Here is a 53,811-nt window from a genome sequence, read left to right on the forward strand (position 1 = left end):
TGAAGATGCAATATCTGTTCTGCATTTAGCAATCTACCTGCCTGTGTGATTTGTATGCACATTTATTCAGAAATAAGTGACAATGAATTCAGTTGGGGCGTACCACTGAAAAAATGTGCCCAGGAGCGGAAGCTAGCAGTGCAATCCTAAGCGTGCCTACTCAGAAGTAAGTCTCATTAAATTCAGTAGGATTTACTCCAAAGTAAATGTGCAGCGCTACACACACTCAACCTCATTTAGTTTAACAAGATGTACTTCTGAGTAACACACAGGACTGAATTTCAGCCTGTCTGAAACCTTTTCTTTCTGCACTCCATCTTTTCTCTCTTTCCGTATCCCCTGTTCATTTTGCTTCACATCCAGCTTGAAGAAGAATAATTCGGGAGAAACATTGCCAGCTTAATATGCAGCTAGGTTGTTCTTTTTCTCAATTCGGATCAAATCTGGTTTGGGAAAAACGTGCCAAAATGCAGCATTTCATAAGAAAGGACAGGATAGATACAGATTGCGGCTAAGTCGTGCGTATGCTGCTTCCCAAGGCAGTGCTAAATGGATGTAGAATAAATTGGAGTCTGTACACAGCCCTTGAAAGCTTGTCTTGTTGCATTTTAGCTGGTCCTAGTAAAAGGTGTTACCTTCCTGCGGTCCCACCTGATGTTTAAAACTTGCAGCTCTGATATAAAGGATCAACCGAGCATCCCTTCTGAGCTCAAAGGAGAAGTGTACACAATTAATCGCTTGCTCTGTTTTTGCCTATCCTTAATCTGTCTTTCCACCTGCAGGCTGCTCCATCACCTGCCTCTCTGCATTTATCAAAAAGGATGCAATCCTCTGTTTCAGACTGTCAATTTCTTCGTCTTCTCCAGCTCTCCTAGTCACCAGAGGGCGCTCCCTGTGCTGCAAATCTCTATGAAAAAAGAAAAACAACCCAAAGAACTTATATTATTTTCTTCCGATGGTGAGCCGCCTTTTTTCCGTTTTCTTTTTTCTCTCCCCCCCCCCCCCGACAAACGGAGGACAGGAAAAAGAAGACAAAGAGGAGGAAGTAGAGATTAACGGCGGACTAAGCCAAAAGGGAGAATTGTGAGTAGATGAGGGCTCAGATTAAAACCAAAAACCAAAAACCAAGAAACCGAAAGAGGAGAGAAACAGCAAAATATTGACGCAAACTGACAGAGGAGGAAGACTGACTGATGGAGAGGCAGGCTATGGCTGGATATCCGGATGGCAGAGTGATGCACAGGGAATATTTCTAGTTCTGTGCTCGGATAGTCAGCAAAAGGAGGCAGAGAGGGGCAGAGGAACAGGGAAAGAAAGGAAGGAAAAAAGAAAGAAAGAAAGAAATGGGATAAAGAGAGCAGAAGAACATAAGCAAAACAAAGCAATCCCAGTCGTAACGCTATCCGTTTCTCCTCTGCATCTGCCTCCACACTCTGCTCAACTCTCCAAAGTTGCTCCCCGGTGATGTCTGGACGGGCGGTTCGAGCTGAGACACGCAGCCGGGCAAAAGATGACATCAAGAAAGTGATGGCAGCCATCGAGCATGTCCGCAGATGGTGAGGCCAATGGGCATAGGGGCCGGAGGAACTTTTGGAGGGACCTGGCATCTCTGGCTAAATCCGTTTTAGAAGGGTTGTGAGCTGGTTGCCGTGGTGCAGGTGGCGAGGGGTCGATTTTGGCTTTGGGGTGCATGCAGCACAACACCTGTCTGGTTCGGAGGTCTTGGCAGCTGTGTTTTAGGCTGCAGGGAGGGGCTGCAGCTCAGTGCCAGAGCAAAAAGGCCCCAGTTTCAAACCTTGGTGTCCCTAGCTGGGAATGTCCCTTGTCTGAAACCTGTGTGAGCTGCTGCCAGTCTGTGTAGGCCATATTGGACTAGTCGCACCAATGATCTGACCTGGAGCTGCCTGTGCTCCTGTGTATTCCAGCCCAGAGTTTCACACTGGGAAGCACACAATCTGTTTCATGCACTTTTGCGAATGTTTGCCAAATGCATTTTGGAATGGAGATTGTCAAGTTGCATTTTTTTAGGAAGTCCCCTCACTGTGAGAAGCCAAGTTACAGGGAACCAGGCAGAGGGCCTTCTCGGTAGTGGCACCCACCCTGTGGAAAGTCCTACCATCAGATGTCAAGGAAATAAACAACTATCTGACTTTTAGAAGACATCTGAAGGCAGCCCTGTTTAGGGAAGTTTTTATGTACAGTGGTACCTCAGGTTAAGTACTTAATTCGGTCCGGAGGTCCATTCTTAACCTGAAACTGTTCTTAACCTGAGACACCACTTTAGCTAATGGGGCCTCCTGCTGCTGCTGCGCTGCCGGAGCACGATTTCTGTTCTCATCCTGAAGCAAAGTTCTTAACCTGAAGCACTATTTCTGGGTTAGCGGAGTCTGTAACCTGAAGCGTATGTAACCTGAGGTACCACTGTATTTTAAAGGTATTTTTAATCTTTGTTGGAAGCCGCCCAGAGTGGCTGGTGAAACCCAGCCAGATGGACAGGGTACAAATATATTATTATTATTATTATTATTATTATTATTATTATTATTATTCCATCCCTTGATATTGGTGGTGTGGGATGATCCTAGATTTGGCAGCCAAGAAATTACCACATTTGCTTCCTTTCCAGAGAGGGCTTTTGAAAAGCACTGCTTCCTTTCCATTATTTCTTCCTCACAGCCCCAATGTTAGGTGGGATGAGGCAGAGTAAGCCAGCCTGATGCCCTCCAGATGTTGCTGGCCTACAGTTCCCTTCATCTGTGACTAGTGGCCATACTGGCTGGGGCTGATGGGAGTTGTAGTCCACAACACCTAGTACACACCGCCTTGGCTATCCTTGGCCTAAGGCTACATAGCCAAGTCATAGCAGAGGTGGAACTGGAACTGAAGGCTTCCTGATTCACAGCTCCGTCCATTAGCTGATACATTATGCCAGCTCAGGAATGTGTAACGATGCCTTCTCAGTGGTGGCTCCGAAGGCTGCACAGTGGTACCTCTGGTTACGAACTTACCGTAATTTGTTCTGGAGGTCCGTTCTTAAGCTGATACCGTTCTTATCCTGAGGCGCGCTTTCACTAATGGGGCCTCCTGGTATGTGCCCACCTCCAGTGTGCGACTTCCATTCACATCCTGGGGCAAAGTTTGCAGCCAGGAGCAGCTACTTCCAGGGTAGCGGAGCTTGTAACCTGAAGCGTTCGTAACCAGAGGTACCACTGTACAGTATAATATTCTTCCCAAGGAAGGCTTCATCCACCTTGCTGCTTGTCTTTTGATGAGCAACTAAAATGTCTTTCTTTATGAAAACATTTGGCCCGCTTTAGTTGCTGGTGGTGGTCCAGTTTCCATTAGACTCATTTTTTTCTTTTATGGCTGCTTTTAGGTTTGTTTGTTTTTTAAAAAATGTTTTGTTGTTTTTATATATTTGCCATTATGAGCCACCGAAGGTTCTTTAGTGGAATGGCAGAATATTAAATGTTTACTTATATAAATGCATGTGTAATATAATATTTAGGACCCCCTTCCTGTCAATTGGTTCTCTGTAAATGACTGCTGGAAGTTTCCTTGAGGTGAAATAGGTTGTGGGGTTCACATGGGAAGCTGCAACTTGCATAATTAACAATACTAATTAATTGATTAATAACACTCACACCATTTGCTCTTCTCTGCTTCCTAGGGAAAAGCGGTGGGTGACGGTTGGGGACACATCTCTTCGGATCTACAAGTGGGTACCTATTGTGGACCCCCGAGATGAGGTAAGGGGAATAGTTCCATCTCTATATTTATTTAGCTCAGTTTATATAACACTTAATTTTTTAAAAAGACGTTTACATAGAAAAGTATAAAATTTTCATTAAAAACTAATAAAAACAGTAAACATAATAAAAGGGGTCTAAAGATAGATAAAATCAACAGTACATAATGAAATTTTCAAGTTTATACATTTCACTGATTTTACAATCATTTTGACATTTCCAAACTTGACTTCCTCCCCCCCTCTTTCTGCAGCTCCTTAAATTTATTTTGACTATCTTCTGCATATCCTAATTAACTACATTGGCTCATTTGTTCATCTTCTTTTAATATATGTTCTTATGAAACTGCAGATTATTACAATAACCCTGCCAACATTCCTATATGTTTACAATTTATCTGTAAGTATAAACCATTTCCATTCTTTTATTAAAAAGTTTGTTATTTTGATTTCTTATTCTTCTGATTTTGCCATTTCTACATATTCCATAAGTTTTTGTATCATTCTTCCTTTGCTGGGACGACTTCTTCTTTCCATTTTTGGGAATGAAATTACATTTCTAGTGGGTAGGTTTTCCTAAGCAAAGAAGTGTTTAGCTGGTGTTGAAAACAGTACAACGAAGGCGCTGTTGGGGTCCGCTAATCGGGCCCAAGCTGCCTTGGTCACTGAAAAGCCAATAAATGCCATAGACAGAGGAGATTCCCATAAACACTCCTTTATTCAGCTGAGTAAAACAGAGTGGGCAAACCACACTCACCAGTGTGATAGACTTTTCCCCCCCTTTCGAGGTTCCTTGCGCTGATCTGAAACAGGACACCCTGCCTTGAGACCTTGAAGGGGAGAGTTGCCTGGCAGAGGGCGGTTTTCCTGAAAATCGCCTAGCAACCTTATCTGGTCTTCACATATTTGTGGCTCACCCTCCTAAATTCTAAAGCAGGCAAACTCGGCCCTCCAGATGTTTTGGGACTACAACGCCCATGATCCCTAACTAACAGGACCAGTGGCCAGGGATGGTGGGAATTGTAGTCCCAAAACATCTGGAGGGCCTATGCCTGTTCTAAAGCAGGCAGGTTTTTTTTACAGAAGCAAAATGGCATCAGTTAGGCTAACCAAAAAAACAGGACAACGACAGGCCTCTGTGGCTTTTCCTGAGACCCCACAGCGCCTGACTAATATTAATAGGTAGGGAGTTCCAGAGAAGAGGCCCTGCCGTGCTAAAACATCAATTTCTCTCAAGCTCCCTTTCCTATCCTCTTCAAGGCTTCCCTTATTTCTTGGTTCCCTTTCCTTCCTTGACAGGAGAAAAGGCGGCTGGCAGGCAACAGCGAGCAGCAGCGGACCAAAGAGCGAAGAGCCCGCATGCCCAGCCCTCGGAGGAACCCAGCCCTGCTCATGCTGGACCTCAATGGTACATTGTGGAAGGTGGGGCGGGGCAGGAGAGGGGAAGGACGAACGCTTGTCAGGCCGGGGAGAAAGGATACTTACAAGGCCACATGGCTGCCCAGGCCACTTCCACCACACTGGTTCTCCAAAGGTTTTCCCCAAAGGTGATCTGAAATTTAACTTTGGGAAGAGATTCTGTTTGATGCTTCTGGAAATTAAGGATATGCAGGGCAATGTTTACTTCAGTGTAGTCTATGTCAGCCGTTTTGTGACTGGTGCTCTCTCAAAAATTAAAAATGTGCCCCCCTGGTCCATAAAGGTTGGCGACCCCTGCTCTTGGCTACTGTTTAGAATGAAGCATTTTGAAAGAGGGGGACATACCCAGTTTTAAAAGCAAAGAGGGGCTTGTGGCAGAGGTGGAGTCTAGGATCCTACCCCCAACACCTGTGGCTCGCCTCCCCTTCTTCTGTGGCCTGTTTCCAGAGGCACCACTCTGCCAGCCCGAGCAGTGGCATCGGAATAGGGCTCTGCAAAGCTAAAGGAAAATATTTCATATCTGCTCCTTAATTCAGGAAGATGCTTCCCTTTATTGCTTCGTGCGCCTCTCCTTACATCTCGTGTGTGACAAATTACTGATGTGAAAGAACTTCCTTGCTGTCATGCTTTTTATTCATTAAATTTGTGTACCTCCCTTCATCAGAAAATCTCAGGGCGATTCACAGCATAAAAACGCAGAATAAAACCACAAAGCACATAACAAGAACAAACCAATAACTCCTCCCCCCACATTTAAAAGGACAGAGATGGTTAACCAGGCAAAGGCTGAAGAAGAAAGTTTCCCCCTGGTGCATAAAGATATACAGTGGTACCTCATGTTACAAACACCTTGGGGTTACAAACACTTCAGGTTACAGACTCCGCTAACCTGGAAGTAGTACCTCGGGTTAAGAACTTTACCTCAGGATGAGAACAGAAATTGCATGGCGGCAGTGGGAGGCCCCATTAGCTAAAGTGGTATCTCAGGTTAAGAACGGTTTCAGGTTAAGAATGGACCTCCAGAACGAATTAAGTTCGTAACCCAAGATACCACTGTATAATGAAGGCACCAGCCGAACCTCTCTGAATTGAGCTGATGATGGTATTGAGGTGGCTATTCACAATTCCTCTCTCAATATTCTTTGCACCTGCAAAAGTTTTGGGGCAGTCATACTGCTTTGTTTGCTATCAGCGTAGGTCCCGTAACTTCCTGCTGAAATCCTTTCCCTTTTTCTGCCGCAAATGTTCCAGGTTTTGTCCCGCTTTTGTTGGGCTGAAGTGCAGGAGTGCCTCTCCAGAAAGGAATAGTGTGAGAACATTGGAGAAGCAAAGCAGAACCAATTACAAAGTAGAATGATGGGTGGACAGTGGTTCATCATTCCCCCCCCCCATCATTTTTAATTTGTATACCGTCTTTCCATCTTACAATACTCCAGGCAGTTGACAAGCTGAAGAAACAAGAAATGTACATCTTATAACAATCTTAACGCAATACAAAAATGTGATAATAAAACAAAACTTTAAAATAAGCAGCCTACATCAAAAAAGTAACATTCAACAATCATTAGAATAGTATAAAGTAATAATATCAACATATAAAAGTTAAACAGAAATCCACTCAACAGTTACAATAAGTAATTTCTAAACTATAATCAATAAAACAACGGCAACCCACAGTACATAAAATACCGGTAATACAATACAAATTGAGAAGCAGAGACTAGAGGGTGGAGCAAGGCAGGTAGACAGAGGCCTTGCCGGATGGAGTCTCTCCCCTCACAGTTCTTCCTCCAGGCACAGCTTCCTTATGAGCAGTCCCAGGGCCAGGGGGGCAAGGCAGGTGGAAGGAGGTCTTGCCTGACAAAGTCTCTCCCCTCACTCTCCTCTCCCCTGTTACTAGTGACATGTTGCAGAAGACACCCCTAAAAACCACCAACCAGTCTGGAGTGGCCCTATGTGATTGGAGGGAGGAGCAGCTCTGTTATTTAAGCACATGGAAATGCTGACATTACACCTAGAATCAGTGTTATTTTTCTAGGAAAAGAGGTGCCAGAACTCACCATGAACGCCTCCCTCATTCTATAATAAAATAATAATAATAATAATAATAATAATAATAATAATAATAATAAATTTATTTATACCCCACCCTCCCCAGCCAAGGCTGGGCTCAGGGCGGCTAACACCAAATATAAAAGCAATTGATTGAAATACAGCTTAAAAAACAAGATTAAAATACAACATAAAAACATTAAAATGCAGCCTCATTTCAGTGGAAACTCAAATCAAAAATTACAAGGTCATCTGCATATGCTTTTAATTTGCATATTCTTCTCCCCACTGTAATAATATAATGGCAATGGTGCCCACCTGAGAGGTGCTGGAACTGAGTTCCAGTAAGTTCCAGCTGGGGGAAAAAGCCCTGCCTAAAAATGGCACCAGGCACCCTGTGGATTCATGCAAGAAGGGTGGATGGGGAAATCAAAGAAGTGTTTGGATCCTCCCCCCAACCACCAAGCTGCCCAACAACAGCAGCCATAGACAAATCCTAATGCTCCGCTTTCCACTTTCTGCAGACGAGAACAGCAATCAGAGTTCCATTTCGGAGACCTCCTTGCTGAAAGGCGGAGACACCAGCCCCAGCTCTACCCTGGACCGCAGCCAGACTGTAACTCCCACCCCACTAGGGGAGCTCAAGGCGGAGGACTCTCAGCCTCCTTTGCTGGGGCAGGAAGGAGGTAGGTGATGTTGTTGGCTATTTGCAGTTTAGTAGCGCTGCAGAGAGCTTGCTGGGGAGACCATGCATACAAGGAACTCAAAAATAAGTTTAACAAAGGTTTTAATTAATAACAAAAACAAAAACTCCTTTTACACTAAAGATAACAACAACAACAACAACAACAGCAGACACGACACCACCACCACCACCACAACAACAACAACATACACGGCCACCAACCCATCCCCCAGGGTAATGAGAGAGCTAGGTGCTGCTCCTTATATACTATACCCAATTGCTGACACAGCTTGATTAACACAACTCAGCAGCACCTGCTATGTTTCACAGCTGTAAGACTGGGTCTCGTTATTTGCCCTGGCCCTTAAAGACATACACAACTTGTGAAGCAATAATGAACCTTCACATTTTAAAGTGACCATTCAACAGATGTAACTGTCACCCTAAAGGACCAGGTGTGTAGCCTGGGAGTCATTTTGGACCCACAGCTGTCCATGGAGGCACAGGTTAATTCTGTGTCCAGGGCAGCTGTTTACCAGCTCCACCTGGTACGCAGGCTGAGACCCTACCTACCCACAGACTGCCTCGCCAGAGTGGTGCATGCTCTAGTTATCTCCCGCTTGGACTACTCCAATGCACTCTACGTGGGGCTACCTTTGAAGGTGACCCGGAAACTACAACTAATCCAGAATGCGGCAACTAGACTGGTGACTGGGGGTGGCCACCGAGACCACATAACACCGGTCTTGAAAGAACTACATTGGCTCCCAGTATGTTTCTGAGCACAATTCAAATTGTTGGTGCTGACCTTTAAAGCCCTAAATGGCCTTGGCCCAGTATACCTGAAGAAGCATCTCAACCCTCATTGTTCTGCCCGGACACAGGTCCAGCACTGAGGGCCTTCTGGTGGTTCCCTCACTACGAGAAGCCAAGTTACAGGGAACCAGGCCTTCTCGGTAGTGGCACCCGCCCTGTGGAACGCACTCCCACCAGATGTCAAAGAGAAGAACAACTACCTGACTTTTAGAAGACATCTAAAGGCAGCCCTGTTTAGGGAAGCTTTTAATGTTTTAACAGACCACTGTATTTTCTTTTCTTTTCTTTTTTAGACCGCTGTATTTTAATACTTTGTTGGAAGCCGCCCAGAGTGGCTGGGGAAACCCAGCCAGATGGGTGGGGTATAAATAATAAATTCTATTCTATTCTATTCTAGGATGGTGAGGTTTTAAATCCTTTTGTTTTACACTCCGTACTTGTTTAATCTCTCCATTTCTCTCCTGGGTGGCAGAGTCTGGAGTGTTGCTTCTGGAGGGGACAGATGAACCTCCCATGCTTACCAAAGAAGAGCCGGATTCCAAGACGTCAGAGACCCAGGTGAGGGTGCTGATCCTTGGAAGAGACGGAGCTCAGTGGTAGGAGAGGCCCTGCTTTGCATGCCAAAGCTCCCAGGTTCGATGGCGACATTTCCAAGTAGACCATATTCGGCTTGATAGACCCAGTGACCTGACTCAGTCAGCTTCTTGCATCTCCCTGAAAAGTGCCAACGGACAGTGTTGCAGCGTGTTCCATCTAGGGCTGAGTGGGACCAGCCGACCAGCTCCACAAAGTTTCTCCTTTGTGGCTGAAGCCGTACAATAGACCTGTTTTAGTGTGGTGGCCTTTTGGGGTGAGGCTGGGGGAGGGGGGTCAAGGCAGAATGTTTCTTGGAGAGGGGTTGTTACTTGGTAACGCCCTATTTATTTTATTTTATTTATTAAATTTATATACTGCTGTTATAAGAAAAACTGCTCCCTTTCCCTTATGGGGTATTCCAGAGCCCCTATAGAGTCCTTAAGTGGATTCCCCATCAGTAGGAGAAAACAGAGGCCAACCAGAGCATATTGAGAAGCAAAGCCTGATCTTTATTCAAGGAACCTTTGCAGCAGGTTCCCCACTCATTACATGCAGGAGCGGAGAGAACCCTGAACAATGGTGTGCAAGCCCTTATATAGACTTTTGAAATTGCCCGCCCTGTAGTTCAAGACATCATACATCACAGAAGGAGGCGGTCTACAGCAGAAATCCTGTCTGCCAGGATACCTGATAATGGTCACTGATTGCATTACCTGGGCAGCCTGGCCATTCTTTTGTGATGGTTAATGCTTTAGTTCCTGAATCCAGGTCACAGGCTCACCCTATTCATACATAAATACACCCTTAAGACAGGATTTGCAAGCAAAAAGACAATGGCCTCCCTTACTGCAGAGGAATATTTGAGGTCATTGGGAGAGTCAGTTTGGCTCTCCCATACTATTTCAGACACATGGTTCATATATTTAGATAGGTGTGCATGGATATTTATTCTATATTTATGAATATTTATTCTATATTTGAGACCTTAAAATTCTTATAACACCACCCTTCATCGAAAGATCTCAGGGCAGTTCACAGAATAAAATACAAGGTAAAACACAAGTAAATAATAAAACCAAAAACAACAAAACAATTACCGCCCCTGCCCCCCGCTTCCCACAGACACATTTAAAAGGCTGTAGGATATTTAAGCAGAACTTTCAAAAGCTAATCTTGCTCCTCTAACATTTACATTCATGTGTGCTGTATGCCAGGAATTGGGAACTTTTTTCCAGATTGAGGGCCACATTTGTTCCTGGGCAGTCTTCTGGGGGCCACATTGGAGTGGTGGCAGGGCTAGAGGCAGAAGTGGGTGTTCTCCCGTTGCTATAGCATGGACATGATCCTTTCCCTTCTCTTCCCCGCACAGGACACAGCAGGCCCTGCGAAGCCCGCGAAAGAGGCCTTCGAAGTACCAGCGCCTGAGGCAGAACAGCCGCCCGAGGCTCCGCCATTGAAGCGGATGCGAAGTGAGGCACAAGAGTCGGAGTCCAGCCAGCCCTCAGATGCTTAACCTCAGGCCTGCTTTTTTTCTCCCCATCTCTTTTGACAGGGGAGGGGGAGGGGACTTGCTGGGAGATATATATTAACATATTATGCTAAAATATGGTGGCCAGCCCACCTTTTTGCCACCTTGCCCACCTGGGTACTGTCACCATTTCACTACGCTTGCTGCCCCCTGGTGCAGCCGCTGGGCAAACAGAAGACTGTTGTTGGTGAATAAACATGGCGGCCATCCTTGGATACCCTCTGAAGCCATGTTTGTTTACATTCAACAGCCCCTCCCCCCCCTCACAGTGTGCATGCATGATTCGCAGTATTTTAAGGAAATGTGCTGGTGGGGAGCAAAGCTCAAGCAAAGGCGGATGGGGAGAGATTATGGTGACAAAAGGGAACTGGGAAGGTTTCCTGAAAGGCCCGGTGGACCTAATGCATCATATAGAGATCTCTGGCAATGTGAGAGAGGAAGGGAGGCATAAGCACACTAGCCCAAAGAAAAAGGAACAAAGGCTTGGTTAGGAAAAATAAATAAATCAGGAAAGCCACAAATTCCCAGGTGGTTGTTTTTTTCTACCCCAGGTTAGAGAGTGTGAGGGCATCTGTGGGTTTAAAAGCCAAGCTGCATGGACCACCAAACCCACCCAAAATCCAAATTTTACAAGTGGGAAGAAACATCCGGCAAATACAGCCAAATAAGCATCTTTGCTTACTTCCGTATAATTGTATTGTTTCGTTTTTTCGAAGGAGAGGATTGTGGAGGTGTTTCTGAGCTCTTCTTCAGAGTTGCAAGTTACATCATCTCTCACACAATTTTCTAGGTACACAGGATACTGTGGAGCTCAGATTAAGAGAAGGATAGGCCATTAATTGCTGCAATAAGTCCTGGAGGCCAAAGTTATGTAGATGTTATGCACTCTGCCTTGAAAGCTCCTTTGCCTAATCCCAGATATGCAGGGGCTGTGTTTGGGGAAAGGAAAAGGAACTCTATATGCTTAGAAAAAACTCCCTGCATTGTTGTTCCTGAATGTTTGTAGAGCTCAGAACCTTAGAACTGAAACAGTCTGGGGGCAGAGACCTCATCAATTCTGACTCTCAATAACTCATGGCAAGGGAGATGGAGGAGCTTGGCTTCTATTCCTGCCTCTCGAAGAAGGCAGGCTCATCTCCTGAGGTGAGAACAGGGAGCTGGGTGTGTCTGAGTCCATGCTTCTTGGACTAAATAGAGCCCAGCCTTTGCTAGAAGGGCATTGAGTGTTGTGGGTTGAAAGGTGGAAGCCTAGGACTCCTGGTTCTGCCCCCCCCCCCCGCATCCAGATGCAAAATTGGAAGGAATCAGGAGGCAAAAAAGGTTCCAAACTAGTGGAATAGTAGAGAATCAATCGGCATTTGGGGTTTGGTGGTGTATATACACTTTCTTTTCGTTATAGTTTGCTGCTCAACAGCAAGCTGTGTCTGTACAGGAGCTTTCACATTTCCATACCTTACCCCAAAAGTTGTTAGCTTTCTCTTTCATTGCCTGGGCTTTGCTACTCCTTTCTGTTCTTCCTCCTCTCCCCACTCCCATCCCATTTCCCAACCACTCTGTTAAGATGGAGACATGGTGCTTTAAGAGCACCGTATCTCCTTAATACCATCATATAATAGTTCCTGGATAACTGTGCCACTGCAGGTGATAATCAGCAGGGATGTTTTAACGTCAGAAGATTCTGGTTTCGACAGGCTCCCACAAATTGGATGTGTTCAGTCCTTCAGTACCACCCCTTGCTAGCTTTGCTCTTTGATAAAATGCCCTTCTTGTGACTTCTTCATGTAACAAGAGGACTGAGGGGTGCTGGTTGTTTGAACAATGAAACTAAATGCCTCTCCGGGTTTTGTGGGGCAGCATTGCTCATGGATATAACTGTGTACATAAAGCACACAAATGGATGCTTCAGATCCACCCCCTCTGCTAGCTGGCATTTCCCATCTGGGGCAGGATGCCAACCAATCATGGCTGCTGGCATCACCCCCTACCCACCTGGGCTGTGGGCAATCTCCCCAAATTATTGGCCGTTTGTGCTGTTGTCATGCTTTAGCCCTCTGAGCACGGCTCTTTTCTGCAAACCAACAACCTGCTTGCTCCCAGTTTAGCTTTTCAAGTCCAAATCTGCACCTCAGATTTGCAAGACGCAGCTTTCAAGTGATCTCAGTAATCAGGAACTTTGAATTCAAGGTCAGCCCAAATCGACTCCGAGCAGGAGCCAAAAAGAACAGGACTCAAACCCTTATGCCTACCATTAGGCAAGGTGATAATCCCTACACCCCTCAGCTGTCAAATTTTGGGATAGCATTAAAGAACAGTAAAATAAAGTTGTTGGTTTTTTTGAAAGATAAAAAAGGGACTACAGGAACATATGGAAATGCATACTCTGTTGTTGGTCTCCCACCTTCTTCCTCTTGTGGTTGGCCAAGGCTCAATGGGAAATACCTTTTTTGGGTTAATTCAGTGTGCTTCAAACGTGACAATTGCACAAATCCTGCATGTAGTCTGCTGCATGTAACAGACCCATGTGCATGTACTTTCTCACATGCAGCCAGCCCCAGTAAGTTGCTCCAGTTGTGGGTTTGCCTTGAAAAAGACATTAGGGTCATACTGTGGGGCCATCATGTCTCGCGTGGTATTTGCACAATGTCAAGCATGGAAATGATTTCCATGTGGGAGCTTTTAAATGTTCAACATAGGCCCTTAAGGCACTCATTCAGCGAAGCCCTTAGTAGCAGCGGGAGTGTGCTATTGTTTATTTCAGCAATAATGTGTTAATGTTTCTTTTGTTTTCTTACCTATTGTTTTATAAGCAATTTTACATTGTAATTCTCTTGGTCTATAAAGGAGATTCCTCATCCTGAGCCCGTGTGTGTCTGTTCATGTGTGAGAGAAGGTATACTTTGATATAACTCGGAATCATTACTATTAATGGCATATATTGATGTCCTGCCCTTCCTCACCAGTTGAAAGCGTTCTCCCATCCAAGGATCTGGAATTGAATTATTTAGTCACCAAATGCCTGGGTAAACAGGGATGTTTTCAAATTCCTCTTGAAAGTTAATAATGTTACAGACGGTCACAGTTCACCAAGCATCCTGATCGCTTTGTACATGCCTTGGGTGCATTTAATCAGGGCTGTTTCATAAATGACTTTTCTTTGCACAGAGCTAACCTCGGCTTTGGGGGGAGGAGAGAGATAGAGAAGACACAGCTTTAATGGTAGGAAGAAGTTCAGCCCCCACCAGACATCTGAGGACATAAGATTTCCAGCACCTGGAAGGAACTGTAGTTTGCCACGAGTGCTGGGAATTGTAGTTCTGTGTTGAGGAAGCTAGAACTCCCAGGATTCTTTGGGGGAACCCATGTGCTTTAATATATGGCGTGGAACCGCTGTGAGGTGGTTTTTTTTTTTGCAAGCAGAGGACTCCAGGTTTGTTTGTCAACATCTCGAGGTGGTGCTGGAGAAAACGCTACCCAAAGTGCTGCTGCCAGTCGATATAGACCAAGACTGGGGAAGCTCTTTTCAGCATTTTCCCTTGTGCAAGCTGTTTGTGTGTGTGTGTGTGTGTGTGTGTGTGTGTGTGATGCTGATGGTGGGCAGGGCCAGAGTAGGCAGAGCAACAGATGTGACTCTTCCCTTTGTACCCTAGGCTGCATTCCAGCCACACAACAGCCAGCGGTTTCTACAGAGCCACACACTTTCCTCCCCATACACCATCCAGACAAACAAGAGGCGTTACTGGACTTCAAGGACGCAATCTAGCAAGTCAAAAGCACTCTGGTAGAATGTGGAACGTGAATGGTGAGGGGTATGTCCCAGGAAGACTTCCAAGGGCTGAACAGAGAGGCCTGGAGGGCTACTTTGGCCCCTAGGACTGGAGTCCTGTCCCCACCCCCCAATACGTACACAACATTGAACTTCCTGCATTGCAGGGCGTTGGACTAGATGGCCCTTGGGGGTCCCTGCCAACTCTACAATTCTACAGTTAGATGGACCAATATGGTCTGACTCAGTTGTGCCATGTGAGAATAAGTAAGGCTGCAATTTTAACCGTGTGTACAGAGATGCTAATCCCATTAGAATTATACCCCTGTGGCTTGGGAATTAACAGCAGGACAACAAAAGTGGATTTGGTGAGCTCTTTTAATCACCTGGAAGGATAAAATACCCACCATCTATTGTACAGTAGTCTGAGGACCTCACTGCCCTTGATACATTTGAATGCATTTCTTATAAATGCCAACTTTGTTTGTATATCTTAACAGAACATCCAGATGGATGTCTACTTATATATTTAAACCGAGATGGGCTGTATTAATGGCTATTGCACTACTAATGGGAGCTGCTGTTGTTTCTTTTTGTTAGTTATACAATATTAATTTAAAAAGAAGTTGTTCCAGTGAAATTGTGGGGCTTACTCCCCAGTAGATGTTAGGATTGCAGCCTTTAATTCATTAAAACTGCATACACTGCCATACAAATAAGCCGTTGTACTGAAGAGAGAAAGAGCATACTTTGTTTTCATTTCATTTGTTTCCCCACGTGGCAGCAAAGCATCATCTTGTAAAAGGCCTTCCTTACTGAGAGAGGAGAGGGTGTCTCTTGCAAGACGGCATCAGCCACATTGTTTTGCAAGTCGCTTTCTTTCTCATTCAACCCACCCCCCAATAAAATTGTTCCATTCCTGAAGATAAACTTTTTAACTGATCCCCTCCTCCACCTCAGTTCAATCGATTGTTGCAGCTGATCGTTGGCAAGTAATTTCTCTCTCTGGCTGCAAAGTGGTCTGCCCCCTTAACTTGGGAGAAAGCCCTCTCGAACGCAGTAGGCCCTCCTTCCGAGTAAACACTCCTGGCCTCAGGTCCACATTTGAACCCTCTGCAGCGCTCAGGGTTGCAATGCAATGCAATGGGGGAGCGTGGATCTTTGCAGGCAAACCAGCCCCTTATTAGATCAGGCCGGGCAAGGAATAGTTAACCCTACCCACTCTCTTCCCACTGACCCCCCCCGCCCCAATATCGCGCCCGTCTCCATGTGCAGAGAGACGGAAGGGGAGGGCAGGCAGCGCCTCGTTGGGAGGGGCTCGCGGCAGCGCGGGCTGTTCGCTCATTTCCTGAGGGGTGGGGGTCCGATCGGTGCTCGGAGGGGGAGAGAGAAAGGCGGGCTTGCTCTTGCCGGCGAGAGACGCCGACCCCCCCCCCCAATACTCCCCACGGAAGAGTCTCGAGCTCTCAGCTGCGGAGGAGGCGCCGTGATCATCATTTGGAACAGGTAAAAAAGACGGAGGAAACGCGCAGCAGCAGGAGTTAATGGGGGGCTGCCTGGCTGGGTAGAGGGGGCGACACGAGGGCTCTGCTCTCCCTCTCCGTGCATAGGGATTTCCGACTAGGGAGACGCAAGGTGCGCGCGGGGGGGGGGCAATTTGCTTTTTGTACATGCTTTCCCCCACCCCGGGCACAGCGTGGGAGCAGAACCCAGGAGTTCGGATCCTCGCCTCCCTCTCTCTCTCCCTCCCTCCCTGCAACGCCCCCCTTGCTCCACTCCGGGCACAGCGTGGGAGCAGAACCCAGGAGTTCGGATCCTCGCCTCCCTCTCTCCCTCCCTCCCTGCAACGCCCCCCTTGCCCCGCTCCGGGCACAGCGTGGGAGCAGAACCCAGGAGTTCGGATCCTCGCCTCCCTCTCTCTCTCCCTCCCTGCAACGCCCCCCTTGCCCCGCTCCGGGCACAGCGTGGGAGCAGAACCCAGGAGTCCGGATCCTCGCCTCCCTCTCTCCCTCCCTCCCTGCAACGCCCCCCTTGCCCCGCTCCGGACACGGCGTGGGAGGAGAACCCAGGAGTTCGGATCCTCGCCTCCCTCTCTCCCTCCCTCCCTGCAACGCCCCCCTTGCTCCACTCCGGGCACAGCGTGGGAGCAGAACCCAGGAGTCCGGATCCTCGCCTCCCTCTCTCCCTCCCTCCCTGCAACGCCCCCCTTGCCCCGCTCCGGGCACAGCGTGGGAGCAGAACCCAGGAGTTCGGATCCTCGCCTCCCTCTCTCTCTCCCTCCCTGCAACGCCCCCCTTGCCCCGCTCCGGGCACAGCGTGGGAGCAGAACCCAGGAGTCCGGATCCTCGCCTCCCTCTCTCCCTCCCTCCCTGCAACGCCCCCCTTGCCCCGCTCCGGACACGGCGTGGGAGGAGAACCCAGGAGTCCGGATCCTCGCCTCCCTCTCTCCCTCCCTCCCTGCAACGCCCCCCTTGCTCCACTCCGGGCACAGCGTGGGAGGAGAACCCAGGAGTTCGGATCCTCGCCTCCCTCTCTCTCTCCCTCCCTCCCTGCAACGCCCCCCTTGCCCCGCTCCGGGCACGGCGTGGGAGGAGAACCCAGGAGTCCGGATCCTCGCCTCCCTCCCTGCAACGCCCCCCTTGCTTAGAGCTGGTTCCCAGCCTCGTGGAGACGGAGGGGAGGCACTGGCGTCGCTGCCTTTTAACCCAAACAGCAGCCCCGCCCCCTTGCTTCCCTCCCACAGCTGGGGAGGGCGGAGGGAACCCAGGCGTCCTGGCATCTCCCTCCCTCGGCTTTAACCTATCCATCCCTCCCTCAAGAGAGAAAGCTAAGGAAGTCCTGCTGAGACCTCTTGCATGCCCCCTCCATTCCTTCCAGCCTCGGGTCCGGCTTCCTCCGACTGGGGTTGGGAGGCAATCCCGAGACCCTCCCCATTTTGGAGCCCGGCCATTTCACCTTTCACTTTATGACTTCCGAGCTGCTGCAACAGCCTCCCAATAAGGGGGAGATTTACTCACTTGCCGACTGCGATGACACTGGGAGAGGATCCCGGCTGAAATCCTGGAGCTGCCAGTCAGTGTAGACAATATTGATCTAGATGGTCTGCCTGAGTAGAAGGCAGTTTCCTGTGTTCCTTTTGTGTGTGTGTGTGTGTGTGTGTGTGTGTGTAAATCTGTTTATTTGGTTTTCAGACCAAAGTTTTACAATCACATATCCAATATACAACATAAAAACAAGACTCCAAAGAATCTCCTGGACTTTCCTCCTCCCCTTTGTGGATCTTATTGTTAATAATTTCCTCCTGTATCTTTTATGATAATCCAAATCTTTTACATCTCCATTATGTCCAAAAATCACCATTAAACTACAAGAGCTATTCCAATCCTACTTATGGCTTTAACTGTTTGCAATTGTTTTTAAGATAAATTATAAATTTCCCCCATCCCTTATTAAAATTTTGGTCTTCCAGATTTCTGACTCTTCCAGTCATTTTAGCCATTTTGGCATAATCCATCAACTTGATCTGCCATTCTTCTCTGGTAGGGACTTTATCTTCTTTCCATTTCCGGGCCAATAACATCCGCACATCTGTGGTCGCATACATAAATTGTCTTTTCTGATCCCTTGATTTCGGCACCTAAGATTCCTAAAAGAAAGGCTCCAGGTTTTTTAGAAAAAGTTATTTTAAACATTTTTTTCCAACTCATGATATATCATTACCCAAAATTCTTTTACTACCTTACATTTCTACCACATATGATAAAAGGTGCCTTCTTTTTCCTTACATTTCCAACATACATTTTTATACATTTTTGGGTATCTGTTTTATACATTTGGGTACCTGTTTTATACGTTTTTACTAAAAAAAAAATTGCTAATTTACTGGGAGTTAAATACCAACAGTTTCTTGTGTTCCTAATCAGACGATGAGCAGTAGCCCCTGCTCCTCTTTTAACAGCAAATGGAATTGGGGCTATTAGCAGGTCTCATAATACTCTTCTGTTCTTCTGCAAACAGTTTCCTAACCTTTGACAGTTGATGACATAGCCCAGGTTCCAGGTTCTTAGCTTCTGCAGATGGAACAGGCTGCTCAGTGATACAGATCTCCTCTTCCTAATCTGCCCCTTGCATTGGGTGTGTGCCCCTGTGCTTTCCCTGTTTCGTTTGATTGGGCAAATGTTCTAGGACCCTCCAAGCTTAAGTCCCAAACTGGTTGCGTTGATGCTGGAACTAACCACGGGACAGGATTCCATCCCATATCAGTTGCCACGTAAATAGTGCACCTATGTAAATTTCTGTGATTTCCTGCCATTTTGGAGCTGGAGTGATCACAGAAAGCCCTTTACACATCATTATGAACTGGAAGCTTTTATTTTTATGCTGTGATTCCTACATTGCAAGGGGTTGAACTAGAGCCTTAGGGTACCTTCCAACTATACGATTCCATGATTCTATGAATAAAAACTACATTCATACCGAGGGCTTTCTCGGTAGTGGCGCCCGCCCTGTGGAACGCCATCCCATCAGATGTCAAGGAAATAAACAACTATCTGACTTTTAGAAGACATCTGAAGGCAGCCCTGTTTAGGGAAGTTTTTAATGTTTGATGGTTTACTGCGCTTTTAATATTCTTTTGGGAGCTGCCTAGAGTGGCTGGGGAAACCCAGCCAGATGGGCGGGGTATAAATAATAAATTACCATATTTTTCCGTGTATAAGATGCCCCCATGTATAAGACGCCCCCTATTTTTTGAGCCCAAAATTAAATAATGGCAACATTCCATGTACAGTGGTGCCTCGCAAGACGAAATTAATTCGTTCCGCAAGTCTTTTCGTCTTGCAAGTTTTTCGTCTTGCGAAGCACGGTTTCCCATAGGAATGCATTGAAAATCAATCAATGCGTTCCTATGGAAACCGCCTTCAGACCAGGTCCGGGGACAGTCTGTCCCCCGACCTCTTCTGAAGGCCGGCGGGGGGCGAAAGTCTTTGTCCCCCCCTGCCTGCCTTCCCGGGGGCTTTTAAATCGCCCCGGGACAGCGGAGAATTCATCCGCTGTCCCGGGGCGATTTTAAAATGCTCCCGGACAGCTTTTGAAGGCAGGCAGGGGGGGAGCAAAGACTTTTGCCCCCCGCCCGCCTTCAGAAGAGGTCCAGAGGGCTCTCCAAGCTGCGGATAGCAGCCTGCTGCCCCGCGCGAGGGGCGCTCTTAAGCAGAGCGCCCCTTGCGCGGGGCAGACATTCACAGCTTGGGGAGCCCTGAAGGACTTCCCCTGCAGGGCTCCCCAAGCGGTGAATGTCTGCCCCGCGCGAGGGGCACTCTGCTTAAGAGCGCCCCTCGCGCGGGGCAGCAGGCTGCTATCCGCAGCCTAGGCGGGAACTCTTCTGAAGGCTGGCGGGGGAGAAGGGCTTTTCTTCCCACCGCCAGCCTTCAGAACAGCCTTCTGAATGTTGGCGGTGGGGAGGAAAACCTTCCTCCCACCGCAAGCCTTAGGACAGGTCCGGGAACAGAGGAGAAGGCGCGCTGCACTTCCCCGCTGTCCCCGGAGATTTCCCTATGGGCTTTCGTCTTGCGAAGCAAGCCCATAGGGAAATTCGTCTTGCGAAGCCGCTAAAAAATCGGAAAACCCTTTCGTCTTGCGGGTTTTTCGTTTAGCGAGGCATTCGTCTTGCGGGGCACCACTGTATAAGACAACCCCCAGTTTTAAACTTAAAAAAAATTGGGGGGAAAATATAGTCTGATACACGGAAAAATACATCATCATCATTATTTTGCAGTGGAAGTCAGACTGGGAAACCAATTTAGTTTTCGACCAGAAGTGCCAACAAATGCAATGATATTGTGTGTTTCTAGTCTCTATTTCTGTAGTGGCAGGTGACCTTTCTGTTTGAGTCCTCTTGTCTTCTGTCTAAGGGTGAAATGTTTAAGTACCCCCCCCCATACCTATGTTTTTTAACCATATAGCATTTACTTTTTCCACCTCTCAGCTGCCTGGCTTCCTTCAAACTCGCCACTGTCAGGAGATGGCTGTTCATACACCAAATACAAATTGAGGCTCCAGAACGTGGGATAACCGCCACCACCCATCCTTCTGGAAGCCGGCTGAACTATGACCACCAAGGAAGGTGACTCATCAGCTACTTGGGTTCTCCGCTTCCCTTCCCCATTAGAACCAGGGGTCCAAATCAGTGTCGAAATGGAGGAGACCTCGCCTCCCATTGGGACCATCAAGGAGATCCTCAAGCGCTCTCGCTCCCGCAAGGACCGGATGGATCCGCATGAAGCTATTGTGAAGCCTCAGTGTTGGGAAGTCCGGCAACAGGTGATTCTCCCCACTCCAGAGGAGGAGGCATCTAAGGCAGATGCACCTGAGGTGATGCTGGAGGATAAAATTAAGACTTGTGTGGTCTCTTTTGAAAACACCTCTGACCCCAAAGAAGAGAGAGGGACCAAAACGGAAGTGATGGTCGGCCCGGATTGCGTGATTACTATCGAAGAGGAGGAGGTTGACCCTGAAAAGCAGGAGTCGCAAGAACCTGAGTTTGTGTCAGATGATGATGACATTGAGGCCTGTGTGGTGTCTTCTGAAAAAGGTTCTCAAGAGGAAGAGGAGACCCAGCCTAAGATCATAGATGGAGGGAGCGTTGAGGATTTCGTTGAGTCTCTTGAACACACAGGTCTCCCTAGAGTAGAAAAGGCCACCCAGACCGAACCGACACAGAGGGACAGTGCTGAGAGCTGCGAGGCCTCTATCCAGAAGGCAGCCAACTCCAAAGAGGAAGAGTTAATGGAATCTGAGGTGGCATCTAAGGAGGGTGGCAAGGCCAGTCGTGCTTCTCCAGAGAAACCAGACGACCCTAAAGGAGGAGGAGGAGCAGAAACACAAGAGGCTTGCAACAGCCCAAAACGTCAGGGGGCCATCTTGGGAGAAGGTGGCATCGCCATGGAGACTGCCCGCCAGGGTTTCCGGTGGTTTCGCTACCAGGAAGCTGAGGACCCGCGGAAAGCTTACGGGCAGCTGTGGGAACTTTGCCGCCTTTGGCTGAAGCCGGAGAGCCGCAGCAAGGAGCAGATTCTGGAGCTGCTGGTCCTGGAGCAATTCCTGGCCATTTTGCCTCAGGAAATTCAGAGCTGGGTGTGGCAGCAGCACCCAGAGACATGTGCGCAGGCTGTGGACCTGGTGGAAAACTTCCTGACAGGCCTTTCTCTGCTTCAGAGACATGGGGAAAAGGTGAGATACCCCATCTAGGGATCGCATGTGGGTTAGCCATGAGGCATGGGGTGGTTTTTTTTTTGGGGGGGGAGGGGGGTTTACAACAGGCATTTTCAAAGCTGTGATCCACTTTTCATGCACGACAAATATAAATGGCCAATAAATGCAGCCTAGGGTTGTGTATTCAGATTCACCTCTGCTTCTCCCTTCACACGATATTAATCAGGGGGAAAGGAATGCCTGGAGGAGGTCAGATCCCAAGTCATTTCAGGGGAGCCATGAGTACCAAAAACGGGAAAAATCAAGTGATTAAACTCACAAGTGATTAAACTCACAAATATATTTAGGGTTAGTGCAGGGGAGAGACAAAGTGATAATGCCTTTATGGAAAAAAGGAGTTGGTTTATTTCCTATTGGAATGCAGTTTCGCAAACATAAGTTGAATAATTTTGGGGGAAATTTTATTCGTATTTATACTGCTTCTCTGGTTAAAAGTATATATTTATAGTAGTATTTTTTCCTGCTGCGTGCATATGCTTTAAAAAAAACATATTTTGCATTGTTTCAGGCACTGGTGACCTTTGAAGAGGTGGGTGTGTATTTTTTTGAGGAAGAATGGAGATTCCTGGATGAAACTCAGAGGCAGATCTACCGGGAGGTCATGCTAGAGAATTATGAGAATGTCCGGTCACTGGGTGAGAATTGAATGTCTGTAGAGTCATTGGTGAAGGATCTCTGAATCAGCTTGGCTGCTCCATTGTTTACATTCATGGTGGGGAGGTGTTGCCAAGCCTTTGTCCTATCAAAAATGACGAAGTTGTAGCCTTCGGAGGGGCTGCTAGCTCAACTTGATTGCTAAATGCAGTGCTGCTCTCCTTTGGATTACAGTTGATTTATTAACTGCATTCTAAACCACCATCTCAGAGCCATTTACAGATGGGTCATCTGTTGAGTAGAAACAGAGTTATAAATCTTTCATCCTTAGCTGCTCTCTGCATAGATTAACATACTTTACTTCATGGCTTCCTGCTCTGGAACACCATCCAAATGTTCAGGATACAATCAAAAAGGAAAATGCAAATACAAAATTTTAACAACTTTTAATGATATTAAATGTGATTGGCTCGATTTGAAGGACCCTGCAGTGACATTTAGGCGTCCCAAGGTTATCACAAGTTAACGATTCCGCACTGTGTTTCGTTATCATGGACTGGAATATTTTGTTAATGAATAAAGGTTTACGGATGTAGAGGGAAAAGGGCAAGGAAGGGTTAAGTTGTGTGTGTTTGTCCTGCACCAGCAACTGGTGAAGTGAGAGTGACTCAGCAAGCGTGTTAGAGTGACTCAGCAGAATATAAAGTGTAAATACACTTGTGTTTGAAGCAAGGTTGCCCTTGGCCCCTGCCCGTTTCTTTTCATTATTATTATTTAAAAAATCTGTTCTTCTTTAAAATATTTTTTATTTTGTTTCTCTTCTCCACTTTGCAGGATTTCCAACTCGCAAACCAGATCTGATCTCCAAGATGGAAAGTAGCAAGAACCCGGCTCCATGTTTCCAAGATCTCCAGGAGTCAAAAAAAGGAGTCCCACCAAGAGACACTGGTGAGAAAACAACTGCCCTTGATGTTACTGGTTTTTATTCTGCATTCAGATTTGAAAGCTTTTGCTTCTGTTTATTTGGACACAGCTTATAGTGTTGTCCAAACTCAGTAAACCATGGTTAATCTTAACCATGGTTTTTTAGAAACAAGCTAAGCTTAAATCATGTGTTATGACTCTGGTTTCTTTCAACAAAACGCAGTTGTATTCAGAAGGTGGTGGACTCTCCTTCATTAGAGGCTAGACTGGTTATCAGGGAGGTTGTAGCAGAGGCCAGATGGCCAACCTATCAGGGAGGTTGTAGTGGTGGCTCTCCTGCATCTGCAGGAGGTTGGGCTAGATGACATTTGAGGCCCCTCTCAACTCGTAAGATTCTATGAAGCAACTCCTCTCAAGTCCTAAACATGGATTCTGAGGAAGATACAACTGCTTGAGAACCCGTTTGTCAGGAAGACATACGACTTGCCTTCATAATGGGTCCCATAAGGGGTGCACATCACAACACTGCAGTGCAGACTTTGGCCATTGTGGTGTAGTGGTTAAGAGCGGTAGTCTCGTAATCTGGGGAACCGGGTTCGCGTCTCCGCTCCTTCACATGCAGCTGCTGGGTGACCTTGGGCTAGTCACACTTCTCTGAAGTCTCTCAGCCCCACTCACCTCACAGAGTGTTTGTTGTGGGGGAGGAAGGGAAAGGAGAATGTTAGCCGCTTTGAGACTCCTTCGGGTAGTGATAAAGCGGGATATCAAATCCAAATTCTTCTTCTTCTTCTTCTTCTTCTTCTTCTTCTTCTTCTTCTTCTTCTTCTTCTTCTTCTTCGGCTCCCCTGACCCTGGTGGAGATGCTGGAGGAGGTTTGAGAACTGGCCAGGAACCCACATGACCAGTGTGCTGGCTTATGCCCTGGGGCAAGGACATTTAAATTCAATTACTCTTTAGGATCATTGGTGGTGTTGAAATCTGCTGGGGAGTAAGGAGCATTTTCCTTTTCTTCCCCCGAGGCCTCAACTTCCAGGTAGGGCTAAACCCAGACAAACATCTACCTTACAAAGTCATGGAGGACACGGGGACAAATAGAAGAAGACGCCTTCACCCCGGTTTGGTTCCCCTTTATCACATACACAGCCCAACAAGAAAACAATAAGAATCCCCCGACAGCATACGAATCAATCTGGATAACCTGATTAAAAAATATACACTCACACCCCACTCACACACAAAAACAAATCTCACTACAGCCAGCCAAAGACAACCAGCCACACCCTCAGCCACATGCAACCTCTCTCACCACCAAGGAAATACAAGTGAATAGTAAGAGAACCCATACAAGTAACGCTGGCACAAAAACCCACACATACACTAAGAGAAGAATAGAAGCATAACGACCCCACCCCACCCCACTTGCCACTCCCCCTCCCCCTCTTCCCCTCTTTTTCTTCTTCCTGATTGTTTAAACCAATTCTTAAACCAAGAACTTATGCATTCACCACTAATAATGAAACCTACGTTGTAGATATTTTCCTGCATTTGTTATGCTATTTTTGTGATACACAAGTGACATGAGAAAACTTGGTATACTTATTTGTATAACATTATTCCTGCTTATAAAACCCAATTAAAAAAAAAGTCATGGGGGAAAGAAGGCACACTCTCTTTGAACTTAGCTTTGTACTTAGTTTTTCACAGATGGCACCTCCAGTTTGGCTTTATTTTTGTTAAGTAAATCATGACACAGTGTCATGTGTCTTGTGTTGTTGTATTGACCTAATTTTAAGACCTGCTACGGAACAGGTGATTTGTTATAATGTCCTGATAAGTAAAACCACAGAATTCAAAGAGGGTTTACTTCCTTTTTCCTATGACTGCATAATCCTTCCCCATCCTTCTCTTTCTTCCCTTTTCCAGAAGATGCTGAGCTCTCGAGCGAGTCTGACTGTGAGGAGCTGTTGACCTGGAAGGAAGAGAAAGCAGCGGACACCCCTCCGGTTGTGCCGAGAACCAGAAGCGGTCTCAGAAGTGGTCTCAGAAGCGCGGACAGGGCTGTCAAAAGCAGCCCTCCCACCACGGACAGCAGCAGGCCCCACTGGCATCGGACGGAGCCACGATTCACCTGCCCCGACTGCGGCAAGACGTTCCCTTGGCAATCCGCTTTGGCTCGGCACCAGCTCTCGCACGCTAGGGACAAGCCGTACCGGTGCTCGAGCTGCCCCAAGAGCTTCTCCCAGCGCTCAAAGCTGGCCCGGCACCGCTGCCTCCACCCCGGGGACCCCTCCTGCAAGTGCCCCGAGTGCGGGAAGCACTTCTGTGACCGCAACAAGCTGGCCCGCCACCAGAAGACCCACTCGGGCGAGCGGCCATACCGCTGCGACGTGTGCGGGCGCGGCTTCTGCCTCAGCTCCAACCTGCAGCAGCACCGCCGCGTGCACACGGGCGAGCACCCCCACAGCTGCCCCGAGTGCGGGAGAGGCTTCAGCCGACGCTCCAACCTCATCCAGCACCTCCACGTGCACCAGCTGCAGTGGCAGCAGCAAGGAGGGACCGGCGGCGGGGAACCCCACACGGGAGACGCCGAGCTCAGACCAGGCTCGGACCTCTGTGAGGAGGAATGGGAATACGAGTGGATCGCAGACGGGCAGGGTGGCGAGCAGGCAGATGACGTGCTCCCTGCTGGAAATAGTGAGGGCAACCCACGCTTGGAGCTCCAGCAGGACAAGGAGATCCTAGAGCTCCGTGTTGGGGATTCTGAGCACGGGTGGGACACAGAGCTCCACAGCGGCAAAATTATGGAGCACCGGCCTGGGATCCCTGGGCACCAGCGGAGCTTGGAGCTGTGTGCTGGAAACCGCGAGGGCGAGGAAATAGTAGAGCTGCGTGTAGGGGATGGTGAGGACCACAGATGGATTGAGGAGGAGGAAGATGCCAATTGTCTGCTTGTCAGCGACGGAGAGCCCCTCTGCTCTGACAGCCGGGAGAGCTATCCCTGTCTGCAGCCCGCCAACCGAACCTCGCTGGAAGGCAGCGAGGTCCCCCAGGGCACTGACTGCAGGCAGACGTTCACCCGCAACTCCAGCCTTTCCCGCCACCAGCGGATCCATGCCACGCAGCACCACCACCCGCTGCCCAGCCTGCTGGCCCTGCACCAGCTCAAGCACACCTTGGGGCAGCCCCACGCCTGCCCCGACTGCCCCAAGAGCTTCAGCCACCGATCCAAGCTGCTGCGCCACCAGATCGTGCACACGGGCCAGCGCTCTTTCCAGTGCGGCGAGTGTGGGAAAAGCTACAGGGACCGTTCGACGCTCCGCCGGCACCAGCGCTTCCACAGCAAGCCGGAGGCCTTGGGGCTGGCTCCCGTGTGGGATGCCTCTCCTTACTCGCGTGACCCCATGGTGATGATTTTATGAGCGGGAACGCCATGCAAATTCCACTGGGGGAAACGACCACTTTCTGGTGGGACCCTAGATTTTGCTGAGCCACATTTGCATTAGCTGGTTGAACAGTTTGTTCTGACCATGATCTTGAGGGCGGTGACTGCTGGAGAATTCCAGCTTGGAGTTATTTGGAGAAAGGGTGGGGAAAAGAGGGGGTGCACGCCATTGTGGATGGACGGCTGCCAGCCCGGAGATCCAAATAGCCCCCGCTTGCAAATATTTGGGGTTGTAGCTCACTCCTAAAGATTTGTTCAAGCCTACATCCAGAAAGGGGACTTGGGATTTCAAGAGGAGCCATACCGGGGGCCCTTACAGTCTTTAGGTTTCTGCTTGGTGTCATAGGGCACCCCGAACAATGAGTGTTATAAACAGATAAAAGCTTAGAACAACCCAAGGGACAAGCTAGCACTTCCCACTTGTGGGAACAAAGCTACCTTCCTGGTGCCAGTCACTTTGGAACAGGTATTCAGGAGCTAGAGCAGGCATAGGCAAACTCGGCCCTCCAGATGTTTTGGACTACAATTCCCATCATCCCGACCACTGGTCCTGTTAGCTAGGGATGATGGGAGTTGTAGTCTTAAAACATCTGGAGGGCCGAGTTTGCCTATGCCTGAGCTAGAGGGTTCATCTCCAGGGCCACAACAATGGTCCCCATCCTAAGGACCGATGACATGGCAAGCCTGTTTCTGGACTGTACCATATCGGCCTGCAGGATGCTTGTGTGTGTTTAAATCTTTCAGTACCTGTGGAGGTGAATCTCTTGCACACAGAAAGCCAGCTTGCCAGGAGCAGGGGCGGGGAGCATTGTTTCAGAACCTTTCTCCCTGACATGCCAGGGAATTGTGTTATTTTTCTCCCTACAGGGAGCTGTGTAGCCCTTCCAGCAGTCTGAAGTGGTACAGCCCAGAAACAGAACTCCCAAACTTAAGAGTTCTACGGGTTCAGGATCAACACAATGCGTCTTTTATTGGAGGTTCAACCAGTCATTTCCTGGCTGCAATTTTTCACCCTCCAGCTTACCTCCAAGGCTCTCTCCTCAGTTCTCAAACATGGTCCACTGCAGTGACTTGATTGAGAGATGGCTAATGGCAGCTGTTTGTTTATTTGTTTCGTCTTGCACGTGTTAAGTTTTTTTTATCTACTGTGAACTCTCCGCTGTGGTTTTCCATTGGGCAGGGAAGGTGGCAATACCTACTGGGAGATTCAGCATCATGGGGAGAGGTTTGGGCTGCTTGGTTGTACATATGGAAAATAAAATATATTTTCCTTTTTTTGTTTCCATAGCTTTCTTGGCTTAATCCATTGAACTATTTTTTATTTTTTATTTTGGTCTGTAACACATACAACCCCCTTCCATCTGGTGCCCAAAGCGATGGAAGTATTGCTCTTCCATTTCTGGCAGCACAGAGTTCCAATCGTAACCTTTTAGGGCAGTCGTCTGGCTTATGGGATTTGCTTTGTTTTCGACTGGTTCTGCATGCCACACCTCCTGGAGCCAGGTGTGAAGCAGTGGCTCATTTGGGCAACTATCTGTGAAGAATTAAGGACCAGGGTGCCTCTGAGCATGCGCTATAAGCCCAGGAATTGCTGAACCATTCGTGGAACCAAGCACACAAGTTCGTTTCTGGTTTCCCCCAAAGTGTTCCTTTTTAACAACCCAGTTTGATGATGATGATGATGATTGATGATGATGATAATAATAATAATAATAGAGGAAGGCTTTTTGTTTTTGCTTTTTTAAAGGACAATAGGGAGACAGAATCCCTTTACCAATGTACTGCAAGTTTCCCAGAGCTGTATCAATGGTTGAGGGTCTACGTATTACCCACCTGCTCTAGACCACATAGTGGCAATTATGTTCCTCAAAGGTTTATAGCAGGGGTAGGCAACCTAAGGCCCATGGGCCGGGTGCAGCCCCATCGCCTTCTCAATCCGGCCCACGGACGGTCCAGGAATCAGCGTGTTTTTACATGAGTAGAATGTGTCCTTTTATTTAAAATGCATCTCTGAGTTATTTGTGGGGCATAGGAATTCGTTCATCCCCCCCCCCCAATATAGTCCACATGGTCTGAGGGACGGTGGACCAGCCCATGGCTGAAAAAGGTTGCTGGCCCCTGGTTTACAGAAATCAATGTTACTAGCAGTCTTAGGACCTGGAGGCTGATCTAACAGAGATGGACTAGGGACTGCTACCCCTAACTCTGACAGGTAAACCTTTATAAATAGGTGAAGTAGACAAAACTTGAAAGTTCGAAAATGGTTAGGTTGTTAGAAGTTAAAAATCTCAAAAAGTTTTTAAAAAGCTAAAACCTTCCTTGGAAACATCCAAAATATTTAAAAACATGGGTAAGCTGTAGAGTCCAACAGAACTCTTCTTCGTCAGGCTGGATTCTTGCTGCTGGCAAACAGAATAAGTCGGAAGGTGGGTCTGGGGTCTCTTCCAGAGCCTTGAAAGGGGGATGCATCCCGAATAAGGATGCACTCTGTGAGGAAATTGCTGAAATACTTTCTGCCCACCTCCATATTTAAGGACATTTCTCTCTGCACCCTGGCAAATAGGCTTTTTATTAAAAGTTAACGTGTTTGTGGCAGTTAGGTTGGCACTGGCTCATGAAATCCCCTCTCCGCTCCATTATTCCGATAGCATGCAAATTCAAAACTTCCAAAATCTTCCACTTGATCTTGGTGTTTATTGTTTAATCAAGTGCTTCCATATCCTAGCAGGTGACTGCTTACCAGTAACAGATGAAGCTCTACAGCAGGGCTGCACACTTTACAAATGCACGTTCTCTCCTGAGTCCATTTGGTCTGAAATGCATAGGGCTGGCAGTGTTTGTACAGGCCCCTTTTGTGCTTTTAGCAGCAGCCTTGTGTGCAGAAACGTAGCAAAGGAAGCTTTTCTGGCAAAGGTGTGCAACGAATATGCCAGAGAGGCACTGCAGTAGAGCCAGGTTTTGGTTTTTTAAAAGGGGAGGGGAGCCCGCATTACTTTCGTGTAAGTGTTATGTGCAGAGAGGGTGGGTTGCTAAACAGCTGTGTTCCCACACCCACACCCCTGTGAGCGATAAGCGCAAATCTTGGGCGTATGGGAGCAAAGTTCAGCATTGGATTTCTGACAAGCGCAGGCAGTGGCTGGGTCTAGCCAGAAGCTCCACAACTTGACAGCTTGGACCACTGGATTGCTGTCTCCTAACTCCAGCAGAGACATCTGGGTGTTTGGCAGGTGGGCAGGGAGGAAAGACGGCTGAACAGCAGACATTGGGGTCCTCTTCCCAGCTATAATATTGTGGGCTGGGACCCGAGTTTCTTGAAGTTCCTAGGAGTGACCTGCCTTCGCCATGGCTTCCTCCACACACTTTGAGGACCTCGTTACAGATTTCTCCTGCCCCGTATGCCTGGAGTGCTTCTGGGAGCCGGTTGCCCTCCCTTGCGGCCACCTCTACTGCCAGGCCTGCATCGAGGCAGCGTGGGGAGTCCCTGGCAGCAAGCCCATCTGTCCTCAGTGCCGGGAGCAGTTTCCAGAGAGGAGGTACACACCGTGCAAGCTCCTGGGGACCTTGATTCACCGAATCGTCGGGATGAGAGCTGGGGAGGCGGAGGAGGGTCGACGCACCGAGCCCAGAGAATCTGCTCCGCGCCAGAATGGCACGCTGACCTCTGTCCAGGAGACCACAAAGCTGTACAAGGTGCGGGGGGAAGAGTCCAGGAAGAGCCCCCTGTGTCCTGTTCCCAGATTGCTAGTAATAGTGATGAATAGGGTGCGTGAGAGCACAGTGGGTGGGAACGGGGAGTCGGGAGAAAGGCTGGCAGCTTTTCTATGGCTGGCTGGCTGAATTAGCATTATTAAGGGATCTCAAAGTGACCTATGCAAGCTCGCTGAGTGACCTTGGGCCAGTCACGGGCTCTCAGCCTAACTTACCTCACGGTTGTTGTAGATAGCGGGGGGAGCCATGTATGCTACCTTGAGCTCCATGGAGGAAAAGGTAGGATGTAAATGCTATTATTATTATTATTATTATTATTATTAGCAAATAATGAAGACATTCTAAAGGTTTCCCATGCATTTAACAGTACTCCAGCAGCTGGTTTGTAAACCGTTCCCTGCTCCCTTGAATGGAGAAATGTTCGAGTGTTTTATAGCAAGGGCTGAGTTTCCTTTGGATAAGACAGCACTGGAAACCTCAATTGCCTCCCCCACCCCCAATTTGCACCTGTATTGGAATTATTTTTAAATGTTTGATTGATTGTGCATTTGCCATATAAATTTAGCAAATAAATAAGACAGAAAACAGACGAGCAACACCTGTCCTGATTGGCAGCAAACTAGGAAGAACTACACAAATAATATCATTATTCCATGCAAGGAATCTGGTTACAGCTTGACTTCTCTATTGCCTTTGTAAGAGATGTTTGCTTACAAACATACAAGCAGAGCAGAGTGGAATCAAGCCCCCCACCAGGTTAGTAGGCAATCCACTCCTATACAGTGGTACCTCGGGTTAAGAACTTAATTGGTTCTGGAGGTCCGTTCTTAACCTGAAACTGTTCTTAACCTCAAGCACCACTTTAGCTAATGGGGCCTTCTGCTGCCGCCACCCCGCCGCCACACAATTTCTGTTCTCATCCTGAAGCAAAGTTCTTAACCCGAGGTACTATTTCTGGGTTAGCAGAGTCTGTAACCTGAAGCGTCTAACCCGAGGTACCACTGTATCGGCATCAGATATCTTTAAAAGGGTGACTTTTTATTCAGCCAGTGAATAGTTCTTCCAGTTTGTCTGCCTAAATTAAAATGGCAAAATACCCTCCCAGTTGTCTCTCTATTGCTCCCCAAAGTGATACATGTTGGATTCCAAAAGCAGGAGCCATCAAGGGACACCCAGCCCTTTTGTGAAGATGTTAATTGCTCATTGGAGTTTATATCACACAGAACCATTGGAATAGGTCCATGCGATTGGAGACAGTCAAATTCAGCAGGTGACATTTTTCCTGGTGTGGACAATTTCTGAATGGTCAGGTTACTGTTAAATGTGAATTTACTTTGTGCTCTGTGTGTGTGTGTGTGTGTGTGAGAGAGAGAGAGAGAGAGAGAGAGAGAGAGCTTCCTCTCCCCGGCTATTTTTAATTTCCACTCGCCATCTTGAATAGGAGGAGCTGTCTCTGGCTGTTTTGCGGATGGAATCTAACCTGACCAAACTTGTCCTGCTTACGAGGGAGGAAGAAGAGAAGCTCCAGAACCATCAGGTGAAGAAGACTGGGGTGGTGAGGAGACACTTAATGAGGGCAATAAGCTTATATATCTGGGAGGGAAATATGCTTAGATCTCTCTCTCTGGTTGCTAGGCAGTTTTGCTGAGTCTGGATGACCACATCTCCACCGAATACAAGCATCTCCATCGCTTCCTCTATGCTCACGAGAAGGCGTGCAAGGCGAGGCTGGAGGAGGAAGGGGCACACGTTCTTCAGGAGATGGAAGAGAGACTGAGAGCATTGAGGGAGTCTTGTCAGCTGGGCCAGGACCTGCTGTTGGAGGCCGGGGGCCACCTGCAGCTACAAGACTCTGCAAGCTTCCTAGTGGTAAGGAGAAAACAGGCTTCCATGGAGATTCTACAGCTGGAACTGTAATAAGAAAAACTGCTCCCTTTCCCTTATGGGGTATTCCAGAGCCTGTACAGAGTCCTTAAGTGGGTTCCCTATCGGTAGGAGAAAACAGAGGCCAACCAGAGTATATTGAGAAGAAAAACAGCTAGTAAGCCTGATCTTTATTTAATTATTGCAACAGGGTCCTCACTCACCACACGCAGGAGGGAGGAAAACCCTGAACAATGGTGCACAAGCCCTTATATAGACTTTTGAAATTGCCCACCCTGTAGCCCAAGACATCATACATCACAGAAGGAGGCGGTCTACAGCAGAAATCCTGTTTGCCAGGATACCTGATAATGGTCACGGATTGCATTACCCGGGCAGTCTGCTCATTCTTTTGTGGTCGTTAATGCTTTAGTTCCTGAATCCAGGTCACAGGCTCACCCTATTCATACACAAATACATCCTTAAGACAGGATTTGCAAGCAAAAAGACAATGGGAAGGCTTTCCCCATTTGCCTCCCTTGCTGCAGAGGAATATTTGAGGCCATTGGGAGATTCAAAATGGCTTCAGGATTGCTCTCCCATACTATTTCAGACACGTGGTTCATATATTTAGATATGTGTGCATTTATGAATACTTGTCCTATATTTGAGACCTTAAAATTCTTATAACCCCGCCCTCCATCGAAAAATCTCAGGGCAGTTCACAGAATAACTGTGCGGGTGCTTGGGGGTGATGCTGAAGTTGGTGGGGATTCTGTTTTGATGATGTTTGGCCTCACTGATGACCTTGCGGGTGATCCTATGATTGCGAGATGGATGAGGAAGAGCGTTTAAGCAGGTAGCTTGTTGCTACTGTACTTGTATAAAATAGCAAAACCAGGAACTCCTGGCTCTAGTAGGTCGAAATTATTAAAATTTCAAATCTCCTTGGTATTGTTCTAAACATGTGTTTCCCCTTTGTCCCCCCTCCCATGCACAGGGAATACATTCTCTCCTGAACAGGTGAGTGAAGAAAAGAGTAATTTCTTATTCATAAAGAAACACCCCTATTTTTATTTTAGTTATTAACATCTACTTGTATGTGTGTGGTTGTTTTCCCTCCCACCTGGCTAAGGGTGAAGCAACAACAAGCCACACCACCGCTTCCTCTTATGCGCCCCATTCTACAGACCCTTGGGCAGTTCAAGGGGCCTCTACAGTGTGCCGCTTGGAGGGAAATGAAATCTGCACTCGGCATAGGTAAAGGTGATGCTTGGGAGAACTCAAAAAACATCATTGTTGCCTTTTCTGAGTGCACCGCATGAACAAATCTTGACTCAGACTGATTGTATTCCCTCTCCACTGGGACTACTACTACTTCTTCTTCTTCTTCTTCTTCTTCTTCTTCTTCTTCTTCTTCTTCTTCTTCCACTCGTAAGCCATGAACACAGTCTTAACAGTGGGTCCGTAAGTGACTGTAGAGGCCAATTCTGGATCCACACGTCCTTCCACAATGGGGACATAGGTTTCTGGATGGGAGTTGATCATGGTGAGGGTTTTGCCAAGCGTGCCTTCCTCTTAGCATGTTTCTCTCTTTCATCCTGAGTTCAAGCATCTTCAGAGCCCATGATGTCTTTGGTAAAGGCTGTTCTCTAATTGGAGCACTCGCAGGCCAGTGTTTCCCAGTTGTCGGTGTTTATACTACATTTTTTTTTTAGATATGCCTTGAGAGTATTTGAACCTCTTTTGTTGACCACCAGCATTGTGCTTTCCATTTTTAAGTTTGGAATAGAGTAGTTGCTTTGGAAGGCGATCATCAGGCATCTGTACAACATGACCAGTCCAACGAAGTTGATGTTGAAGAATCATTGCTTCAACACTGGTGATATACAGTACAGTGGTACCTTGGGTTACAGACGCTTCGGGTTACAGACGCTTCGGGTTACAGACACTTCAGGTTACAGACGCTTCAGGTTACAGACTCTGCTAACCAAGAAATAGTACCTCATGTTAAGAACTTTGCTTCAGGATGAGAACAGAAATCACGCTGCGGCAGCACGGCGGCAGCAGTAGGCCCCATTAGCTAAAGTGGTACCTCAGGTTAAGAACAGTTTCAGGTTAAGAACGGGCCTCTGGAATGAATTAAATACTTAACCTGAGGTACCACTGTATTTACTTCTTTCAGTACACTGGCATTAGTTCACCTAGAGTAGGGCAAACTCTCCCAGCAGTGGATTGCTAGCCAGTTCCTAGTGTGGGACACATGGCGGCTGCTGCTGGTTCCTGACATTAGTGAAAACAGGAAGCTCCTTTTTACCATGGGCCAACCTAGCTCAGTATTGTGCAATGTCTACGCCAGGGGAGGGGAACCTGTGGCCCACCTGACATTGCCAAACTACAGCTCTCGCCGTCCCTGTGCCTTGGTCATGCTCACTGGGGCTGGGGAGTTGTAGTTCAGCAACATCTGGAAGGAGCCCCAGGTTTCTTACCCCAGGTCTACACTGATGGGCTGCGTCTTTCCAAGGGTTCAGGCAGGGATTTTTCTTTCCCTTTGTATTTCGGGATGCCAGGAATTGAATGTGGTACAGTCATGCCTCATGTTACGTTTGCTTCAGTTTGTGCGTTTTCAGGTTGCGTCCTGCGGCGACCTGGAAGTACCGGAAAGGGTTACTTCCGGGTTTCACCGCTCGCGCATGTGCAGATGCACAAAATGACACCGCACATGCGCAGAAGCGGCAAATCGTGACACGCGCAGATGCGGGTTGCGTTCTTTTCAGGTTGTGAATGGGCCTCCGGGATGGATCCCGTTCGCAACCAGAGGTATCACTGTATTTATTTATTTTTTGCACACCAAACCTCTGTCCCACCGCTGACCGCTTCCCAAAGGATTCTTGCAAAGGTGCTTTTTGATCTTGCAAGGCACTCATCTTGTGTTCTAATCAAGAGATTGACACAGATTAGTTCTGCTTAACAGTTAAGAGATCTTGAGTACCTATGTATTTACGGTTCAACCCACCTGTAGCAGCTGGCCTCTGTGGGCCCGCTCAGCTTGGCTGAGGATTCTGTGGGTCATGCAGAAGGCGAGAGGGAATGACTTAGAGTGCTCCGCTGTGAGTCAGGGAGCAGTGAAAGGACACCCAGTTGCTGATGCTGAGAAAACAGATAATGAAGGATTCTGCATTCAACAGGATCTTTGTGATTAGGTGATGACCTGACCTAGGAAGAGCTGTGTATACCAAGCCAATTAAAAGATCAGGCCAGGAGCTAATAAGGCTCAGGGATGACCTAACAGAACGGTAGAGGAAAAAGATGAGTCAGGTACAGATCATGAGTAATGGATTTATGATTTATGTTAAGGCCAGGGGAGGACACCCACCTGCCACCATCCCCCGTCTGGCTCCGTCTAGCAGATTTGGAATGAAATGTCTCAACAACAGATGTTTTAAATTACTTTCCTTTGACCCCCAAGTGCTCAGAAATATCCATCAAAATCGTCAGTCACTTGAAAACTAGGAAGTGGAATAAAAAAATTAACACCAGGGAGTTATCGAGTACTTTTTGCAAATTTACAAAGAAGAAAACAAGCTTTCTTGGATTTGCTGAAAACCCTTTCAGCACTTCCTTCTCGAATGACCTAACAGTGATTTTCCAGTGATTATTTCCACTTTTAGTTGAATATTTTTGTGTATTTACTTGATTGAGGGGGGCAGGCCCCTCTGGTTATGCTCCTGAGGAATGCGCGTTGACCTCTTAACTCACTGAATCCAGCGATTTTGGGTGTGCCGTTTGTATTAGTGCTGGCTCATGAAACGTCTAGTATTTAGAGCAAGGCTGGGGAACCACCATGTGTTGCCTAACTCTTGTCATCTCAGACTATTAAGTTTATACCTTCCTTATACATTAAGCCAGGCATCCCCAACCTTCGGCCTTCCAGATGTTTTGGACTACAATTCCCATCATCCCTGACCACTGGTCCTGTTAGCTAGGGATCATGGGAGTTGTAGGCCAAAACATCTGGAGGGCCGCAGGTTGGGGGTGCCTGCATTAAGCTATAGTCCCAGAGGATCCTCGTGGTCCCTGGATAAGTCTTACTTCAGAGTAGATCTACTTAACACTGACCACTGTTCATGTTGGCTGGTGCTGAGGGAGCCAACAGCACTTGGGAGGTCACAGGTTCCCTAACTGTGATTCAGATGGTAGGAACCATTCCCAAGACTCGAAGGACCCTTCCCTACAGATCATATGGGGGCCTAAGATTGGCAGAAGGGGCCCTCTGGGTTGTCCCACCACCCTCAGAAACTCAGTGGGGTGGTGGCCAAGGAACTGGCATTCTCTGGTGCAGCTCCTAAATTGTGGAAGTCGCACCCCACAATTGCAGCTGGTACCTTCATTACACAACTTTTGGAGAATGCTGAAGATGCACCCCATATATTATTAGCCCCCCCATTCCTGTGGCTTTAAGTTGTTTCAGACTGTTTTTACTAGTGTATTTTAATTGTTGTAACCTACCCTGGGTACTTAGGGTGAAAAGTGAGTAATAAATTACAGGAATAATAATCATCATCAGTTGCAAGCTTGTATAAGTCTTCAGTTGCAGAAGGGAGCTGCATTTTTATTTTTCCAGTTCATCAGTATCAGCCTTGCCACGGACAAATTCAGCGATATTTGGAATTCATTCTTACAAATACTGTACAAATACTTCCTGCAGCCAATCAGAAGCTGCGATTTGGTTTTTCAAACGTTTTGGAAGTCAAATGGAATTCTGGAACAGATTCCGTTCGACTTCCAAAGTATGACTGTATACAGTTTTGGGTTTCCCCCTCCCCCTTTTACTTTCCTTTCTACAAGGGTTCTGTTTCTGTTTTTCTTTCTTTTTCTCTTTTATTCATGTCTCATCATGTTTAGTGTACATATAATTATATACTTATTGAACTTTAAATAAAGATGTTTATAAAATAAATATTATAATCCTCCTCCTCCTCATCATCAGGCTGCTATGAAATGCAAGGACAACTTGATTTTAAAATTGGCTCTCTTCCTTCCTCCTCCCCCCCCTCCCACCATTTTGCAGACTTCCCCCGGATAACTCTGGACCCTGAAACAGCACATCCGTGTCTTGTCCTATCAGATGACTACACTTGTGTCCGGGATGGAAACCTGCGCCAGGAAGTCCCAGACACACCCATGCGGTTCAACTACTGTGTAGCCGTGTTGGGTTGCCAGAGTTTCTCCTCGGGGAAGCACTATTGGGAAGTGGAAGTTGGCGACAAGCTCTCTTGGACCTTAGGCCTGGTTAGCGTTTCTATCAACCGCAAAGGGAAAATCGCTGCCTCCCCTGGTAGTGGATACTGGGTAATCCGGCTGCAAAATGGCGTGGAGCTTATGGCCAAGGATGAGCCACCTCAAAGGCTGTGCCCCACATCCTTCCCCAAGAGAGTTGGGGTTTATCTGGACTATAACGGGGGCCTGGTGTCTTTCTGTGATGCTTCTACCATGGCCCACCTTTACACTTTTGCGAGTTCTAGGTTCAAAGGGAGGTTGTTCCCCTATTTTTGCCCTGGGCTATACAATTCAGGGAAAAATGCAACCCCCTTAAAAATATGCCACCTTCCACTATGGTAGAGGGAAAAAGAACATCTCCTGTTCTGTTTTTCTTTTCTCAACTCACACCTGCTTTTGCAAGGACGATGCCCTGGACATATCGTAAGCAGAAGGTTCTTTAAACTCCCATCGTACAAATAACATTTTGTATTTATTTTAAAGGGAAAACTCCTCCCAAGGCAATTAAAATGCACACAGTGCAACAACAATAAAATAATTCAAAGCCATAACCCCAAAATAAACCCCAAAACACCCAGCCCACAACATGCCACAGCTATAACAAGACCATAAGCAACTCAAGAAAAAGCAGACAAGAACAGATGGATCTACAAGGCATTCCTAGAGAATCTCCTTCAGTGAAAATAGTAGTGTTTCTTATTTATTCATTCGCAGAAAAGGGTAAGCCCCTGGAGATTGCTGCTATGTTTAAAAAGCTACACAGGAAAACCCAATATAGGTAAAGACTGCAGTAAAATACAGGTTTATCCCCCAACTATCTATGCAGTCGGTAGCGGGGACTGTTACTGTTATGTACTGAAGTTCTCACCTTGGGCCAGCAGGGGGATACTGTAGATAGTTATGCAAATAAGGGATCGAAAGTGACGTTCAGTGATTGGATAGTTTTAGAAAGTTGTTACAGTAATGTTGTACTGGCTGACTGAACCCTTCAGTTCAGTTCTGTCCTGTCCTGTGAATAAACAAGAGCTGTTTGAAGAATCGCTGTGTCGTCTGATATGTTCACCCACAACTTAACAGTCACAAAGTCCATTTGAAAGAGGCACAAGAACAAAGTTTGGAGTGGGATCACGGAGGAGAAGGCGTCTTTCCCCTGAACTGTGCCCGCCACCTCTAAGGAGCAACGTGATTTTAAAACGGTACTTCTCAGACTTCATGAACTTGGGATTTGAATCCCCCTCCCCAACCCATCTCTTAGCAAGAAAGCACATAGATGCCTCAGCAAAGGCAGTATTGATGCATGCTTGGCACCTGCTCTTTGTGTAGGAATGTGTGGGTTGAGGCAATAACCCAACACACTGGCATTAGGAAAGGACCAGAACAGGCAAGCTTGGCTCTGGGTGTGTATCATTCCAGGCAATTTGCCTTCCAGTGGCCTCTTCTAGGAAACTTACCCAGTTGTTGGGGTTCTTGGTCCCCAGCAGCTGCTGAGGGATTCCATGAACTGGTCCTGGCCTTAGACTTTAAGCTGCAGTGCATTCTAAGTGCTTAATAAATAAACTTTTGCTCTGTGTAAAAGTGTCTTAGGACTGAAATCCTGTTTTGAGGCATGTGGGGGTCTATGCAGATACAAGTGTGTTATGATGGTTGGTCTGGGCATCAGATAGGGCATATTCACTTGTGTTTTGCAATTGGCTCCCCAACTGCATTTCCCTTTTTTGTGCAAGATGACTGCAAATTTCCCAGGGTAGATCCAGTGCTTTTTTTCTGGGGACACACAGGGGGATGCACACCCCTAAACATTTTGAGAATCTTTGTACTTTTGTCCATTTACTGTATTTATTTTCCCCAAATTGAACCAAAAGATTGTGATTTTTCTTGAGTCAAAATAAGAGTACAGTGGTACCTCGGGTTACATACGCTTCAGGTTACAGATGCTTCAGGTTACAGACTCTGCTAACCCAGAAATAGTACGTCAGGTTAAGAACTTTGCTTTAGAATGAGAACAGAAATCGTGCTCCGGCGGTGCGGCAGCAGCAGGAGGCCCCATTAGCTAAAGTGGTGCTTCAGGTTAAGAACAGTTTCAGGTTAAGAACGGACCTCCAGAATGAATTAAGTACTTAACCTGAGGTACCACTGTACCCCTAAACATTTTTTTAAAGAAAAAAAGCACTGGGTAGGTCCACCTGTAACATCTATTGCCACAGCATCCTTTGGATGAGAGAGCACTGGAGACTTACGATGCCACAGTATTTTTGTTTTAATATATGAGCCAAGCATATTGGAAGAAAGGCACCTTTGGCAGAATGCTGGTCTCCAGAGTGCACCTAGGGCAGCTGTAGGAAGGCTGCCATCTCAGTTCCAGCAATAAAACACCACCAACTCTCTGTCTCTCCTTTGGTCCCTTCTAACTGCTGTCTTTCACATACATGTCTGCCAAGAAAGTGAATTGCTCAGTATGCAGTCTGAGCTCCCTTCCAGATGTTGTTTTTATTGAGCGATCATCATGATTTGTGCTCAATATGTTGTTGGTTATGCATGACCACGCTTTTAATACCATTCGCGCCTGCACGTTTTGAGCTGGTCCTACTGCTTAGTTTAAAATATTATATTTCTTCATACCACAAATATTTCAGGGTGTTACGTATGTTGTTTTTGTGTGTGTCCTGCTATAACGCAAGAGTGTCCCTCCAGGTGGCAATAATGTGGTCACATGGAGGAAGCATTGTAGAACAGCTAATAACATGGAATGATTTAGAGGTGGAGAAGTATAAATTCACCACTAATGCACTTTGTTTTGAATTATGGTGCTGGAGGAGACTCTTGAGAGTCCCATGGACTGCAAGAAGATCAAACCGATCCATTCTTAAGGAAATTAGCCCTGAGTGCTCACAATACTTTGGCCACCTCATGAGAAGAGAAGACTCCCTGGAAAAGACCCTGATGTTGGGAAAGATGGAGGGCACAAGGAGAAGGGGACGACAGAGGACGAGATGGCTGGACAGTGTTCTCGAAGCTACGAACATGAGTCTGACCAAACAGCGGCAGGCAGTGAAAGATAGGAGTGCCTGGCGTGCTCTGGTCCATGGGGTTACGCAGAGTCGGACATGACTAAACAACTAAACAGCAACAACAAAATGTGCTGTAATTGCGGATGTGGCTTTAGCTCTATCTGCACAATACATTTAAAGTGGTATCATACAGCTTTAAACAGTCCTAGCTTAAGAATCCTGGAAACTGCTGCTGTCTTTATCTTTTGAATGTCTATAGAGCTGGATGTGCTTATGTAGTGGCAATGGGCAGAAAGGCTCTCTTGTCTTCGTTACTGCTCACTTTTTACACACTCCCAATACTAAGTTCTGGACTGAATCACACCAATTGTTTGTTTTTTTAATTGCAAGACACCTGCACTATTAAAAACTCATGAAGGGCAGAGATTTGGATAGCTTGGGTTTCTTTAATCAACTTATTTTCTGAATGTCTACCCCGCAAGCGTTCAGCACAGATGCTGTCTCAGGGCGCTAAGCAACAAGATTAAAAACTTGAAAACTAACCACCCCATCACCTGTTGAATCTTTGCCTGAAATGCATCTGCTAAATGCATCACACCTCTGTCTGGAAGGAACAAACCAGACAGACAGACAGACAGACAGACAGACAGTGGGCTGAATTCTGGTGCAAATGTAGCCCTCTTCTGGAGGAATGGTCAGTCACCGTTTTAAATCCGAAATGCAATCTGGGGCAGGAAGAGTTAAAGGAATCATAGAGGAACTGATTTTTGTTGCTGCCAGCTTTCTCTCCGGCGAGGAATTTGGGGGAAGGTAAAAAGAGATGGACTTCTTCCTGTTTCAAGCTCGATTTCGCCCCCTCCCCTCCCCACCTAGTGACACATAAGAGGTTTGGGGGCTCAGAGGGAAGATTCCTCGGGCAACAAAGGAGAGCGAACAGCAGCCACACTCAGGGGGCGCGTTGGGTGAGTCAGAGGCGCCAAAATAATTGCAGGGGGAAAAGGCAGAGGGCAGAAGTTTCGTATAAAGGAAGGGGGACCGAATGCTTTGAATAAATCAGAGATATGGTTCATTTCCTCGTAGAGTTTTCTCCTTTTTTTGTAATTGCAATGGATTTCTGATTTCATCGTTCCTTTTCAATCCCGTCCTTTCCTTCATTCCTCATCTAATGTTTAAGGAGAGTATCAACCCTGCACGTTTTCTACAGAAAACACCTGCATTTCCCACAGGTAAAACATAATATGTGGACGTTATGTCTGTACGAACATGTATCTTTATATATATAAACACCTGCTGGAAGAGACTCTGGCTTCCATCATCTTCCCCAAATAGGTACACATGGGCAATTAAAGGTTTTGTGGGCCCTTGTACATTTTGTCCATGTTTTCACCACAGGAAAGGGCTTCTCCCATTCTGGATTCTGCATACTGCATGTTGCATTCTGTCTCTCAAAATTCCTTTTACCACATGTTGTCATAGGTTCAATTTAGGGTGATCAAAGAGTGGGTTTCTTTTATTTTTTTAGAAAAATAAAATTCCCCTGCCCTCCCCCCAGTCTGTGAACGGCATGAATTCTCCAGATAATTCCAAATTCATGATAGCAATTGTAGGATACAGAGGTTGAGCATCTGTAGTGACTGTGGTGTGATTACCATGTGCTTCTGAGGTGTGAAGATTCTCTGTGCATGGAGGAGAACGATCTCTTTTCTATTAACCCTGTTTTCCATCTGCACTGAGAGCCCAAAGTTCGCTGTGAGATTGCCTTTCTATATATGGTAGGAATATGTCATGCGGATCCATTGCCCTGTATAGCTGTGAGTGACAGATGCAGTGAGATTAGGCAAGGAGGACATTGCAATCTGGTAGAAGCAAGAGAAGCTGTTTTTGGTGAATTGTAACTTTTGCAGTTACAGCATCTAAGGACCGGGTGAGGTTGATAATGCTTCTGCTTCCCTGGCACCTCCTGCAATCTGCCACTGCAGCCAGAGGCTGTGAGAGATGTCAGCAGCTTAGTGAGGGAGTCCTGGCCTATGAGGAACTATTCTCTGATTGCTTCACCATCCATTTCCAGGTCAGGAGATTTGACAAATTCAGCAGCAGAGTAGCACTAGAAACATTTGAGAGCCAGGGGACGCTTATATGTAGCATACACAGTTCTTATGCTTCGTTTGAAGATGCATTTCAAGATGTATCTCAAACAAGTACTAAAATAAGAAATCAGCTATATAAGAAATGCTAAAAAGAATAGAATCATAGAATTGGAAGGAACCTTGAGGGTCATCTAGTCCAACCCCCTGCAATGCGGTAATCTTTTACCCAACATGGGGCTCGAACCCACAACCCTGAGTTTCACCGTCTCATGCTCTACCAACTGAACTATCCCAGCTTCTTTTTTAAAACAATGTGAGTGATTGAAGTAATTTATTTCTATTTATACCACATTTCTGTCTCCTTTTTTCAGTCTGCAGAGATAGGATTTTTGGGTCCCCTCCCCCACGCCATAGGAAGTGAGCTCTAGACAACTGGAGCCACCACCAAGAAAGCCCTGCCCCAGATTTGGACCCTCAGAGGAAAGACCATAAACTGTGCTTCTGACCCAGATCTGTGACCAACTGCAAAGGTCTATTAAATGCATATTTAATATTTCAGAGGTGGGGAACCTGTGGCGGCTCTCTGGAGTCTAGGGCTGATGTCAGTTGTGGTCCAGCAACACGTGGAATGTCACAGGTTCCCCCATCCCTGATGTATATCTTTATCTGAAAGAGCAAGTTTTCCTCTGGGTCACCTTGGTGCAGGAATTGAGCTGCTTGGTGCAGAATTTGCACACTAACCCTGCTCATTTACCAAGGCAAGAATGTGAGCTTAGTTTTTTGCTTCCTTTCATTCTCGTTGCCTGCAGACCATGTGTGAGGGATATGCTGCTCCTTTAATGAAAGAAGAAAATGGCCACCCCGATTCCAGATTCCAGGAGATCTTCAGTGGTACCTTGTGCCTGTCTTTCAGTGAGGAGCATCAATGTGATGAGGAACGTCATACTAGAGTTGTGACTGCACACCATTACCAGCAACGTGGGCATTTCAGTCAATATGTACGGGAGATGCTATGAGGGCAGATGTTGTGCTGAGAACAAACAGCTTATCGATGGTTTAGAAGGTGGTGGGGATACCAGATACCAAGCTGGGTTACAAAATGTACCCAAACAAGATGTACGTAGTAGATGTTGTGATGGCTTGGACGCTGAAGGAGAACAGAGATCCCACCCAGAGTTGGACGTTGATGAGATCAAGAAAATAATCAAGTTACACTCAAACACTGAGTGTAAGCAAACTTGTGGCAGCAACTGGAATGATCCTCCACAAGCCAATGGGGATTTAGATGGGGAGAATGATCTGCATGTCTATCTAGATGAGGAGGGTGCCCAAGATTTGTCTTCTGATGTGGACGGTGACATTAACCAAGACACCGGTGGAAGCCCTAATCAAGCTTTCCAAACAGATGTGGAAGGAACCCGAAGTGTCTCTCCAGAGGTGGAGGGAGAAGCAGATGGAGAGTCCACTGAGGACTTTGATTCTGATGCGGACGATGGAGAGGACCGTGTTGTCTGCTTGGATGTCAGCGATGGTGGCAGAGACTTCGACATTAGTCAACGGGACGTCAACTGCGAATCGTCCCTCGTGGTCACCTCGCCCGCTTCCCCTTCTGCGCCTGACAAACCGTACAGGTGCCCTGAATGTGGGAAATGCTTTGGCACCAGCTCCATCTTGGGCCAGCACCGCCGCATCCACAGCGGAGAGAAGCCCTACAAGTGCGGCACCTGCGGCAAATGCTTCACCCGGGGCTCGACCTTCCTCCAGCACCAGCGGACGCACACGGGCGAGAAGCCGTACAAATGTCCCGATTGCGGCAGGTGCTTCGGCCGGAGCTCCAACCTCATTCAGCACCAGCGGGTCCACACGGGGGAGAGGCCCTACGACTGCGGCACCTGCGGAAAGTCCTTTTCCCTCAGCTCCACCCTGATCCAACACCAGATCATCCACACGGGAGAGAAACCGTACAAATGCCCCGATTGCGGCAAGTGCTTCAACCGCAACTCCAACTTGCTGAACCACCGGCGGGTGCACACCGGGGAGCGCCCCTTTGCCTGCCGTGCCTGCGGCAAGACGTTTTCCGAGAGCTCCTCCCTCACCCAGCACCAGCGAACCCACACCGGGGAGCGCCCTTTCCGGTGCAAGGAATGCGGCAAGTCCTTTTCGCTCAGCTCCACTCTGATCCAGCACCACGTCACCCACACCGGGGAGAAACCTTATGAGTGCATGGACTGCGGCAAGTCCTTTGGCCTCAGCTCCACCCTGCTGCGCCACCAGAGGGTCCACACCGGAGAAAAGCCCTTTGAGTGCCAGGACTGCGGGAAGACCTTCGGCATCAGTTCGCACTTCTTGCAGCACCGCCGAGTCCACACAGGCGAACGGCCCTTTCAGTGCCCGGATTGCGGACACGCCTTTAGCCAGAGGGCGCATTTGGCACTGCATCAAAAGACCCATCAAAATGGGACAGCCCCGCAGCTCCGCCACCAAACCCTCTACATCTGCAGCGACTGTGGGAAGAGCTTCCGGCAGAGCTCTCACTTGGCGCAACACCAGAGGGTCCACACCGGCGAGAGGCCATACCGATGCGAGGACTGTGGCCACGGCTTCTCTCAGAGTTCCAAGCTGCTGGAGCACCAGCGGGTCCACACCGGCGAGAGGCCGTACGCTTGCAAGGATTGCGGGCGCCGTTTTGGGCACAGCTCAGCGCTGTCACAACACCGGCGCATCCACACCGGTGAGAGGCCATACCAGTGCCCACGCTGCGAGAAGGCTTTCTGCCAGAGCTCGGCTCTTGTGCAGCACCAGCGTATCCACACCGGGGAACTGCCGTATGCGTGCCAGGAATGCGGGAAGCGCTTCCGATACCTCCTGCAGTACACGCGGCACCAAAAGGCGCATTTCAGGGCAGGGGCCTCAGCTGCTGGTCTTGCGGGAGAAGCAGCTCCGTTAGCAATGAAGAACAAGCTGGTACCTTCAGCAGGGGATGAGACCTGAATGGCAAATGGTTCTTCCACAGTGGAACATGGAGTGTGACTAATTTGGCATGAGGCTGAGGGGAATAGCAGGGGCTTATAAGGCGGAGGGAATTCTGAGGAAATGGTGGCGGGCAAAAATGGTACTTAGGTGGGGAGCGAATCCTGTAGCATCATAATCTTGCTTTGGAGAATGGTGTGGCAGAGGGAGTGGGGCAGCTGTTTCATAAGTGGGGTGGCCATTTTGAATCACAGAAGGTGTGAATACGGAAATTAGGGTCAGAAGAAAGCAGGCCCATGTAGTAGAGCAAACTTTTTCAGCAGGGGGCTGGCTATATTTTGAAAAAAGAACAAATTCCTATGCCCCACAAATAACCCAGAGATGCATTTTAAATAAAAGGACACATTCTACTCATGTAAAAACACGCTGACCATCCTCGGGCCGGATTTAGAATGCGATTGGGCCGGATCTGGCCCCCGGGCCTTAGTTTGCCTACCCATGTAGTAGAGGAAAAGGAAAATCCTGTGTGAGGGACATTTTAAATGGGTGGAAAGTTGAAGACAAAAATATTCTCCTCATAACCTCTTGTATGTCCTCAGGGAACATCTTTTTTCCTCAGAAATGCTCCCTAATATTAACATGTGCGTACAAGAGGCAGAAGAGGAAATGCTCCTCTTTGGAGGCACACTTCCCTCCAATAATCCTGTCAATTTTACTGTCACTGATTTCTTCATGGCCCTTCTCGACCACTTCATCTATAAGTAGGACATGACATCTCCAATTAATTCCTGTTCCAAGATACAAAACCTCTGATTTATTTATTTTTAATTACCGTACTTTTCGCACCATAACACTCAGTTTTCCCCCCCTAAAAGGTAAAGGGAAATGTGTGTGCGCGTTATGGAGCGAATGCAGGCAGGAGGAGCCGCTCTTGCTGGCTGTTCGGCAGCCTCTCTTCCTCCGCTTGGCTCGCTGAGAAGCCGGCAACAGCTGAGTGTCGGGAGACAGCCTCTCTTCCTCCTGTCTGCCTGCTCTATGGCTTTTTGGCGAGGTGGGAGAAGGGAGGCAGCTCGGAAGCCAGCAAGAGCTGCACGCAGCGTGTAAAAGCCAAGGTGGGGAAAGGGAGACAGCCTCTCTTTCTCAGTGTCTGCCTGCTCTATGGCTCTCCCTTACACAAATGTAAGCGGCTCTTACTCTGCTTTCTTTACAATGAGTCGGAAGGAGGGACAAAGAGGGCATCCCCTTCCGTCCCTCCCCCAGCACCTCACCGGTAAATTCAAACAAAGCGGCTTACAAGGCTCGTGTCCCTGAGTCTCCTCCTCCTCTTTTTGCTCCGGTTCGAGGCAAGGCAGATGCACAAATGTGAGTTCCCCTTCTCTCTTCCTTCCCTCCCTCCCTCCCTCCCTCTTCCAACTTCAAAAAATATTGGGGGGACAGCCAGGTAAGCCCCACTCACATACCACAATGGGGGGTGGGGGATGACTCCCTCAAATATTTAATGGGGGGGGGTGAAGGCACCTAGGCCCATAGGAGTTGCCTGCTTTGCCTAGGACAAATCTGAGCTCTCCATCTCTCTTCCTTCCTTCCCTCCCTCCCTCTTCCAACTTCAATAAAATATTGGGGGGGGGCAGGTACAGGTAAGCCCCATCTCACAGACTGCAATGATCTCAAGACAAAGTGCATGCACACTGGTACCTTATATGAATGGCAATGCCCATCAGCATGGGGGGAGGATGACTCCCTCAAATATTTAATAGGGGGGGGTGAAGTTGGCTGCTTTGCCTAGGACAAGTGTGAGCTCCCCCCCCCTTCCTTCATCACTGTATTGGAGATACCATACATTATTGACAGTTCCTTCATTCACGTGGTTACAAAGCACGGATCCACATGGATCCTCAGGATTTTTGCACTGGGTCACCCCAAATTCACCATCAGATCACATAGCATGTCCATGTCTACAGCTTGCACCCAAAAAATCACGCACCCACTGTTGCCTGGGGCCGCAGTGGTGCAAAAACGTGGTTACAAAGCACGGATCCACATGGATCCTCAGGATTTTTGCATTGGGCTACCCCAAACTCACCGTCAGATCACATGTCTGTGGCCACAGCATGAACCACAAAAATCATACATCCACTGTTTCGTTTAGAATATTTTTTTTTCTTGTTTTCCCCCTCTAAAAGCTATGTTCGTGTTATGGTTGGGAGCGTGTTATAGAGCGAAAAATATGGTAACTTAGGGGGAAATTGCTGAGTAAAATGGAAAACCACTACGGTAGTTCGTGGCATTCAGAGCTAAATGTAAAAACACATACCGTATTTTTCGCCCTATAGGACGCCCCGGCCCATAGGACGCACCTAGATTTGGGGGGGGGGGATAAAGGAAAAAAATTATTCCCCCCCCCAGGCGCGGGGCTGGGGGCCCAAGCTTCCCCCGACCGCAGCCCCCAGAATGGGACCCAGAGCCATGCCGAAGCTGCGTGCAGCTTTGGCATCGCTCTGGGAGCTTGCGGGGCTGGGGGAGGGGGAAGCCCTCCGCCAGCCTCCAAACCAGGTCGGGAGACAGCGGGATGGCGCGCTGCGCCTCCCCGCTGTCCCCCGAGTTTGCGGGGCTGGCGACGGGGAGGAGCAGGCTTCTCCCCCCCGCCAGCCTTCTAACAAAGGCGCACTGACCCCTCTCGCTCTCCAGTCTTCAGCGAAAGCCTGCATTCGCCCCATAGGATGCACACACATTTCCCCTTCATTTTTGCAGGGGAAAAAGTGCGTCCTATAGGGCGAAAAATACGGTAGGTCCCACTATCCAAATACTCATACGAAAATTCACTTATCCAAATATGAGAAATTTGTCCCCAAACTTGCCATACACACTGCAGATTCAGATAGCCAAACAGCCAGACCTGTGTGTCAAACTGTAAACAAATAAGTTGCCTTAAATGAGTCTTGCTTTTTTGTGTTTTGCTGGTCCATGGTCATTTTGCCAGAAACCATGGTGGCAGGGGAGAAAAAAAAAGGGAGAGAAATCAGACAAATAAGAGAGCATTTTCCCCCTTCCTTATTTGCCTTTTGTAGGATTTCAGAGGGTTTTCCTGCTTTTTTGTTCTTTTGTAATTTTGAACTCTTAAGTTCCATGGTTGGGAACACAATAGAAATTTCCCCATAGGAATTAATGGAAATTGTTGACTTGTTATGCAAATACTCACCAAACCAATGATTTCCTGAGAATGCATTGTATTAGGATAGTGGGACCTGTGTACATCTTTCGAATGATTAATACATTGTGTCTAATTCGGTCGACACACATATAATACTATTTTATACAGTTAGGAGAGAAGCAAGAGTACATTTTAAATAGTTCTAGTATTGTTGATTAATTTCCCTACGTTGAGTTCTACCAACCTAGAACCCAGAATAAACCCACTGAAATTAATGGACCTAATCATGCCCATTAATTTATTTGGGTCTACTCTGGGAATAACTAATAATTGGATACAACCCAATGGTTCCTGTCAAATTAAATTTAGTTGTTAAAGACAACTGATCCTGGGGAGATTTTGGTGGGCTTATTGATTTCATTTGGGCTTGGTGCAGCTAATTTCTGTATAGCAGTGGCTCCCTGTTAGTGGGCTGCAGACCCCAGGGGGTCCACGAAACCCACCCAAGGGGTCCGTGGCACCACTCACATAACAAAAAATACTATGTAAATATCAAAATTTTCAAAAGTAGGAGGTCTGTGGCTTTGCTTTTGAAAAACAGGGTCTGCGGTATTTAGCTAATTGTGAATCACTGCCGTATCAGGCTGCATGGTTGATCTTACCCGTGTTCTCTTCTGAATAAATATGTACGCTATTCAGCTGCATGTCTCTCTGGAACTGAATGGAGCTTATCTCACATTCAAACCACACACTTAAAATGTTCTGATGCCACTTTAAGCAGCCATGGCTTCCCCCAAAGAATGCTGGGAGCTGTAGTTCGTTAAGCGTCCTGAAAGTTGCTAGGTTGCCTCCTGTTCCCCTCCTTTAGCAATCAAACCCTCTTCAAGGGATCTCTGGAAATTGTAGCTCTGTGAGGGGAATAGGGGGTTCCCTAACAACGTTTGACACCTGTAACACACAGCAGCTCCCAGAATTCTTTGGAGGAACCCACAACTGTTTAAAGCAGTATTACAGTGCTTGAAATGTGTTGTGCGAATGCGGTCTGAGTAGACATGTATAGGATTGGCCTGCACATTCAATGGGACACATGTGCTACGTAATCAATAGCATTGATTTTAGTAGAATTTCCACTGCAATCCTCTAAATGTCATTCAGAAGTAAATCCCATTGAGTTCAGTATCCTATACTCCCAGATTTGTGGGGAAGTCTAGTAACTGGATTTGGGCCAATATGTACTGTGGACTCAGTACATATATTTTAAGGACATACTGGTAATCACTCCAGCGATTTCTTTTGTTTGAAATGCTGACGTAAATGATACGTTGTTTTTTTAGTTGTAATTGGTGCTTGGAAGAGTTTCAACTACCGATCTTCAGCTTTCCAAAGGTAATTACATTTAATTGCTGCCTTCTAAACATTCTTTCACCCTTCACTTTTAGGAGGGAAAAATCCCAAGCACTAGTCTCTGAATTTTTCTCTTTAGTTGTTTTATTCTCTGCCAAATAGTTGCTTTCTGGCAAGCAAATCTTCCACATGCCGTGCACCTGTTAAAACTACGCCTGTGCCCACCTCCTCTTGCCAAAGAGATAAACATAATTCTTTCTGGTTGAGAAGAGGGGCCTTTATTCTTCACTCTGCCCTTGAGGCGAGGACAAAATGTTGTGAGGAAGCATTGTTCTTTACTTCCAGCTTTGTCCAGAGGACATACACCAGGAGGAAAGGGAATCTCTGAGAGAATAGGCTCTTAAGAGAAAGGCTGGCATTCTTGATTCCTTCCCCAAGTTTGAGAAAGACAGTGAATCCCACTAGTTGGAGTGGGGGGGGGCACGTTTGGAAATCTAAGAAACTGTTGCTGGTTCCACAAAATGCCCATTTCACAGAAGAAAAATCGGCAATCCTCACAATGACACCCTCTCCAGACAAAAGGTAGAACACCTGCACACACCTGTAAACAAATAAAACACAAAAGCAGGCGACGGTCTGCAAAGACCCAGCAACTTCCAACAAACCAAATCACAAGAAAAAATAAAATCATTGAGAACTGGGAGCGGCAGAGAGCTGGGAGCAGCAAGGGTGTTGTTTGAGAGTGCTGTGGTGCCCACAGGCACCATGTTGGGAACTGCAGAGGTAGCCTGATTCTCCTGTGTTCTGTCACTGGTTCCAGAACAGGGAACCGAGAGCCAACTGGGTTAGAGAGGGCAGCGCTGTGAGCCTATCAATGCCTCGCTTTCTCTCAGAGAGGTAGAAATTAGCTTTTCAATATTCTGGGTAAGGTAGGTGGGCAATATTCTGGGTAAGGTAGGTGAGGAAAACGCCTCTCTTGTGAACAGCAGGAGAGCTAGAGCAGCTGAAACACACATTCACAGATTCTTGAACAGTCAAGCTGTTTTCAAGATGTTGATGCAAAAACCCTGAGAAGAAATAGAATGGACATCTGCTTGCTGTTCCCCAGGGATGAGAGACATTCCTCGATTAAGAATGTAGCATAACTGCGTTATCTCATTCACCAGTTTGTGCCTCTTTCACTTGCTTGTAATAAAGACTTATGGGCACACCTGGGTGTACATCTCTTATTTACTGAACTTCAGGATTGCCGTCTCTGCATGGTTTGAGTCTTGGGGCTCTCCTATTCCATAAACTTTGGGTCTGTTCTCTACTGTTACATACAGTGCAAGGTTTCTCTGGAGTTATCCGCCCTCCCTCAGACAGGTATTTCCATGAATTCGTAATGGGTAGCCCTACAGATTTTGTGGACTACAGCTGCCATCATTCCTGATCATTAGCCACACAGCTTGTGGCGATGGGAGTTGGAGTTCAACATCTGGAGGGCACCAAGTTGGCTACCCTTCTATGAACATGCAAAAAGGGTTTTCTTCACAGGGACCGACACGTCTTTCCATGCTTCGTTGTTCTTAATTATATGCAATTAGATTTTAATAATCGGCCAAGATGTATGCATGTACACCCTTCAGCTAGGATGCAGCTACAAAAGCAATACTGATGAAGGAACTGATGAAGTCTGATGAAGGGACGTCCTAAGGAAAAGCTGGACATTCCAGGATAAAATCAGAAACTGGGATGGCTTCTGTGAATCCTGGACTGTCCCCACATACCTAAAAGCCCACCTTCTTGGTGGTTCTGCCACCCTCAGAAGCTCAGGCTGGTGGGCCTGGAGAGGGCCTTCTCTGTGGCAGCCCCTAAATTGTGGAACTCCCTCCCCACAGAGGTGCAGCCATCTGGCAACTTCTTTATACAGTTCGGGGCAAATGCTGAAGTTGCATCTCTTTTTACCCTGGCCTTTGCTACGTGAGGTGTCTTATTTTCAGGTCCCACCCTATGTTATGTGGTTGTATTTTTTAATAATAAGTCTTTAAAGGTAAAGGCAAAGGTACCCCTGCCCGTACGGGCCAGCCTTGCCAGACTCTAGGGTTGTGCGCTCATCTCACTCTAGAGGCCAGGAGCCGGCACCGTCCGCAGACACTTCCGGGTCACATGGCCAGTGTGACATCGCTGCTCTGGAGAGCCTGCACCAGCGCAGCACACGGAACGCCGTTTACCTTCCCGCTATAAAGCGGTACCTATTTATCTACTTGCACTTTAAGGGTGCTTTCGAACTGCTAGGTGGGCAGGAGCTGGGACCGAAAGACGGGAGCTCACCCTGCCGCGGGGATTCGAACCGCCGACCATATGATCAGCAAGTCCTAGGCACTGTGGTTTTACCCACAGCGCCACCCGCGTCCCCACTATAAGTCTTTAGATTGCTGTTAATGTTGTGTTTTAACCCACCGAGGAACCTGAGGACGAAGGGTGGGTAAGAAATTAAAATTATAATTGACAGCAGTAGCCATAACGATCACTGTAAACTAAACAGATGTAACAAGAATAAAATGGTCAAATTAAAATATGATTAGAACACACAGGACCAACAATAGCAGATTAGTGGCAATATCACCACCCAACTCCAGGAGGTTAATCATAATCATCTTAAGAAATGTATTACTTCTACCCCTCCCATTTGGGTTGCCCCAGCCACTCTGGGCAGGCTTCCAACAGAATATAAAAACACAATGAAACACCAGACATTAAAAGCTTCTCAAATCTTGGGGGCAACTGCAATAAAGACCCTGCTTTGCGCATGTGACCTCTTCATTTTGCACATGGAACAGGGCGAAGGGATATTCAAAGGAAATCTGTGGATTTTGTCTTTTGGTCTGGGAAATCCCAGCTGTCATCGCTTTCCTTAAATCAACCTGCCTGACTACAGTGAGCAAGCAAGGTTGCCTACCAGCTAATTAAACAATTAAACGCACTCAAGGAGCGCTTGTGTTGGTCTGATTGCTTGATTAAAAAATAATTTCTTCATTAGCCTGAGGAAACACCGTGCTAATTCCAAGAAGAACCACAAACTGCTTCCACACCCTTAGGAGTCTCTCTCTCTCTCTGGTGCTGACCAGCTTTCAACCTCTTGCCCTTTCCCACAATACGGCTACCACCTTCCACCCTCCCAAATTCCCCACAGCAGCCAGAAATCCAACAGGAGCAGCTTTCTCCAGCCAGATGGAAAAGAAGGACCACAGATTAAATATCTCGGCCGAGGAGGTAGTAAAGCTTTGTAAACGAGTCCTTTGCATCTGTAAAAAGAAGAAGAGAGAAATATGCACAACTTACAGACTTAACACATAGAATAAGAGAATCAGAAGAACATACGTTCAAAGAAGATTGGATAACGTTTATTGAATATATGGGAAATAATTGTCTATAGCTGAAAACGCTGGCAGCATTAAGATAAATTCAACAGTGTAAATCAGTTTTGATGGATGCAAGAATGGAATATTGAATGGTATAGTTTTTGTAAAATACGCAGGGATTTATGATATGTAAAATGAACCATGGAAAGAGAAGAAGGGAAGTCATTGATGTCTTAAGGA

General features: G+C 47.3%; 3 protein-coding genes across 4 annotated transcripts; all 3 read left to right on the plus strand.

Annotated features, from left to right (window-relative positions):
* The first annotated feature begins 653 nt into the window (after window positions 1-653).
* On the plus strand, window positions 654-13,682 carry BCL7C (BAF chromatin remodeling complex subunit BCL7C). Its single transcript, XM_079950306.1, has 6 exons — window positions 654-1,556; window positions 3,671-3,749; window positions 5,048-5,156; window positions 7,744-7,905; window positions 9,193-9,278; window positions 10,666-13,682. The coding sequence occupies exons 1-6, from the start codon at window positions 1,465-1,467 to the stop codon at window positions 10,807-10,809; spliced, it is 672 nt and encodes a 223-aa protein (XP_079806432.1). The 5' UTR covers window positions 654-1,464; the 3' UTR covers window positions 10,810-13,682.
* A 1,982-nt stretch (window positions 13,683-15,664) lies between these two features.
* On the plus strand, window positions 15,665-48,014 carry LOC307201622 (uncharacterized protein). The gene is made up of 6 exons (XM_079950901.1): window positions 15,665-16,093; window positions 20,571-21,814; window positions 22,365-22,491; window positions 23,285-23,398; window positions 25,298-26,790; window positions 43,720-48,014. Exons 2-6 carry the CDS (start codon window positions 20,693-20,695, stop codon window positions 45,751-45,753), a joined length of 4,890 nt encoding a protein of 1,629 aa, XP_079807027.1. The 5' UTR covers window positions 15,665-16,093; window positions 20,571-20,692; the 3' UTR covers window positions 45,754-48,014.
* LOC307201240 (nuclear factor 7, brain-like) lies at window positions 29,978-38,507 on the plus strand. Of its 2 annotated transcripts, XM_079950282.1 has the most exons (6): window positions 29,978-30,506; window positions 31,966-32,061; window positions 32,160-32,393; window positions 33,388-33,410; window positions 33,523-33,647; window positions 37,459-38,507. In XM_079950282.1, the coding sequence occupies exons 1-6, from the start codon at window positions 30,159-30,161 to the stop codon at window positions 38,007-38,009; spliced, it is 1,377 nt and encodes a 458-aa protein (XP_079806408.1). In that variant the 5' UTR covers window positions 29,978-30,158; the 3' UTR covers window positions 38,010-38,507. The 2 variants fall into 2 exon arrangements, with proteins under 2 accessions (XP_079806408.1, XP_079806409.1); XM_079950283.1 differs by lacking the exon at window positions 32,160-32,393.
* Window positions 48,015-53,811: the final 5,797 nt, after the last annotated feature.

The sequence above is a fragment of the Podarcis cretensis genome (genome assembly GCF_951804945.1).
Source record: "Podarcis cretensis genome assembly, chromosome: 13".
NCBI classification, from domain to species: domain Eukaryota; kingdom Metazoa; phylum Chordata; class Lepidosauria; order Squamata; family Lacertidae; genus Podarcis; species Podarcis cretensis.

Excerpts from the sequence above, each read along its gene's own strand:
- BCL7C (XM_079950306.1), top strand. The coding sequence starts at position 1,465 with ATGTCTGGACGGGCGGTTCGAGCTGAGACACGCAGCCGGGCAAAAGAT. Across the intron at positions 1,557-3,670 it reads ATCGAGCATGTCCGCAGATG|GGAAAAGCGGTGGGTGACGG; the intron begins GTGAGGCCAATG and ends TCTGCTTCCTAG. Across the intron at positions 3,750-5,047 it reads TTGTGGACCCCCGAGATGAG|GAGAAAAGGCGGCTGGCAGG; the intron begins GTAAGGGGAATA and ends CTTCCTTGACAG.
- LOC307201240 (XM_079950282.1), top strand. The coding sequence starts at position 30,159 with ATGGCTTCCTCCACACACTTTGAGGACCTCGTTACAGATTTCTCCTGC. Across the intron at positions 30,507-31,965 it reads AGACCACAAAGCTGTACAAG|GAGGAGCTGTCTCTGGCTGT; the intron begins GTGCGGGGGGAA and ends CATCTTGAATAG. Across the intron at positions 32,062-32,159 it reads AGAAGCTCCAGAACCATCAG|GCAGTTTTGCTGAGTCTGGA; the intron begins GTGAAGAAGACT and ends TCTGGTTGCTAG.
- LOC307201622 (XM_079950901.1), top strand. The coding sequence starts at position 20,693 with ATGACCACCAAGGAAGGTGACTCATCAGCTACTTGGGTTCTCCGCTTC. Across the intron at positions 22,492-23,284 it reads TGAGAATGTCCGGTCACTGG|GATTTCCAACTCGCAAACCA; the intron begins GTGAGAATTGAA and ends TCCACTTTGCAG. Across the intron at positions 26,791-43,719 it reads ACCCCATGGTGATGATTTTA|CTGCACACCATTACCAGCAA; the intron begins TGAGCGGGAACG and ends CTAGAGTTGTGA.